The sequence below is a fragment of the Sturnira hondurensis genome, unplaced genomic scaffold, assembly GCF_014824575.4.
Source record: "Sturnira hondurensis isolate 20B ecotype Veracruz unplaced genomic scaffold, ASM1482457v3 Scaffold0000880, whole genome shotgun sequence".
Taxonomy (NCBI): Eukaryota; Metazoa; Chordata; class Mammalia; order Chiroptera; family Phyllostomidae; genus Sturnira; species Sturnira hondurensis.
Window position 1 is genome coordinate 15,784,050 of NW_028073511.1, and position 72,089 is coordinate 15,856,138.

General features: G+C 36.8%; 1 protein-coding gene and 1 pseudogene across 1 annotated transcript; both read left to right on the forward strand.

Annotated features, from left to right (window-relative positions):
- Nucleotides 1-11,924: 11,924 nt before the first annotated feature.
- Nucleotides 11,925-20,646, forward strand: LOC118994123 (60S ribosomal protein L10-like; annotated as a pseudogene).
- A 10,548-nt stretch (nt 20,647-31,194) lies between these two features.
- LOC118993051 (protocadherin-9) lies at nt 31,195-37,917 on the forward strand. The gene is made up of 2 exons (XM_037055123.1): nt 31,195-31,732; nt 32,990-37,917. The coding sequence occupies exon 2, from the start codon at nt 33,125-33,127 to the stop codon at nt 36,221-36,223; it is 3,099 nt and encodes a 1,032-aa protein (XP_036911018.1). The 5' UTR covers nt 31,195-31,732; nt 32,990-33,124; the 3' UTR covers nt 36,224-37,917.
- The last annotated feature ends 34,172 nt before the right edge of the window (nt 37,918-72,089 follow it).

Genomic DNA, 72,089 nt, shown 5'->3' on the forward strand with positions numbered 1-72,089 from the left:
AGCACTCCGCACTTTTCCCACATAGACTTGGGTTACGAGGTACTTTGTGAGATTCACACGCATGCCAATCCATGCTACCCCATGTCGTCACACAGCACCCCTCAGTCATAAGCACTGACCACCCAGGATGCCAGTCCATAGTCGAGGGTAGATTTATCTCATCCGCGTCTCTCATCGCTGCAGTTCCTGCTGCGGTATAACCTCCTTCATGAGCCGCAGATCATAATCTAACATTGCCAACGTACATTGAAAAATACCTACCTGAATGAAAGTAAAAAGTTGCCCCCTAATTTTTAAGAGAATAGTAGGAAAAATACCCATCTCATCTTGCGAGACTGATATGCAATGATAAAGTGGCAGTTCCCTGGGCAATATCCTTTCCCTTTTTCTACGTACTAACAGACAGCCGAAGTCGTCTGAGTAGCACTGTACTAAGGTAAAGAGGTATATCCCCTCATCTGCGAGGGAACCTGAAGGATATATCCCTCTCTCATGGTTGAGAGCATCAGAAGATAGAAGAGGACAGAGGAAACTACAGTTAAAGGGGAATGGCAGCTAAATCTGTCTCAGCTAGTCCAGGAACAATCAGTTCTCTTCAGAGTGCTGCCCAATATTTTCCCATTTACATTTTCTTGACCAGAACGTATAGCTTAGGCCACACCTAGACGGGCAGCAGCATGGAAAGCCAAGAGTGTAGCTGGGCACATTGCTAAACCAAACTGAACTGGGTTTCTTTGAGTAAAAAAGAAGGGGAGAATGGAAAAAAGTCACGGAAGTTCAGTAACGATAGACCGCTTGTCCAGTCTTTTAAAGAAGTTACATTGGTGTATGTTGCAGCATTCAGATTATTGTATTTACATAATACTGAACTGTCATTCTGTCCTAATTTCTTAAAGGAAAACTAGGATAACTAACTAATCCCCCAGTGAGAGCTTTTGAATATTATATTCTTAACCCAAACGTCCTTATTATGTATTTTCCTCAGGCATTTAGCCATTTTGTTACATCTTGCAGCGGCAATAATTCTGTATTCCATAAAAATGGAATTTTACAAGCAGGGAAAACAGTTCCATAAATTAAGACGAATACCTGCCTATGCTGAAACAACACATTTCTTTCTTATTCACCCTTTTGTAATGTATTTGTCTTGGAATCACTCTCATTTGGTCTTAAATTTACAACTCCTTTTTATGGGTTGAAAATCCTGTGAAAAATTGGTTGACACCTAGAATATCAAGCAGCAAGGGATTTGTAAGTGAAATGCATATTTTAGATACAAATGTTTTCTCAAAACATAGATCTCATCCTAAAATGTTCCTGAATGTATTTAGTAAGTACAAATTTTCTCCCAAACACTTTTTTAGAGGTTAAGGTGTGTATGTAAACACATATATACATGTACATATAGTTACCCATATAGTTGAGATTTTTAATTGTTTTTCCAAGGCAAAATAATCTCATAGGCATATTCTTTTTTATTTAAGAGAAAATTTGCTAGTATTGATCCAAACCCATACATGGCAATTACTAAAGAAGACTCCTCTGTAGAAAAAAATTGTACAGCAACAATAACTTATTACTTTCATTTCAATTAATTTATTGAATTTGATTGTTTTTTGATGTTCCAAGTGAGGCAACTATATCAGAACGGGTAAATACTTTTTATATTTCACAACCAGGCACTTCAAGAAGCAATGCAAATAGTAAAAAAGTAACATTTGTAGAAGTATGACTTTCTAGCATTTCTTCTCCCCTTCTATGTATAGGGAACTACTAAATTCTAAGACAAATATAAAAATTCAAAACCACTAGATTTCCTTAAAATGTATATGGCTTAAGAACTTCAGTTTCAAGGTTCTGAAATATTTCTCTCCTGATATTCTTAGGATAACTCTTCACAAAACCAATACTAACTTATTTTTGCAGGTGTGTAATTAATATCTCTGAACTGGTATAGTTTCTCCGCAGGTAGATCAGATTTCATTCATAATTATGTATTAAGCAATTGTTGTATGCCAGGTCCCATGCTAATTTTTAAGAAGTTTAATCCATAAAGTTTAGTTTTGAAAAAATCTAGGTTTGCAGTGAGAAAAGTTAAAGCTAAAACTAGTCATGCATTTTTACTTCATGTGACTAGTGGTGAAAGGCAAGGATACTCTATCCAGCAAAGCTATCATGTAGAATGGAAAGGCAGATAAAGTGCTTCTCAGGTAAGTTCAAGGAGTTCATCATTGCCAAGCCCTTGTTACATGAAATGTTAAAGGGACTTAGATCTAAGGAGAAGAAGATGATCAAAACTATGAACAGTAAAATGACAACAAACAATATCAGCAACTAAACTAAAAACAAAAATAAAGACAAACTAGGCAAATAACTAGAACAGGAACAGAATCACAGAAATGGAGATCACATGGAGGGTTATCAGCAGGGAGGAGGAGTAGAAAAAAGGGGGAAAGGGACAGGGAATAGGAAGCATAATTGGTAGGTACAAAATAGACAGGGGATGTTAAGAATGGTATAGGAAGTGAAGAAGCCAAATAACTTATATGTACAACCCATGGACACAAACCAAGGTGGGAGATTGCTGGAGGGAGAGAGGGTTATAGGGCAGAGGGGAATAAAGGGGGGAAAAACATGAGACAACTGTAATAGCATAAGCAATAAAATATATTTTAAAGCAATGATTAATGCTTTATTTCTATCTCAATTTCAGGTAAAGTACAGAGATAGGATTATAGAAAACTCTTAGAAAGCTTTTCCTGTATTAGAGAATCTTGAGTTCATCAACCAGTGTTTTTAAACGCCCACTGAAAACTATGTGAGATGCTTAGGTGCCTACAAAAACAAAAGAGTGAAAAAAGGCACATACTGTAACTTCCAACATTTAAAATCTAGGAAGTCAAATAGTAATTATAGTACAAGGAAAAATGAAAGGGGCAATATGTTTGTTATAAAAGTGTTTTTAGCGGGGAAGAGAGAGAGAGGGAGAAGAGGCAAAGGAGTGAAAATCTTCTTTGGGACATCAGAAAAGAGCTTTTATCTATGTTATCCTCATGACAGCCTTGCAAAGGTAGACATTCTAATTCCCATTTCATTAATGAGAAACTGTAAGGAAATTAGCCCTGGCTGGTGTAGCTCAGTGGATTGAATGCAGGCCTGTGAACCACACAATCGCGGCCCGATTCCCAGTCAGGGCACATGCCTGGGTTGCAGGCCAGTTCCCAGCAGGGGACTCACAAGAGGCAACTATACATTGATATTTGTCTTTTTCTCTCCTTCCCTTCCCCTCTAAAGATAAATAAATAAATTCTAAAGAAAAGAAATTAAATAACTTCCAGGGTCTGCATCAATCTGAGATTCTGAAAGACACCGAGGAACAAAGTACTCCCCCACCTAAATTTCCCTCTCACATACCCTCTGCATAAATATTTTTATAAGAACAAGAAATAAAGCCCTGGCCAGGTGGCACAGTTGGTTGGAGCATCGTCACTGATATGCCAAGGCTGTGGGTTCAGTCCTCAGTCAGGGCACATACAAGAATGAACCAATGAAGCAACCTAGGTGCCCATCAGTAAATGACTGGATCAAAAAGCTATGGTACATTTACACAGTGGAATTCTATGCTGCAGAAAGGAAGAAGGAGCTCCTACCCTTTGCAACATCAGGGATGGAACTGGAGAACATTATGTTGAACTAAATAAGTGAGGCGGTAAAAGACAAATACCATTTGATCTCACCTTTAACAAGAATCTAAACAACAAAACAAACAAGCAAGCAAAATATGACCAATGACACTCAAATATGGAACAGGCTGACAGGGTCCAGAGGGGAGAGGGGAGAGAATCACAGGGGAAAAGGGGAGGGACTCACATGAACAAGTATAAAGGACACATGGACAATAACTAAGGTGGGGGGCGGAAATGGAGGGAGATGGGGAGCACTGGGTGGGGTAGGGCAGGGAATATAAAACAGGAAACTGTACTTGAATAAGAATTAAATTAAAAAAACACATTATCTTTAGACAAAAAAAAGAATGAACCAATGAATGCACAAATAAGTGGAGCAACATCTCTCTTTCCCTCCTCTGCTCTTGCACACAAACTCCCTCTAAAAATCAATAAATAAAACAATTTTTAAAAAGAAATACATTTTTGTTGGGTTACGTCACTTAGATTTGAGGCTGTTTGTTATTGTGATTTAATCTGTAATATACTCTCAATCAAAAGCATTCTGGGCAGAGGAAAGAATAAATAAAACTGTTTAAATGAATGCATCAAAAGTGAAAAATGAAATTTAGTTTCGCTAGAGTATACCACCTGTGTAGGGTGGTAATGTGGGGTGAGGCTGTAAAGGCCAGTTGGGTCTACGTGGTGAAATTACTTTAGTGCCAGATGGAAGGCAGCTATCCTCAGCTTAGGAGATATAAATCAGTGCTTGGGAAGCAGGCTCAACATATCATATAAAGATTAATCATCAGCAAGCAATGCATAGAATAATAGTGTTTTCTAAACTAATGGATCTATTATCCTATATTTTGAAGCTGTTCCCTTCATTCTCAAGTGGATACAAATAATCCCTGTACAACATATCACTGCTCCTAAATCTCCATATCCTGGAATTATAGACAAAGTGGTAATCTGTGAGAGAGTCACTACAAAGCAGAGCATAAATTTCCATCCAGGTCTATGACAATGCTATATACGGGACCAGAAAAAGACCTTGGAAGAAAGACAATAGCAGAACTAGTAAAACTAGAAGCTCACTCAACATCTCATATGCATGTCCCTCAACACGAGCTCCTCCCCTCACAAGTAATTGAGACACACGTAGACTCTGCAAATCCAAAGTGGCAGATGCATTACATATTTTTCCCAGATCTCTATAATAATAAATGGTCAAGAACAATCATTGCTAAACTAGACAGTCTAAATTACAAAGGATGTTTCATATTTTAGTGTAATTTATTTTGTTTGAAATTAGGATGCTGAACTGTGACACTGATTTTTTTAAGTTTACTAATTTGTGCATTTTGCTAAATGCAATCCTACGAAACCTTAGGAACAAAAGATGTCACTTTTCAAAAACCAACAGCTACGTGTGAAAACATTCTTTGGAATTACTGCAGAATGACCTATTCTCCTGTAGCTCCATGATATAATTAACATATGAAACTTTCCAAGGCGTTCCATACTAAAGACACATCTTTCCATTGGTTGGAAATAAAGAAATGTATTTCCTCTGAGGAAATATTTTATTCACTGTTTCTCTGAAAACAAATCTGACATCTCCCCTTTTGTGCTACACTAGAATGTTTAAATTATAGTTTCTGAACCTTGGCACTGTTGATGTGTTGGGCCTGCACTTGTTGACTATTGCTGCATTACAAACGACAAATCTGGTGACTTACAACAACACCCGTTCATTACCTTGCAGTTCTGTAGATCAGGAGGCCAATAGTGTGGCTGAGTTCTCTACTCTGGTTTGGCCTGAGTTCTCATCTAGAGGCTCAGACCCTCTCCTAGCTCACTCCTGTCATGGGAAGGATTCAGTTCCCTGTGGTTGTGAGGGTAAATCCCAATTTTCTTGCCGATGTCATACAGGAACAGCTCTTGATCCTGAGGGTTGCTCTCAGATCCTTGACCTCAGACATCTAAATCTGGGCAATAAAGAACTTCCTTTACTTCTGTTGAACCCCTCTCATCCTCCAGGTTGCTTCGATTCCCTCTTCTGTGATCATTAGGAGAAAACTCTCTGCTTTAAAAGGGCTCATAGGTTTAGCCTCCTTGATTAGCTCCCTGTCTCGAAGCCAACTGTGCCATAGAACGATAGTCACAGTGTGAAGTCTCATCATATTCAAGGTCTGGGGATTACATAGGGTGTGTACTCTGGGAGCAGGTGATAAATCTTTAGATATATCTTAGAACCCTATCTACCACAGTGTAGCACGATTCTTCGTGGTGGGTGCTGTTGCCTGCATTGTAGAATATTTAGCAGGATCCTTGGCCTCTACCTTCTAACTGACAGTCATACCCCAGGCCCAGTTCTCACAATCAAAAAGGTCTCTCCAGACCTCTCCAAATACCCCCTGGAGAAAAAAGTTGACCAGTGAAAAGAATCACTGGTTAAAACCCTAACCTACTATTATGTAACTCAGTGTAAAACAAAAAATATGCATTGTCTTATTTTTTAAAGTCTAGTAAAATGTAGATTTTGTTAATTTGTTAATACAGTTTTGTTAATAATTTGGTGATGGTTTTTAAGTGTATTTCCCAGTCAACATAAGTGTAATAGGCATTTTACTCATGGAAACAGCACTGGTTGCTTTGCCAGCTGAACAGCAACCAGGATTTTAAGAATTTAGGCAGACAGGAGACAGAGTAGTGGCAACTTCAAAGAACTTGGACGTCATGGAAAATATTGAGATAACTCATTAACAAAAGTCACAGTTGGGAGCATATTGGTCTTTAAGTTCTAGTTTCCCTTCAATTTGTTATGAATTTGCCACCTATGGAATTTTCTCTGTTTTCTCAGTTTTATAAATATATTTGACATGGAACATTTTTGGTTTTAAGTTCCACAGTTTTGCAACTCACACTGTAAAATGGAAGTGTCTTTTATTAGTTGTAAAAAAAGTATCTTTTGTGAGTTTCTGGGGATAGCCTCTTCACATGTTCTCAGATTGCTAAAAACTTTCATGTCCGTCCTCTCATAATATTTTTGAATTACGCATTTTTATAACATCCCTTTTTGACTTTTATTTCTCTAGGTTAAAGAACTCTCATTTAAAAAAAAACTCTACTTATACAGTGGCATTTTGGCTTTATACTTCACGACACCTCAAACTTTTGTGATGAGGGGACAGATTACTTTCTTGAAGCCTTGCTGCCAGAGAATGTGCTAACTGGCTGGGACTTGAGAGAACTGAGATTTGGCCCCTCATTGTCCTTACGCTAATCTGTACATACATATCACATACCTTTAAGGATTATTGAAATGAATTAAAGATGTAACCTATGCAAGGGACTGATAGTTACTTAGCTCATACACATCACTAGTAAATGTCCTCATTCTTTACAAAATGTGGTTGAAAACTAGTGTGTGGTGATGCTGAGGATTTAAAGGTTGAAAGCATGTACACAAAAGAGGCTGGCTTTCATCAGTCTACTGATCTTTATACACACATAACGATGAAGGAGAGGAGGACGAAGATGTTAACTGTGATGTTCTTGCCCCACAAGTAAGAACATTGAGATTTTGGAAACCACCACACAGGTCTAGTTGTTTACAGTGATTCCCAATTGTTCTGTCTCTTCAAACTGGTAAGCAATAGAATAATAGTTCATATCTTAACTATTGGTTTAATAGTTAGGATATGACTTATGTGGATGACTTTACAAAATATAGAAACTTAGGTCATAACCCAAGATATTATGATTCATTAAGTTTCTAGTGGGGAATACTACCAGAATAATCAAAAAGGGTCAGAGGTGTATTTGAAACATAATTCAAGTACCAGGCATTATAGTCCCGTGGTCAAAGATTTATGGCTACATATGGCATTATCCATTGACCAGTTGGGAATTGCTGCCTAAATTTTATTACCTTGTATGGACTTGTCTTCATGTGGTACTTTCTTGTCTGAAGTGAAATTTCCAAAAGTTCATATAATATTTCAGGTCTGGATGTGTTATTCTTTTATAGAAATGTACATTAATATTTTCTGTTTTGTGTTCAACACTATTCATCACAAATTCTCAACATCCTAGCGTACTGTGATGATATATACAAAGCAAAGCTCACAGTAATTATTTAGTCCTGAAATATGACTGATTAGTAGAGAATCATATTAAAAATGAAGTCATTTTTAATATTTCATGTAGACATTTATATTTTAATACTGTAAAGTTCATATGCTTTTCCATCCTTCGTTTGTATAACTTCTCCTGATCCTCTTTACATTTTGCTGCTCATATATAGTTTCATTATCCAGAAATTCAGTGATATCTACACATTTAGCAGGTTTACTAATCCCTTTAAGAAATTGTTTTTTTCTTTTTTTATTTAATATTCATGCATTTTTAATTACCATTTTGTCCTCTTATACCCACTCCTCCCAGTAAATACCACACTGTTGTCCATAATCCGAGTCCTTTTTTTTTTTTTGCTCAGTCCCTATACCACTTCACCCCCTTCCCTCTAGCTGTCATCCGCTCTCCATCTGGGAGTCTGTCTCTGCTTTGCTTGTTAGTTCAGTTGTTCATTAGATTCCACATAGGAGTGAAATCATATGCCATTTGTCTTTCTCTGACTGGCTTATTTCACTTAGCTTAATGTTCTCCAGGTCCATCCACACCGTTGTAAAGGGCACAATTTTCTCCTTTATGGCCAAGTAGTATGCCATTGTGTAAATGCCACATAATTGTTTTACCCCTTCATTTATTGATGGACAATTGGGCTGTTACTATATCTTGGTAAGTGTATATAACACTGCTGTGAACATAGCTGTGCCTATGTTCTTTCAAATTCATGTTTTGGGTTCCTTCAGATGTATCCCCAGAAGAGAAATTGCTAGGTCAAAAGGCAGATTCATTTTTGATTTTTTGACATATTTCCCTACAGCTTTCCACAGTGGCTACACCAGTCTGCATTCTCACCAACAGTGCAAAAGGGTTCCCTTTCTCTATATCCTCACCAGCACTTGCTTGTTGATTTGATGATGATGGCCACTCTGACGGGGGGTAAGATGGTATCTCAGAAACTGTTTCAAAATACAATAGTTAGTGATTATGTTCCCATAAGCAATTTTCAGGAATCCTTCCATCCACAGCTTTTCTTCTGTTTATAATCTATATTCACCGACTCTAACTCAGTTTGTATCCATAATCTATTGTTTCCATGTTTCTCATAATTCTTTATTTTTTTTAAGATTTTTTATTTATTTATCTTTAGAGGAGAAGGAGAGAAATATCAATGTATGGTTGCCTCTTGTGAGTCCCCTGCTGGGAACTGGCCTGCAACCCAGGCACGTGCCTTGACTGGAATCGAACCACGATCGCGTGGTTCACAGGCCTGCACTCAATCCACTGAGCTACACCAGCCAGGGCATAATTCATTATTTTTTAAACAATATGTTTAATGTTTCCAATATTTTTTGAGTGTTGTTAGTCTAATTTTTCATTTCTAAGAAGTAAAAACTTAATACACACAAAAAACCCCTTCAATTCCTAAGGTGATCTTCATTTATAGAAGTTTTGCTATCTTTCTCTAAATATGTATACCATTCCATAAAACTCCTCTAATACTATTTTTATTGTGTTCTACTAAGTGGAAATAAGTATGCAAAGGAGACTAACTGGGCCATAATTCATAGCTATCCCAGGAGCCCCTCTCAGGAATAAAATTAATAGGTGTTCTTAAAGTATTTATTAATTATATGGTACCGTGTTTTTATTATTTTACCCTGACATTTTTTTCTCCAAATTCTTGATAATTGCTTATTTAGTAGTCTCCACTATTTCCTTAAAATCCTGGCTTTAAAATGTTTTTACCTCAACTATGAGGAACATAGCTGTAAGATATATATTTTACATGGCAACTCAAGAATATCCAGACCAGCCCTGTCTGGGTGGTTCAGTTGGTAGGAGCAATGTCTTGCACAGTGAAAGGTTGCAGATTTCATTTTGAGTCAGGGCACATGCCTGGGTTGTGGTTTGATTTCCGGGTCAGGGTGCATATAGGGAAAACAACCAATGGGTGTTTCTATCTCACATCCATGTTTCTCTCTCTCCCCCTTCCTGTATCTCTAAAATCAATAAACAAATCTTCAGGTAAGCATGAAAAAATCAATAAAAAATGTCCACAACAATGGTTTACCAGAGGCATCTTCCCACTCCAGCCTACATACTACCTCCAATTTTGTTGGATAATTGCAGCTGCAAATCGAGATATAACATGCTGTGTGTAGTGTATACAGCCACGCATGTCACTGAGCTTTGTGCTGACCTTTGCAAATGGGCATTCTGAACTGGATTTGATGTGTTTGTCAAAAATGAAGAAACATTGCAGTTCTTCCACTTTCAGTGTCCTGGAGCAATTAATACCCATTGTAATGCAAGTTTATATCTGTTCTTTGCTTTCTTCCAATGTTTCTGTTTCATTCTGATTCTGAAATTCACCATTTTCTCCAGAGAGTGGAGATCAGGCTCTATCAGCAAATAAGACACAGGATGTAATTTGGGGTTTTGCAGTCTAGAAAAGATGCATGTGATGCCCTCATTATAGTGATGGACAGAATCCTAGAAAGTTAAGCATTCTAACATTTGCATCTTTAAAAAAGGCAGGAAAATAAGGCTGTCTGCCTGTGACTATTTGTCAAAGGCACTAAAAATCATTTCTTTAAAAAATTATTCAAGGAGAAGGTTGTTTGGAATTTTCGCCTTTAAAAATATAAAAAGTATCTTCTTTATTTTTTTTAGGATAATGATGAATCATTTCCAAAAATACATTCTTTTGAACTGAAATGTTTCACATTTGAAGAAAGCCTAAGGCAAGTGAAGTTTAGATACCTGAAATTACCAAGTTTTATATGCTAACATATTATCAACTGATATGTATGTTATTTTAAAAACATAAATATTAGTGACTATTCTTACTTTTTCATACAGAAGTTTTCTCTCAACTTCTAGGAATATTAGAATTACTTTTACACTTAAAAAATCAGGACTCAGGAGCCCTGGCTGGTGTAGCTCAGTGGATTGAGTGCGGGCCTGTGAACCAGAGGATCACGGTTCAATTCCCAGTCAGGGCACATGACTGGGTTGCAGGCCAGTTCCCAGCAGGGGACTCACAAGAGGCAACCATACATTGATATTTCTCTCCCTATCTCCTTCCCTTCCCCTCTAAAGATAAATAAAGATAAATAAAAAAATCAGGACTCAGGTATCAGAGCTGTGGTCTGGGCAGCGACACAGCACGTGCCCCCAGCTCTCCATCCCTGCCCTCCCCACCCCTCCCCTGCCATTCATAACACTATCGAGCTCTAAGTTGTACTTGTCCCTGACCCCATAACCCTTATAGTAAGGGGTACAGCATAAAGAAAATAAAAATTTATCATGTTCATTTAAAAATTTTAGTGAGATAATGGAGATCAAAATATGACTACCAAAAGCAGCTTTTTTGAAATATAAAAGGTGACTTTGAATTAACTACTTTCAACCCATGTAAGTCCTATCACTTTGATTCGAGTATACTTTCAAATAAACCAATACTGACTCGGTAATTTTTGCTAGGAATCGGGACAACTGCAACTACATTTTAACAGGTTTTCTGAAAGTGTGTCTTGATCTTTCCAATGATTTGCTTGGGAGAGATTACTTGAGTTGAAAATAGGAAAATAGACTTCATTTCAAGTTGAAAATGGGAAAGTGAGCCCTGCTACTTTGAGATCTCCAGTTCTGTCAACCCTCTTATCATGGTAGAACCTTGTTATGTTATCCTTTTCCAGAGAGTCATGGAAAGAAATATTTTAATAAGGGCAGCGAGTAATTATTCAGGTTTTTGAGGGGAGGTTGGAAATGGGCGAAACTCTTAAGAATGGCAGAGGTCAGAAAAATAATATATAGGCATGACCAGCTCTTAATCCTTTGTCCTATTTTCTAACATGAGTAAGTATGAGTAAGTATTCAAGCTTGTTATGGGAATATTTGGGAGTGTTTATATTATTTACAAAATTACTTGTCAAGAACGTAATGACTAGGTACCCATTAGATTTCCTGGACTGAGCCGGGTGATAGAGATCATTCAAAAAGAAAAAAAGAAAATGCTGCACATTCTCTTCACCTCTGAGAAATTGATTTATTGAGTTAAAAAGAAATGAATAATATGCATTGGTTAATATGCATAGACGACATTTAATGAAATAGAAGATGCCAGAACTAGAAGAGCGCATGACTAAAGAAACTGGTGGGGATAGTGGTACATGGAGAGTGAGGATCTTACTCGGAGAAAGCGGGAGGCTTTCTGGGTGAAGAGATTTCTGTGCTGAGAGCTCCACGGCACGAAGGAGCTAAGGAAATGAGGAAAGGTAAAATGGCCTTGCAGTGGGGCGGGGGGTGGGGGCAAATCACAACCTTAGGATGGGAAAGAATCAGCTCTGATAGAGAATTGAACTTTGAACTGATTCAGTAAACACCTAAAAATACATTCCTAAATGAGAAAATGCAGAGATACTTTTTATTGACAAACAGAATTCTATCTGTCCTCCCATTATGTCTCCATCCCTCACAGAACAGCGGGTGTTAGGAGACGAAGACTGAATCAAACAGAATGAATTTGCTCAACTGCAAGTGTTGGGTGAATCGTGCCATCACTGTAAGGGCACAGAGACATATGTTTGGGGCCTTGTACCCTTCACATCACTTCTGTCCCTCTAGGGAGACAATGGTTTATAAACCTTCTGCATTGTCAAAAGAGGAGATTGTCCAGAGAAGGTAGTTCAGAGAAACTGAGATGTAGATTCAAAGGCATCAAGTCCGCTATACTTTCAGGGTGAGTAGGCTAACACGAAAGAAAAATCATTACTGGACAAAGACCAGGAAGACAAACCACCGCAGTCCTTGGCCACGTGGAAGCGAGCTGTATCCACTCACATAGTGAAAGAAACTTTACTCCCTGGTGCTGGCATGACTGATCACTCACAGCTGGCATACACTTTTAATTTTATTTTTAATTATGGTTGACATTCAATATTTTATAGTAGTTTCAGGGGTACAGCATAGTGATTAGACAATGATATAATTTACACAGTAAGCCCCATGATAATTCAAGTTCCCATCTAGTATCATGCATAGTTATCACAATATTATTGAGTATATTCCCTTTGCTGTACTTTGCATTCCTGTTATTATTTTGTAACTTCCAATTTGTACTTAATCCTTTTACCTTTCTCACCCAGTTCCCTAACACACCTCTCCCTTGACAACCATCAATTTGTTCTCTACATCTATGGTTCTGTTTCTGTTTTTTTTTCAATTTTGTTTTTCAGATTCCACATATAAGTAAAATAATATGATATTTGTATTTCTCTGTCTGCTGTATTTCATTTAGCATAATGCCCTCTAGGACCATTCATGTTGTCACAAACAGTAAGATTCCATTCTTTTTTATTACTGATCTTCCATTGTATCTATGTATTACCACATTTTTATCCATTCGTCTATTGGTAGGCTCTTGGGCTGCTTCTGTAACTTGGCTATTGTAAATAATGCTCCATGAACATAGGGGTGAATGCATTTTTTTCAAATTAATATTTTGGATATTTTTTCAGATATGTCTCCAGAAGTGAAATTGTAAGGCAGTTCTTTTTTTAAAATTATTTTTGAGGTAACTCCATACTGCTTTCAACAGTAGCTATAACAACCTACATTCCCACCAACAGTCCTCAAGTGTTCCATTCTCTCCAATCCTTGCCAGCATTTGCGGTTTGTTGATTTATTGATGACGGCCATTCTGACAGGTGTGAGGTGATAATTGTGGTTTTAATCTGCATTCTGTAATGATCAATGATGTTGAGCATCTTTACCTGTGTCTATTGGTCATCTTAATGTCCTTTCAGGTGTATATTCTAGACCACAGATTTTGAGGTCTTAGCTCTCAAATCCAGCTTCTGGAACTCACTTTGAAGGTTTGTGGTTACGCTGCGTCAAGCAAGTCTATCGGCACCATTTTTTCCAACAGTATTTACTCACCTCATGTCTGTGTCACCTTTTGGTATTCTCATAATATTTTAAATTTTTCACCATTATATTTGTTATGGTGACCTGTGATTCGTCATCTTTGCTGTTACTACTGTAATTGTTACTGTTTGTAAACACTAGGTGTGTTCTGACTGCTCTACCAAACAGCGCTTCGTTCTTATCTCTCCCTGTCTCCCTTTCCTCTGGCCTCCCTACTCCCTGAGACTCAGAAGTACTGACATTTGTCCCAATTGATAACCTACACGGCCTCTAAGTGTTCAAGTGCAAGTATGACAAGTCGCCCAGTTCAAATCAAAAGCTGGAAGTTATTAAGCGTAGTGAGGAAGGCATGTGGGGCGCCAAGGCAGGCAGAAAGCTACGTCCACTGTGCTGGTCCAACAAGTTAAGAATGCAAAGGGAAATTCTTGAAGGGGATTGGAAGTGCTGCTCCAGCAAATGCACAAATGATAAAACAAACACACAGCCTCAGTGCTGATATAACGTTTTAATATTTTTAATTAAGGTATGGACATTGATTTTTTAGATAAAATTTTATTGCACATTTCACAGACTACGGTTTCGGGTAAACATAATGTTTATACGCACTGGGAAACCAAACAATCTTTAGGACTCACTTTATCAATATTGACTTCGTTGCAGTGGTCTGGAGCTAAGCGCACAGTATCTCCGAGGAAGTCTTGTATTAAAGGTAACAGTAAATTAAACGTGGAATTTACTCACTAATGAGAACAGGTAACACTTTGTTTTGTACTATATTAAATTAAACAATCATGTTACTAACCTGGACTCATTAAAATGGTATGACGTACTTGCTTAAGTTATGTGGAAAAATACTATTTCTAGACCACTGAAAGAATTATATTAGAGGTTTGAATTTCAGTAAGTTATATAAACTAAGATACAAAATAGCAAATGAAGACAATGCAGCTTTTACTAACAGACTATCAGAATTGCAAACTGCGAGTATAAGTTACACTGAAAACATTTTAAAAGGTAAAAGAAATAAAAATACTATTGAAACAAAATCAACAAAATTAAAATTGAAAAATAGAAAAACATGTGTAATTAAATACTCAGTGTAGGTAATCCATTTTTAAAGAATATTTTTTACTGTAAAGTCTTTCCTTTTTAAGATTTTTTTAAAAGAATTTATTTATTTATTTTTAGAGACAGAGGAAGGGGAAGGAGAAAGAGAGGGAAAGAAACATCAGTGTCAGAGAAACATCAATGTGTGGTTGCCTCTCGCACACCCCCAACTGGGGACCTGGACCCCAACCCAGGCATGTGCCCTGGCGGGAATCGACTGGTGACTTTTTGGTTCAGGCCAGTGCTCAGTCCGCTAAAGCCACACCAGCCAGGGCAAGAAGAAATTATTTGATAATTGGCAATACATCTCTGAATCTCATAAAATACAAAGTCTTGGTAATAAAGCACATTTTAAATAAAATGTACCTCTATTTTCAAGCATATATAATTTCTTAGATTGTTTTTCCAAGCTTTTAAAAAGAGTTTCAGAGAAAAATAAGCCATTTCCATGCTGGGTGATTTAGACCTCATAAAAGGTTAATAGGACGCTAGAAACCTGATCAGTGCGTGTGTTTGTCTCACTGTAGGAAGCTGAGTTGTACAATATTAAGTGCATAATTCTATGTTGCAAGAGGAACACATGTGGCACTGTGTGCTACTGAGGAATGCACATGGACCTGCTGGCTACTGTGTGGCCATGTCACGTATGTCTTGATTTGGTGCTGAAACCTCAGCAAACCAACAATAGAGGCTGATACCAGCTCCTCAGACTGGGAGTAACCTGTCTCTAATTCACTGTGCTCTTTTCAGTTTATTGGTTTGAAGGACAGAAAATTAACTTTTTTAAGTGATAGAATTAAAGAAAAATAACTGAATTGAAGAGCAAACACTCTGAAAAGTATTGGTGCAATAAAGTTAAAAGCCAGAGGAGAATGCCCTCAGATTCATTTGAAAACCACTAGTTTGTAGCCCCAATAGTTTGTGTTTTCTTTTCAATATTTATGAAAGGAGGGAGAGAAGAAGGAAGGAGGAAGAAGAATGGGGGGCGGCGAGGGTGTGCAGACCTGCGGCGGGGCCAGAAGACAGCAAGTAAAAGCTGCCAGAGGGAAGGGGGCTGGAGGGCTGGGTGGAACAGGTGAGGGAATTAAGCAATACACACTGGTAGTTTTGAAATAGTCCCAGTGCTGTAACGCACAGCATAGGAAGTGTAGTCAATACTGTCGTGCTAACTACGTATAGTGTCAGACGGGCGCTGGAAATAGTAGGAGTAGCACTTTGTGACAAAGTATGTGACTGACTAACTGCCATGCTATACACCTGAAATAACACAAAATAGTAATAATGTAAACTGTAATTAATAATTTAACAATAACTGGGCCTGGCTGGTGTAGCTCAGTGGATTGGGCTCGGGCCTGCGAACCTCACGATCGCAGTTCGATTCCCAGTCAGGGCACATGCCTGGGTTGCAGGCCAGTTCCCAGCAGGGGACTCATAAGAGGCAACCATACATTGATACTTCTCTCCTCTCCTTCCCTTCCTCTCTAAAAGATAAATAAATAAAATATATTTTTTAAATTGAACAATATCAGTAAATTTAACAACAAATTTAAAACTAAACATTTTTGAACAGAGGCTGATCTTTGCAGTCCCCAAAGTTTAACCTTGTTGTAGGAATGTTCCCAGAAAGAGCGGAAGTGGGCGTGGACAACGAGGATGAAGGCAAGCACTACAACTATTATCATGCAAGTCAAACAGATGAATTCACACCTGAATCGAAACACACAGGACAGGGGACCCGCAGGTCTGCAGTTGGGGGTTGGACTCCTTGCACCATAATGAGGCTCAGAATCAGGCCAATGACAGTATTTGTCTCCTCTGCTGCTCCACAATTTAAGGCTGATTCCAAACCAGGAGGAGTAGAGACTCCACCAGGTCAGAAAGCAGGTGTTTCAGGATACCTGCCAAGCAGGCTGGGACCCTGCACAGGTGTTGGGACCTGAGGGAAACCGAGGGGCAAACCAGAAGGACCACAGGACTGGGGGCGCAGAAGTGGAAACACTAGGGGAGGCGGGGAGGGGCTCCAGGAGGGTAATACTCGGACCTCCCCCTGCCATTGTGGACTGCTGATGAATTCCCAGGCTGGTCGCAGGCCCCAGCTGTGGGTGTACCAGGCTCCCAGTCGGCTTCAGGTAATATTACTCATCTAGGACTGGTGGGTGCCTGTGGCAGGCAGGGCTGAGGTAAGAAGGAACCATGCCAGTCCTTCAGGAGAACCCAGAGTCCTCACTGGCACTTCACAGCCTTGGGAGATCTTTCCGTTTAGTTTTTTTGCTTTGCCTTGTTTTTATAGCTCTGTTTTGTTGCATTTGTTTTCCCAAATAGCAGTGATTATATTAGCAGTGATTATATGTAGTCTTTCCAATGCTGCACGAAAGCCCTAGCGACTAAAATGGCCGAACAGAGATTCTCTGTCTCAAGTGGCTTTGCAAACATAGAAACTTACCTAGCATCGAATTCATCTGTTCAATTACAAAGTGACTTCGTTCTTTTAAATGGTGCTCAATTTATGCTGAGCAGTAAAACAAAGAAAACTTCATGCTCAGATATTGTGTCTGAGGAGATTTTCCTCTTTTAAATAACAGGTGTATCACTCTTACCCTGGGGGACTGGTGTGCAAGATAGCTGGGGAAATTGAGCAAGAAGTCATCACGGAGTGGTGAGAGATGACATGTTTACTCTTAACCATACAAAGTGACAGAGCAAATAAGATGTTTGCTAAGTTTATCCTCTTAAGGAAGAAATAGTCGGATGACTGGAGACTGTTCTGTGTGCAAACAGCACAGGTGATGCTGTATTACATGGATGTAAACCGACTCCTTTCCAGGATCTATTTCTAAACCTAATATTTTCAGGCAGTGTGTCTATATGTGTGTATATTTATTTTTCCAGATAGAATTGTGGTGTTGTTTTAATTCCCTTCAAAAACCTATCTCCCAATGGAAGAAATGGGGGCAACAGCCACAAGAAAGAGAAGAAAGCTATAGGTTAGGATACAGGGAGATTAGGGTTGAACCTAGAAGAATCCAGACTCCCAAGTTTAGGAATAGGAAGGACCGTATGTGACTTTAGTTTTTGCTAGCCAACATGTGAGAGAACCCTGAAATCCCAGTCTTCCTATTTCAGGTTCATTTATTTTTTTAACTTGTATTTATTGATATGAGAGAGAAGAGTGGGGGCAATTTGGTGCTCCACTTATTTATGCACTCATTGGTTGATGCTTGTATGTGCCCTTACCAGGAATTGAACCCACGACTTTGGTGTAACGGGACCATGCTCTAACCAACTGAGCTACCTGGCCAGGCCTTCAGTTTCATTTCCTATTGGATACACCTGATCAGAGTTTGGGACCCCTCTAAGGCCTGAATCCTGGATCCTGGCTGCTTCCATCCTGGGCCCCAGCTAGCTCCACAGTGTAGATTCAAAATTAAACCAAATCAATACACTCAGAAGAATTTGACAAAAATCTATGTTCAAGAAACAAGCGCAGGGTACTCTAAAAAGGAACTCTCATCGGAGACTGTGAAGGAGCATTAGAATGTAAAAGGATGATTACGAATTTTTAAAAAATAATAGTAAACGAAAGAAAGGAGGAGGAAGGGAAGCTCTTCTCCACTAAAAACTGACAGGTAATAAAAGAAGAAAAGTGACTGTTAGAAACAGTATTAGAAAATACTGTTAACAGTATTAGATAACAGTATTAGAAAACCCTTATTTTGCAGTACATGACGTAATTATCTACCCAGGTCTAAGATCACCAATGGCTATTAGAATTATTTGGTGCCATTTTATCAAGTCATTGGAAATTTGAATAGAACCAATATAGCTTCCCACAGATCATTTACTAATTGAAAGGAGGAAAAGTTCTCTAAAAGGAAAAGGATTCTAGTTATTGCCTGCATAAAATGACCACGAGGGACGCCATGAACAGTGAAATAATCTGACATCGTGGGTCTCCTGGTAAAATTGGCTATGAAAACCACACCTCACCTGTGAAATGTCATTGCCCAGACTGTTTAGCTTTATTCAAGACTCTAGCGCTGGCTGGTGTGACTCCGTGGAGTGAGTGCAGGCCTGAGAACCAGAAGGTCACTGGTTTGATTCCCCTGTCAGGGCACATGCCTGGGTCGCAGGCCAAGTCCCCAGTATGGGGCATGTGAGAGGCAACCACGCGTTGATGTTTCTCTCTTCTTTCTCCCTCCCTTCCCTCCTAAAAATAAATAAATGTAATCTTTTAAAAAAGACTCTATCTTGTGCTACACAATGTTAGACACCAGGCACATGTGACTATTCAGCACGGATTGTGGCTAATCTACATTAATATGTGCTATAAGTCTGCATACCAGATTTGATTTCATAGAAACAATACTTTAAATCAAGCAAATAAAATGTATTAACACTTTTTGTATTGATTACAGGATGAAAGGATGTGCTTTGGATATATTGGGATTAAGAAAAGATCTCATTAGAATAAATTCATTGTATTTTCTTATGTTTTAAAAGAGGCTATTTGAATATTTAAAATTGCATCTGTGGCCCACATTACTACATTTTGCTTTTAGACCCTAGTGTACAAAAATACAGGTCACAGAGAGTCATGGTAATGACTGAAGAGAAAACAATCAAGCAAATCCAGATTCTGGAATAGTCTATCCTATAACTGCCCTAAACTAATCAGAAGTAAGATGTCAAGGGGAAAAAAAAAACGAAGGAACTGCTTTAAATGAGGAGAGTGAAGAGATACAACAGGAAAGGCAATGTGAACATAAATTAGATTGGATCGAGTTTAGACGAGGGAAAAAAAACGCAAATGGTTATAAACATCTTTCTGGGAATGAGTAGAGAAATTTGAATATAAAATAGACATTATGCAATGTTATGGAATTATTACTACTTAAGCATGATAATGACATTGTGGTTATGTAGGAGATTGTCTTTATTCTTAGGAGACGCATAGTGAATGATTTCACAATGACAGGTCTATAACTTACTTTCAAATGGTTGAACATAAATGTGAGAAAAAGATCCAAGAAAATTGGAAAATATTAAAGATTACTGAATCTAGGTAGAGGATTGTACTATTCTTTTATACATAAAACTTTTCTTATATTCTTTCCCTTTGACGTACCGCTTAACAACCCGGTCTAGCTGTGGGCCGCCGTCCTGCCTGGTATTATTACCAGCCTCACTCAGAGTCTCGCTTCTTCAGAGACTTAGGTCTCCGCATCTTAGACCTGGGATGGAAGAAGGCGAAAGTGGTCAGTTCCCACTCTGTGGCCACGTGATGTCAGGTGAATGTGAGCAGCTCTCCTCCGAAGCCCTGGAGGCTTCCTGTATTTGCACCAACAAGTACAAAAGCTGAAAAGTGAAAAGCTGTAGCAAAGAGAGCTTTCACATCTGATGCGGCTCCACCCCTTCCACGACCTCCGCGTCAACAAGATGTTGTTGGGTGCAGAGGCTGACAGGCTCCAGGCAGGTGTGTTGGGTGTCTTTGGAGAGCCCCAGGGCACAGTGGCCTGGGGCCACATTGGCCAAGTCATCACATTGTAGGCACCAAGTGGCAGAACAGGGAGCATGTGACTGAGGCTACACCCAGAGCCAAGTTCAAGTTCCCTGGCGCCAGAAGATTCACCCCCAAGAAGTGGGGCTTTACTGAATTTAATGAGTATGAGTTTAAATTTGGCTGAAAATCAGCTCATCCCAGAATGGTTCTGGGGTCAGATACATCCCTAATCATGTCCCCTACACGAACAGCAGCCCCAACACTCATGAAAGTTTGGGCGCTGTCCCACCTTACATCTACCAATAAATCCTACTTCCTGTCAAGAAAGAAAAAAAACAACCTTTTCTTATTAAAAAGGCAAGTGCTCCAAAGTTTTAAATGCAAAAGGGATGGCCATAACTTTCATATTGTCTGTTCCTCTGTTGTAAACTATTTTCCTCCATATGTATTTCTTACATTGATAAAAATACAATATATAAATGTATAATATCAAATAACTCAGGGGTGGGCACAAGTAGGTTTACAGTTGTGATATACCCCCAAACTGTTTATTCTTGTATTATTATTTATTCTTGCATTGGTTATTAGTAGTGCAATTGTAAACCTATTTATGTCCACCCCTGTATAAAACTGTCAGAAGCTTCCTCTAGAAAATAATTATACCTACGTACATTAATACTGATTCAATTCGTTCCTTTCTCATCAGTACTTGTTTACAACTGAAACACCAGATGCAAAATGGTGGTAATTGCACTAGTCAGCATCCCACTAGTATTATTAACCCTATAGTTTTTGCTCATGCAAATGTAAAATAATAATCAAATAAAGTTGTATTGATTCTAACATGAATTTTTGTTGTAATTAAAACATCAAATTATGAAAGGAAAAATTGCTGCTTTCCTCACTAACAGATTCCCCCTTCAGCTGTACTTCTCTGCAGCTTTTTGGCAACTCTGCAGAATCAGGTTTTAATGCTGCATTATCTTTTTTACTTGACTTGAAATTATACTCCTTTGTCTTCCTAGTAATAGAATTAAATTAACAATCTAGCAGTTTAAGTGCAGATCTAACATAAAGAAGATACTAAAGTAGAATCCTACTCATATCAAAAAATTGCAACTGTGCATAATATTGGTTACAAGTGACATTAAATAGAGTTTAACAAATTTTATTGATAATCAAGTTATAATTAGGAGTGTATACAAAATAAACTTCAATAAGCAACATTTGCATATTTTAACTATAAATGAAAATATTGAATAGTCACTTACCTTAAAAATAGATACTATTGTTATGTGGAAAAACTGTTACAGGACACACATGATTTTCTTCATTCCTATTCATCAATTTTTACAATGGGAACTTCCTTAAGTGTTAAGGTGCTTGTATTCCTATTTAAATAGAAAACAGAGAAAGCTACCTCTTATTTTACCTTCTTTTTTTTTAAGTCCTGAGTTTACACAATCTCAGACACCACTGATTAATAAAGGGATCCTCCAAAAGTAGAATTTACAAATTAGCACATGGAATAAGTTAATGAAACAGGACTGAAAAATATTCATTTTAAAACTAGCATAAAAGAGGAAAGAAAGAAAAAAAGAAATAGAGAAAGGGGAATAGTACAGGTAATTTTGTTGGTTTTCAAAAAAAATTGTAAAGTGTGTGCCTCACAAAGCAATATTTCATTACAGGTTTTTCTAGCTAATTCTTATATACCTTCTACAAGAATCTGATTATAATTCTGATATTACATTAAATGCAAAGATTAGTTTAGTAAATGCTTATGACAACTGTGAGAAAACATCTTGAAAACATGCTTAAAATTATTTCATTCTAACAACTACTTTGGTGATGTATTAGCACTTGAAAATCACAAAATATTTCTTATTAGCTCAATTTAACAAATTTTTATTTTATGTAATATAGAGAAAACTTGTTGTTCCCATTATGAAATTTATAAAATAAAATCATAACATAAACCCATACGTATAACATTTTCAGGTATTTTAGTTGTGGTGTGTAGTGCCAGAAAAGTTCTCTAGATGGCAGTATTTACCACAGTTAGAAATTATTTTAGCAATACTCTTAAAACAATTTTCAAATGAGTTAAGCAATGTAGTTAAAAATTTATTTTTAGTATTCAATATTTCTTCAGCATTTTTCTGTGAATAAATATTAAATCTAAATTAAAAGGTTTTTGCTAATATTTATTAGATTATTACAATTTCATTTGTGAATTTTCAGAAACCATTAGGTTTACTCAAAAACTTTGAAACATATGTTATTTATATCCTTTGTAAAAAATAAAGTAAGTTACTAAGACAATGATGAAAAATATCTCAGCAACTAACCAGATGAATTACGTTACTAGTTTTGTTCAAGTTTGTATATATAATCAATCATAGATTTAAATGAAGTTATAAATCAATATTGACTTATAACCAAGGGTAGTTTTTATCTTCTATTTCAAATAATTTTAATTTTATTTTTAACTTGATGAACACTCCAAATAAGTCACAACATATATAACAGTCTCAGAAAATCATATTTTGTCAGATGACTTATTGGTAGGGTAGCCTTTTTAATGATTATGAATTAATAAAGATACATAAAATCAATTTTATAAGGAATGTGTTAACATATGTTAACATTAATATATCAATCTAATATGTAATACATTAAGCTAATAAAAATGCTTCATATATGCATTGAAGAATCGTACAATTTCTGAAAATAGAGACAGACTGGAATGACCACAATTAGGCCCAGTGGTTAGTTTATGTATTTGCTGTGCCTGCTATAAAAATAGAACATTTGTCACAAATGCTTGGAAGAGAAAGTAATTTCTGCAGATTTCAAGGGCATAATTTGTAACATATTTTGTTTGTTTTCCTATAGGTCATCAAATAAACTTTAATGCTATCTTAACTTTTATTTGGCTATTTAGAAACTTTATTGTATACGAATTTTCTTCAACAAATCATAATATATTAAGTACAAGTGCTATCTGTCTAAAGCAGGGTTTCTCAACTTTGACACCATGGCCACTTTGGGCCAGATAATTTGTGTGTGTGAGTGCTGGGGACAGGAGAGCAGGGCGGGGGGCTGCTGTGTACATTGTACCATATTTAGCATCATCCCTGGCCTCACCTCGCCACATGCCAGCAGTGACAACCGCCTCTTCACCCATGTTCCAATTGTGACAATCAGAATGTCTCCCGACTTTGCCAAGTGTCCCCTAAGAGGCAAAATTACCCTGTGCTGAAAAGCACTGATACAAAAGTTTGATTATTTTCACTCTTCTTATTCTTCCCCACAATGACAAAATGCTAGTCATGCTATTACAGTTTATATTTTAGCCTTTCCATGCATTAACTACTCAGGAATAAATAGGGTCAAGCAAAAATATCCGATTTCTCTGACTAGCTCTTATATTTGTTAGGGCTCTTGCTTGCAAGTAGTAGCTATTGTAAAGGCTTCTAGATTAGCTCTTAAGAAACACTGGCAGGAGTATAACTGGACACCAACCATGACCTGGGACCAGATAACTAACTGCCATTAGGGGTTCTCCATCTCTGATTCCTTCCTTGCATCACCTTCATTTTCTTTTTCTCTCTCCCTCTACTTTTCTGTTTCTCAGTTTTACATAATGAAAAAACCACTACGTTTAATTATTCCTGAGTACACGTCACTTTGTGTTCATAAAACAATTAGATTGATCTTGAAGGATCTTGATTACCCACCTAGGTTCTTTGATGAAAGGGTTCATTGGTCCATCTTGAATTTAGTATCTTCATAAATATAATCAGATGTTGGCAGAATGGATAGATGCATTAATTTCTGGCCAAGTGGGGAAGTCCTCACTGTGTGAGGACTTTGCTTACCATGTGGATGGAATTTAGGGAGAAACATTTTCCAAAACAAAGGGACCTTTGTGAGCTTTGGAGAGGACTCATAGGTGTGAAGGCACGCATTCTGTCACCTGGTTGACAGCTTCTGTGCTCATCACTACCCTGGTCCCCTCACACCACTTAGCAAGTGACCCTAGTACCCCCTGTTCTGCTCCATTCAGAACTGCCCACCCCAAAGGGTGTTTTTCCTCACATCCAATCCAAAGTAAAACCAAACTTTAGTTCAAGATATTTAATCTCTGTGAGGAAGCAAAAATACTAAATCAAGTTAATATACGAGTAATACGTAAATTCCTTGAGCCTATGAGCCGTATTTGCATCAAAAGAATGATTAGTAACAATTAATCCATACATGCTAAAAAGCATGTACCATCCTTTCTCCAGTTCTCTTTTTGCTCATTGTCCTGGGTACCGGGGCACTTTGTACCTAAGATGCCTCTGAAGTCCTTGCTATCTAAAATGTGGCCCCTAGAAAATAGCATTGGGATCCCCTGGGAACTTGGTAGAAATGAAGGACTTCAGCTCCCAGTTTAGAACTAATATATCAGAACCTGCACCTTAATTTGTTAAGGTATCTGGATAATTTGTATCCTAATTAAAGTTTGAGAAACACAGAATCACTTTCATTGTTACTTAACTCACAAAGGCGTTAACTTTAGTATATTGTTAAGCTTACAATAATAAATTCAGTAAAAATTCTGCAACAATATGAAGATAAACACAATTGCATTGTTAGTATATTTATTTATGCATACTATCAAAAACTTACCATTGAGCCCTGGCTGGTGTGGCTCAGTGGACCCGCCTGTGAACTGAAGGGTCACCGGTTTGATTCCCAATGAGGGCACATGAATGGGTTTCTGGCCAGGTCCCCAGTAGGGGCCGTGTGACAGGCAACCCATCAACGCTTCTCACGCACATTGCTGTTTCTTTCCCTCTGTTTCTCCCTCCTTTCTCCTCTCTCTGAAAGTAAATAAAATCTTAAAAAAAAAAAAAACCTTCCCATTGAGTATTTGAAACATTGAGATTAATGTAATAAGCAAAACATTTAAAATCTAAAATATAAAGGAGAGATATTATGAGAATTAGCAAAGTGGGAAGTACGCACAGGATAGTATATCTCTATGTAAAAAACAAAAACAACAACAAACAGTAAGAGGCCTTTGCTGATCTATGCTTGAGGATTACAGGGTGTGGCAAAAGTAGGTTTACAGTTTGTTCATATGAAAAATCATACTCTAATGAACAAAAATACAAGAATAAACTCTGTGTTTCGAGTACTCACAACTGTAAACCTACTTTTCCCACACCCTGTAGGTACTTAAATATCTCTGTGCTGAGAATATAGGAGAGTTTTAAAAATACAGCTTTTTAGGTATTTTTACATAGTTTTTTAATTCATTTTAGTGAAATAATGAAAAAATTATGATACTACATTTTTATTTTTTGTGCTTTCTAATATTTCATGTAATTCTCACTCTCCACTTCTTTCCTGTGGAACTGGGTGTGTACCGGAAGTGCTGCCTGGTGTCCAGGACCAACTCATCTGTTACAAGACACCAAGGTGGTGGCCCTGCTTCCACAGCGAGGGACCAGTATTACAGGAACACAGTGTCATCATTTCAGCACAGCCTGTAGAAACTCCTCCACTGCTATAGTGGTTACTTCTAGAAATTGAACGGATACATTTGCGATTAGGCCATAAACATGCTGAAAATGCACTCAGACAGGGGTACTCACTCACTCTACAAGTTAATACACCACATACGTATTTTAGTGGCGTAAAGAAATGTCTATACGCTTCTGAAATTGTATGACGTATTTATTGCTTTTATTTTACCCGTGATATTTTTCTAAGAAAAATTTTCCTAATTAGACTTATCTTATAAACTCTTATATAATGTCTCTTCTAACTTCTATTTTTAAAAATACATCTCTCTTATGATGTTGTGTCCTGGCTTAGTTTAAAGCAGATTGACCCCATTTCCATACAGCCAAGAACTTTCCTTGAGGTTCTTTTAATCCTTTCTGAAAAGTCTGCCCATCTACGTAGGGCTAGAGCACAGTAAATTCACAGGTATAGGACTGAAAAGATGATACGCATCTTAGGACCTTTTAAAGGATCATATTAATATACACAACAGAATAAGGATTTCATTTAAGAAAATGTATATTAAAGACTGATGCACATGCTTACACAACTTTTGTAAGTAGAGTGGTATTGACTTAAACACCAGACAAAGCATACCAGCATCTTATAAAAGCTGAGCAATCCCTGTCTCTATTACTTGGGTGTTATCAGTGATATGGAGTGGAGCCAAGGCGGCAGGAGTCAATGGGATATGCATAGTCTCCCTGAGTCATCCAAATTCAATTAGAGGAGGACTGTGGGTTGAATTTGGTTCCTGAGAGGAGACTATAAGAGAAAAATGAGGCTTATCCATCCTGCCCTATATGCGTAAGTCTATTTATGTGCACATTATGTAATAAATTGGGCTCCTAGAAGAATATCATGTGAGTTTATTTTTAAAAAAAAGAAAAGGACAGAAGAAAAAATACGCATACAAAAGTGGGGGTGGAGAATAGGAGATGAAAGTTACTAGAATGATGTTTCAAGTACTATGAAGTTCTATTTTCAACGTCTTAACTCTTTCATGTTTCCTCAGTGACTACTTCAGCCATATCTGTGATTGGGAAAATATCTGTTATCAAAGCTGTGCCTTTATATAATCTGAAGTCTTAAAAACCAACAATGGAATTTTAAAAATTCAACATTTTCTTTGTTTCTATAGCATTCATGATAAAATAATGGCACTTGAAAATGTCAGTTTATATAGAAATAACTGTTAGAGCTTCAAACCTGACATCTATAATCATTGCCAGTCATAAAAATACAGCAAATTGGAATGAATTTAGTTCAGTCAAACAGAATGCAGCTTCTTGTCAGCTGCTTTTCTTTAAGACTTGATTACTTTATACTGTTTCCTTTAAAAAAATGAAAAAAGAAAAGGGAGGAAAAAGATACTCAAAGGGCAGAGCTAAGAGTAAACCAAAATAATTATTCAAGGGCCTTACTATACTTTTCCAGTTGGCATAGTGTTAAAAGCTATTAATTTTCTTTCCGTGGTGTTAACATTCTGCATTGTCATTTTCTAAAAAGTGATAATACAAGTAACCCTTAGCAATGTTTCCCACAGTTTCTGCCCAGAAGCACAGTAGAACAATCTAGACTCTTGTAAAATGAAGATGATAACACCTGCCATGACATAAGACCTTGTGATTGATTGATTAACATCTGTTAGACACCATATGACACTGGATTAAAGGAACTTTAGAAGGACAAAGTACAACAGTAGTTATTGTATTTTTATTTTTGGTTGGAATACAAAACTAGTATGTTAGAGTTGGAAATTTTAGTTTCAAAATCCTTGAGAAGGTCCTTTGACCAGTGCAAATACCACAGTCTGGCTTTTATGTAAAAATGTAGCTTAAAGAAAAAGTTACAATCTCTGTGTGAAATGTAATTTTAAAATGCTGACTGGTACCTAGAAAATCATAATGAAAATCCAATTCACAAGTCAAACTGCTTGATAATTTATATTATTAAATGCCATTACGTGGCAATTGTTTAAATATATAAACAGAACACCAATAAAATTTGAGTCCAAAATAATTGCGTTAACTCGACATCTGTTTCTGCAGAGCTGTGCTACAGTATTGTAGAGCTATGTTGAGCTCTTTCTGTAGTGTTTTAGTTTTCTGTTAGCTGCTCTAGGGTGACTCAGCTCCACAAGTATCCCGTGACCCGCACGCCCAGCAGCGAACACTAAGGCAGCTTTACTACGGCGCAGATGGCACAGTTCCTAAATTGTGTTCTCATCAGGTACACCACTGGTGAGAATATAATAACCGGTTGCTGCAGAAAACATGCAATGACAATGATGAATAAGGATTAATTAATGGAACCTAACTGGACGCCTAATATGTCTCCTGGAAGATCGACTTTAGAGATCATACAACTGGAAATCTACTATTTTATTAAATTCACTGAAGAAATACGTGACTAAAATGTATCGAAACAGGTATTTCCCTACAAAACTAAAATTGATGAGTAGTATGTCTTTCACGCATAGGATGCAGGTATAATTCGAAAAATCAGGGTAGAAGAGGTGGGGTGTGAGCGGCACTGGCCACGGAAATGTTTTGTGTTCGGTTTGCGGCAGAAGACTCAAGTCGTGACGGCAGAGCGTAAAAAACACGACGCTTTGTATGTAAGTTCCTTCCTGACTATTATTTACTGAGTTCTCCTTCTGGAGTTCAGCAGCTGGAATACAACAGGGCACACGATAAGCTTCAACCATCCTAGACTTAACAGATAACCCTGGTGTGATTAAAGCATATTGATAATTTAGATATTCCAAATAAACATCTAAATGATAGAACACACTGAAGTCAGTAGCTCGATTTCGATATTATGTTGAAATTCCTTTGAAGAGTCTAGACAGACCTCATTAGGGGGATTTTATGTGTGCTTTCCGTTAATTTAAGTATTTTTGTCATAAATTTAATCATGTGATTTCTCTCCTCTTCCTTAACCTTCATCTGTTTTCATACTAAGATTTCACTTATGAGCATAGGATAATAATGGGTTCTGACTACTAGCAAAGCTACCCCTCAGCAAACAGAAATATTAGTCTGCTGAAACATGACTTTGAAAGGACTGTAATATGGTTAGAATAAGAACGCAAGATAACTGTGATGTGTATTAAGTCAACTGCAGAATGTCTGTGCAGCTGGTTATTGTAAATGTATCAGAATGATGTTAAGTTCAGGGTATAAAATAGGCAACAATTGGAACAATGCCCTAACTCTAATTGTAGATTTTGTGAATGGCAAAATGATCATTCACAGAGTTATGATAAAAGAAGCTTCCTTTAACTCACTTGCATTATTACATGAGGTAATATTTTTAATTTTAAATACTTAAGCAGTCCTTTTTATTCTTAAAATTTTGTATACTGTAATCATGCAAAATACTATTTTATTAAATAAGAGATTTGGGCGATTTAAAAACAGTATCAATTTACTGCCTGCAAGAAACCTGTTTTATGTTTAACATATAAAATATTAATCTACTTCACAGTGAACTTTAGGCACTGCATATTTGCCACCAATATTGACCTCAGAAGTTTGAATTAAGAACTTACATTGCCATCGATGTGGGGAAATTTTATCATCAAACGAGTTGGTTAAAGAGTAAAATTGTTTATGCAATACCTAAGTTTGTTGCGCATGCTTAGTGATAATATTTTCACTTTTAAGTATCTAAAAATAAGTGTTCATGTTGAAAAAGAGAACCATTTTATCCAAAAAGGCATCTCTGTACCTACTCGCCATCATAGTGCAGAACTATGTGAAGAGGCATGAACGCATCCACAGCTCAGTGCAGAAGGGGGAACACGGAAATTGAAAATAAATGCCCTTTATCTTCCCTGTAAGTTAGAGCTTATTATAACGCTTTTTAGACCTTCTCAGACAACCTTTATGGGTCATTCAAACCAAATACAATTTTGTTCTAAGTGAACTGTTATTATTACAGCCTCAAACTTAGGTGTCTGGTGTTGTAGGTAACAACCCATTACGCGGATCTTCGCGGTTTACTGATTTTTAAAGATCAATCATATATACTGTTTTCGGGGCCAATATTTAAGGAATAAGGTCAGTCCTTTCCGGAGTCCTTCCGTCCGGCTCTTGTATGAAGATGAGAAACGTGTGAGTATACGCTAGAAAACTGGAGTCAGAGAAATGAATTGCCCAGGGAAAGACAAGCATTACGTGTCAAGTTGAAATCAGCAGAAAATGCGAGGGGAAAGGAACGGCTCCGCAGCTCGGGGAGGCAGCTGGACGGGACTCCTCCCAGCCCTTCACAGGCGAAGTTTGCAGTGAAGTGAGCTGGAGCGGGCAGTGCCGCAGCCGCGCGGCTGGGTGAGCTCGGGTCCGCAGGCTCCCGGGCGCAGCGGGAGCAGAAGAGCCCAGACAGCCACGTTCGTCCGCCGCGGCTCGCGGAGGTGAGACTTCGCGCCGCACACCAGGCTGGCCGGGGCCGGCCGAGGGGAGCCCAGACGCTGCCACGTTCCCTTTCCCCGGCAGCCCCCATCACCCTGCAGGCCGGGAGTGCTCCAATTAATTTTTTTCGGGTCTCGACTGAGATTCAAACATTCTCTGCCCCGACCTCTCGCTATCCGTCCTCTTCGCCCTTCTTGCCAGTGTCCCTGCCAGCCAAAGCTTTTCATCGCAGCACCGGGCGCGATGTCCGTTTAACGTGCTCCGGGAATCTGCCAGCCCGTGCTCCCTTCCCAGGGGCGACCCTGCGTCTCGGGCCTTCGACCCCGAGTTGACTCTTCCATCTCTGCATTTTGACCCTCCCATTTGGGAAAGCGAGTACGAAATGTGTGCCCAGCGATAAGTAGGGGTCCCCCATCCGCCCGCTGCGGTGCCCGAGGCTTCCTGGCCCGGCGTCTGCACCCCCCGCCTGCCTCCAGATCTCCCAGACTCGCCAGACCTCCGGCCCTCGCCGGTTCGCTTCCCGGAGCGGCACCCAACTCCCGCCAGCACCGCCTGCGCCCGCCTAAGACGCGCCGGCGGTTCCCTCTCGGGCGGACCCTGCTGGGCATGCTCCGTGCGCCTCCGGGAACCCAGCTCTCTCGGGGCCGGGATCAGTTCTCCGTGTTTTCGCGGCTGCCGAGAGGGCGCTCCGGAGGGGAGGTTGGAGACAGTCAGCGCCTTGTTCGGCGCCCCCTCCCTCGCGTCCGGCTGCGGCCGCCCGCACCGCAAGATGCGGGCCAATCGGTTGCCGGGGGCGGGGCTTCGGCTGTCACGCCCTCCCTCTGGGCTTATTGAGAGTTATATCAAGAAATTCAGTTCAGAGAGAGGAGAGAGAGGAGAGGGAGAAGGAGAGAGGGGCAGAGGAGAAGCGAGAGAGGGAGAGCTAGCGAGACGGGAAGGAGCGTCCTAGAGTCTCTGAAGCCAGTAAGAGCTAACCCATTAGGAATTTTGCGGGCGGCTGTCACCCCGAAGAGCAGCCGGAGAATCAGCATCACCCCAACTCTGACGTTTTCTACAAGAAGTTAGAGACTTAAGCAGTGCTGACATCGGAGGGAAATGGTATGCTTGATGCTGTGGAAAATACCCCTGAGCTGAAGAAGTGCAACTGGATGTTGTATGTGTTAAATACCAGAAGAGCCCAGACCCCGTGGGTAATAGAGACAAAATGTAGAGAAAATAACGACAAATCCGTGAATTTGTTCTCTGGAGTTGCTAATTTGCCAGCCTGAAGCAACACATTTCACAAGGAGGAAACGTTTTGCTGCTTCTGATTTCTTCCCAAACTGGTGGTACCAGATGCATGGCTTTCTATATGTTGGAACAAATCATTCCTAACTGCAGCATACCGGGAAAGGGGAAAGGTTGAGGCAACTAACGTAAGTGTAAAGTTTCGCATGCACAATTGTAAATTCTGTGTTCAGATATGTCCTCAGTGTAGACGAGAGATGTTTGTAATTGGGTATACGGCTGGGGCAGAGCTCACCTACTAGGATGTATCTGCATCCCTACCTGCATCACTCTGCCGGAACTAATCACGGACATCAGCCTCCGTGCAGTCTAATGCAGATAAGATTAGAGCCTGGGAACCGACCAGTTCTACTCAAGTGGGTAGCTGCCTGGAGCCTTGCACCCATTTAAATTGCAGTTAGGGGAGCATCTAAGCCAAAGTCTTTTAACCTGCATTTTTCGGTTGCAGTATTTATGTGTGGCAGATGTTACTAATGTTATAACCAGAGATCAGGGTTAAGAAACTGCATTTTTTTCTCCCTTTTTCGGCTCTGTAGGAAATATTGTGCTGTTTGTTACATGAAAATATTACTGCGTTTCACTTACATCTCAACACTCTTCTCCCACCTCTAGGATAAGGAATTCTATACTATTATTTTGTAAAGTTTGAATGTGTTTATTAATGCTAATGGGGGCAATTTGACAATATGGAGAAATGAGAGCAGGGTCTGGATTTAAAAAAAATTGAAGTCTTGGTGTTGTGCTTTTAGGCAATGAGGATCTGTAGTGGCCGGAGACTATTGCTGCTGATGCTGCAGCAGCATGCCCGGTGCTTGTTCCCAGTAAGACTGTATTAGATGGCAGTTAAAGAACTGGGAGGAAAGAAGAGTCTTTTTAGAAAAAAGAGATGACTCAGTATGGCAGAGAAGAAAACACATCACAGTTGGCATGTGACAAAGCAGTTAGCAGGAACCACAGCTAAATACTAAGTGTTTTTCACTTGCACAAAAAAAAAAAAAAAAAAAGCCCAAACCCTACAAACTAAGGGAAGAGGGTTAGAAGCCAGGAGGTAGGTAAGCCAGGGGGAGGGGAAGAGAAGAACAAGAATGCAAGAATGCACGTTTTGAATTAAACATTGTCCTGAAAAACAGTGTGGGTGAACACAGGTAAAAATAGCAGCTGTCCTGAATTCTAAAGTAGATATTTTCATTTTCTGTGGGCAAATGCAACAAGCAGGGGCTATTGAGTGTTTTTTTTTTTTAACTCTGTGGAGAGTTAACTTGCAAACAGTGGCGGAGCAAACTGCCGTGTTTACTAATATGCAGTGGAAAATGTGTTGTGATATTTCATGACTGTGTGTTTTTGTTTACTGAAGAATAATATTGTCTATACAATTGTGTTGACAGTGGCTGTCTCCAAATAAACGATGAGATGTAATGCATCCTCCAGTCCATGCACGCCTCCTCTTGCAATTTGTGCATCGTTCCTCAGTGGAAACCTTTAAACCCTAAAATTCAGGAAAAGGAAATAAATACATTATCATGGACCTGAGGGATTTTTACCTGTTGGCTGCTCTGATTACCTGTTTAAGGCTGGATTCCGCAATAGCTCAAGAACTTATTTACACTATTAGAGAGGAATTGCCTGAAAATGTGCCCATAGGAAACATACCAAAGGATCTGAACATTTCTCATATCAATGCTGCCACGGGGACCAGTGCCAGCCTTGTCTACAGACTGGTTTCTAAACCTGGGGATGCCCCTTTGGTGAAAGTATCCAGTAACACTGGGGAAATTTTCACAACTTCCAATAGAATAGACAGAGAAAAACTCTGTGCTGGAGCCTCTTATGCTGAGGAGAATGAGTGCTTCTTTGAACTTGAGGTGGTGATCCTCCCCAATGATTTTTTCAGGCTGATCAAAATAAAAATAATTGTTAAAGATACCAATGATAATGCCCCCATGTTCCCATCTCCTGTCATCAATATTTCCATTCCAGAAAACACTTTGATTAACAGCCGCTTTCCAATCCCATCAGCAACAGATCCTGACACAGGCTTCAATGGTGTACAGCATTATGAATTGTTAAATGGGCAGAGTGTTTTTGGACTGGATATTGTGGAGACTCCGGAGGGAGAGAAGTGGCCGCAATTGATTGTGCAGCAAAACTTGGACAGAGAACAGAAAGATACCTATGTGATGAAAATCAAAGTAGAGGATGGAGGCACCCCACAGAAATCCAGCACAGCCATACTGCAGGTCACAGTAAGTGATGTCAATGACAACAGGCCAGTGTTTAAGGAGGGCCAAGTGGAGGTCCATATTCCAGAGAATGCGCCTGTAGGCACCTCTGTAATTCAGCTCCATGCCACCGATGCTGATATAGGCAGCAATGCTGAAATCCGGTACATTTTTGGTGCCCAGGTCACCCCTGCGACCAAAAGACTCTTTGCTTTAAATAATACTACTGGGCTGATCACAGTTCAGAGGTCCTTGGATCGAGAGGAGACAGCTGTCCACAAAGTGACAGTGCTGGCTAGTGATGGCAGCTCCACTCCTGCCCGGGCAACCGTTACCATCAACGTCACTGATGTAAATGACAACCCCCCCAACATAGACCTCAGGTACATTATAAGTCCCATCAACGGTACGGTGTATTTATCTGAGAAAGATCCTGTCAATACCAAGATTGCCCTAATCACAGTTTCAGACAAGGACACGGATGTGAATGGCAAAGTGATCTGTTTCATAGAAAGAGAGGTCCCATTTCATCTGAAGGCAGTGTATGACAACCAGTATTTGTTAGAGACCTCTTCCCTGTTGGACTATGAAGGCACCAAAGAATTCAGCTTTAAGATTGTTGCCTCTGACTCTGGGAAGCCCAGTTTAAATCAGACTGCCCTGGTAAGGGTTAAGCTTGAGGATGAAAATGACAACCCACCAATTTTCAACCAGCCTGTAATCGAGCTGTCAGTTTCTGAAAACAACCGACGTGGGTTATACTTAACAACTATTAGTGCCACAGATGAAGACAGTGGGAAAAACGCAGACATTGTTTATCAGCTTGGGCCGAATGCCTCCTTCTTTGATCTGGACCGAAAGACTGGAGTTCTGACAGCCTCCAGAGTCTTTGACAGAGAGGAACAAGAGCGATTCATTTTTACAGTAACTGCCAGGGACAATGGGACCCCTCCCCTCCAAAGCCAGGCGGCCGTGATAGTTACTGTTCTGGATGAGAATGACAATAGCCCCAAGTTTACTCATAATCATTTTCAGTTTTTTGTGTCTGAGAATCTGCCAAAGTACAGTACTGTGGGGGTAATCACAGTGACAGATGCAGATGCTGGCGAGAATAAAGCGGTGACTCTTTCTATTCTAAATGATAATGATAATTTTGTGTTGGATCCCTATTCTGGAGTCATAAAGTCAAATGTCTCATTTGACAGAGAGCAGCAGAGTTCCTACACTTTCGATGTCAAGGCCACTGACGGAGGAAAACCACCCCGGTCCTCCACTGCAAAAGTAACTATCAATATCATGGATGTCAATGACAACAGCCCAGTTGTCATCTCCCCACCTTCTAACACTTCTTTTAAGTTGGTGCCCCTCTCAGCCATTCCTGGCTCCGTGGTAGCAGAAGTTTTTGCGGTAGATATTGACAGTGGGATGAACGCTGAACTGAAGTACATGATTGTGAGTGGGAACAACAAAGGCTTGTTTCGGATTGATCCGGTCACAGGTAACATTACTCTGGAAGAAAAGCCGGCTCCCACTGATGTGGGCTTGCACCGTTTGGTGGTCAACATAAGTGACCTGGGCTTCCCTAAGTCTCTGCACACGCTCGTGCTTGTTTTTCTTTACGTGAATGACACTGCTGGAAATGCCTCCTATATCTATGACTTGATTCGCAGGACTATGGAGACACCCTTGGACAGGAACATAGGGGACAGTAACCAGCCCTATCAAAATGAGGACTATCTCACCATCATGATCGCCATCGTTGCCGGTGCTATGGTGGTCATCGTTGTGATCTTCGTCACCGTTCTGGTGCGCTGTCGCCATGCATCAAGGTTCAAAGCAGCTCAGAGGAGCAAGCAAGGGGCTGAATGGATGTCCCCCAACCAGGAGAACAAACAAAACAAGAAAAAGAAGAGAAAGAAAAGGAAATCTCCCAAGAGCTCTCTTTTGAACTTTGTGACCATTGAAGAGTCCAAACCCGATGACGCAGTTCACGAACCTATCAATGGGACCATAAGCCTGCCCGCTGAGCTGGAGGAGCAGGGTATAGGAAGATTTGACTGGGGCCCAGCCCCTCCAACCACCTTCAAGCCCAACAGCCCTGACCTGGCCAAGCACTACAAATCTGCTTCTCCACAGCCTGCTTTTCATCTTAAACCGGACACTCCAGTTTCCGTGAAAAAGCATCACGTGATCCAGGAACTCCCTTTGGACAACACCTTTGTCGGGGGCTGTGACACCCTCTCCAAACGCTCCTCCACGAGTTCAGACCACTTCAGTGCCTCAGAGTGCAGCTCCCAAGGAGGTTTCAAGACAAAGGGCCCCTTACACGCCCGACAGGTAAACGAGCACTTTTACTGGTCTATAAGTACTGCGTACAAGTGCCCAGTCAACCAGTATTAACGTGCCAGTCTGTCTATTGTTTTGGTCTAACTTTAGCTTCGTTATACAGAGGGAAAAAAAAAAACTTGACCCCTTTTTTCTTCCTCTGGGGCTCTGTCAAGAATTTTTAGAACAGCTTTGAAATCTCTGAGTTCTGAGAATTATTTAACTTCCCAGTTTCCTTCAAATGGCAAGAGATGAAAAGAGGAAATTATTCCAAAATGTCCCAAGATAGCGTTGGCTGAAGAAGAAAACCTGTCCAGACACGCCAAATTCTGCCCCTGGGGTTTCCAAATTGACTGCTTCAAGATTTTCACGTTACCTTTGATCTAAAAAGTCACCTTCAAACCTCAAATATTAAATGACGTTTGAAGGTCTGACTGTAATTATGTTGGAGCTGTGGTGGCTAAAGGGGTTAATGTTTTTTTTAGTCTCTAAACAAGAGAGTAGAATATTAAATAGACATCAGCTGTGAAGCACACGATTGTTGATAGATTGCAACTAAAGCCATATAGGAAGTCTTTTTGATTTCAGTGGATTTTATTGTAATATAGTAAATTGGGTATTAAGTAGACAGGTTTGTAGATTGTCCACAATGGCCAAAGTATTCTTGCACAGAAAAAAAAAAAAGAAGGAATGCTTTCTTCCTTATCTAACTGATCGATACAGAAAGAATGAATCCATTGTAAATATTCTCTCATCTTAGTAATGCATAAGTGATCTGTCATAACTCATTTTAAACTGTGAAATATGCCGTATGAAGAGGGATTAAGAGGCCGAGAAACTCATATTTCAACCAAATCCAGAATTAGTTTTCCTTAGGTCTAATAATTCCTTGTTAATAAAGATTTAAATGCAGCGCTGTCTAATTTATTTCACTGGTACTTGTCTGTTGCCACAAAATTTGAGTGTCAATAATAGCCTGTAGATGGCACTAGGGTATCATGTCACTTGGGCTGGCCAGGTGCCAATCCCGCAGCAGCAAGGAAACAGGGGAGGGAAGGATCAAGCCGGTACCACAGCCAAAGGTACCTTTTATTTAAGGATAGTTGTTCTGGAGCAACTAGCATTTCAGTTCATTTGCTTGCTCTTTTGCGATTAGCTCTTACCACACCACCTTATTCCAGGATTTCACAATCCAAGTTCAATCTCTGTGGTACTGAATCCATGTACGGTGATGGGACATATAATTTGTTTAAAATAAGGAAAATAGAGTTCAGAAAATCCAGTAAAGCAAAATACATTTGCAGGTAGTATTTATTGACAGCCGTTTATTAGTGATTGAAAATTCAAGAGTTCCCCATCTTTGTGTGTGTGTGTGTGTGAGAGAGAGAGAGAGAGAATGTCTTACTGGGGCAGAATGTCTTACTGAAACTCCATTTCCTTCTCACCTTCTAGTGTTTATTGCTCTGGAGTGACTTTAAGATTTCGAGGTAATGAGATATTTATAAAAGCAGTTTTGACACTGAATCACATAGATACTTCCAGATCATTAAGTACAATGCCTATGATTGTACAACTAAAATCTCCATTCCTTAAAGAAAAAATATCTGGGACAATTTAAAAGTGTACTTAGAGCTTAAATGTACAGAATGAAAAGAATTAGAGTCAGTAGAGAAGTTCTAGAAGAGAACATAAAGTTATTAGATATAAGTTGCAGTCAGAATGACATTTTCATGTTAAATTTATCAGTTTTTTAAAAAGCTAAAGTTAAAATTTAGGACATTTCTGAGCTTACTAAAGGCTTATAAAAGTTGGTAAATAGTCAAGAAAAGTAATTTATGAAATTAAGTGGACTTAGGTATGGAATCTCTATTTTAATAAAAAGAAAGAAAATGGCTTTTTATAATTGACTTTTAATGTGAAGTTCACTCACAATATACTGATGATATTATGTGATTTACGTAATATCTTGAAAAACTAACATGATTTAAACTCTTCATATAAAAGCAGAAATTTGTTTTCCAAAGAAATGTACATATATTCTTCTTAGATCTTACAGATCCACTTTGTCTGACTTTGACCCAGAAGTTGAAACTATAGTACAGACACATGAATGTTAAGTGCATTTTAGCAAAATATGGCAAAGATCTTTCACTGAGGCTTAGTCAAAGAATAACTGTTGGTATGATGTAATCTTTGAAACAGGATGCTGAGTAACTCTAACTGGAACTACAGTGCAACGTGGACGTTTCTTGAGACCATGTGTCACTGTTCAATTCTCTTTGTAGGCACTTTGATGTTCATGTGTAGCTATAATTCTCTATTATAATAGAGAGCTGTTGCAATGGCTTTGCTTATACCTTTTAGAAGTTTTCACACTGAGAGAGAAACATTGTGATGTTGGACAAAGGGAATATTGGGAGTAAGGGAAGGTGCTGGTGATAGCAACATGTACAACTTTGGAATGAAAAGGCATATTTTCTGTGACTGAGAACATAAATTATATACCACTCTTAATTTTTCCCACCGAACTATATGATTGTTATCTGGAGGTGTTCCAGTTAAACTAAGATGTAAGCATTCTGTTTCTAGTTCATTCACTTCAACTAGTGGCTTTTATACTAAATGTGCTCCTGAGGCTACATAATTTTGAAAAGTGGGATTTATTACCATGAAAGCTTTCAAAGGAATTTATAAAGTAACATATGACCTATGAAGGTTTTTAGTTGAGCAGGCACAGACCGCTGTTAACGGGAACACCTTTTCACCTCATGGTGCTCATGGGTGCGTGCAAAACAAGCAAGATCTTGAGTGAGGGTTACCGAAGCTAAATACCATTCATTTGAATCATCTATACAGTGAATACATAATGTCTGACATGTACATCCTGGGCTTGTTTGTAGTCCCTTGATTCTTATTTTGTCTTTTTTCCCCCTGTTGTGTTACCTCGCCTGACCCTGCTATGGTCGTGTGAAACAGTTATAAATCACATTCCTCATCCACTCTACTTTACCAATCTTTCATTTCCCTTACCTATAACCAATCTTTCACTGCATTGTTTGCGGATTATTTTTTTTTCTGAATTTTTGGAAGTACCTTTATACTAAGTTCTCAAATTTTTGGCTTTCTAAGAATCACCTGGAGGGTTTCTTAAATCAGGTTGTTGGGCCTCAGGCCAGAGGTTCTGATTCACTCCTGCCGGGGTCCAGACTGAAAATTCATCTCTCTGACAAGGCCCTGGGTGATGTTGATGCTGTTAGCTAAGGGACCAGACTTTGAGAACTACTGCCTCAGCATATTGGGACCAGACATGTCAGCTTGCTTCCCTTTCAGATTATTATTTCTGGAGGACCTGTTTTTCCACAGCCCAACTCTCAGCTCTCTATTGACAGCCATTTATTGTAGCTAGAGGCTTTATAGTAAGCTGTTCATTTCTGTTTCCTAACCCAGTTGACAGGTTTAGGGAATTAATTTTCTTGGCCCCAGTGTGTTTTTGTGGGGGTATAAATGAAAATGTTAAAGGGGAAAAAAGTGACCTATTTACATTTGACAACTTCTTCCAGTAATGGAACCATCTGATAGTTGAACTAAAGTTTTGTTGTAGATAAACAGTCATGTTTAATTTTCTAAATGAAATGCTCCTTTTAGAGCTTAAACATCCTTACTTCACTTTTCACAATCTACAGTATTTGCTCAAAAATACATTTGTGTATATAAAGTATTTGCTCAAAAATACATTTGTGTATATATTGAAGAAATGTTACATTGGTAATGTGTATGCATGCTACAGTCGTTGTATACATGTTCTTTTGCAGTATAAAGGGAATTGCTTCTATTCCCAGTCATTTAGAGGTACTATATTACATTTATGATTACTTTTCATTTTTGAGTAATCCCACTACAACCACTGCTGAAACGCTGTTATGTCATGTAAAATGCACAAGGCAGTCATAGAATTGCTATTTAGAACTGTGAGAAAGAAAAATGCAATTGAAAGTGAGGGAGGAAAATGTTAACTAATGTGAAGCTAGCAAAAACTTTAAGATATTTTAAACTACTACATTTTGCAGTGTATCGTGCTGGTGGAAAACCAGTGGCATTTGGAGAAAAATCGCTCCCCGAGATACAAACTATATGTAAAATCTTACCAGTTGTGCTTTTTATTTCTACTCCTTCCTTTTGGCTAAGTGCTCTGCAATCATGAAATCTGTTTATGAGGCAGAGGACACTCAGTCCCCTTGCAGAATGACTCAGAAATTTGAAACACGATGGACCAACCATCTATTCAAACTGGTTAGCTTACCTTTTGAAATTGTGAGACAAATATTTGATAATTTTTGTAGCTTGATATACCTAAGCTGTACAATTTAAAGTGCAGTTTAGCATTATTAGTAACAACCTTAAGGAAGATAAAAATAAAATGCCATCACTGTGTTAAGCATAGACATGTCTGTGGATTCCTGAACATGCATTAGCACAGAGACAGTAAATTTATGTAGTTGAAGTATTCTATTATCTTGTTTTCTAAATGTTGTTGCAGTTAATTCTATATATAGAAACACTGTGAGTTGATGTTCCCTGAGTTTCAGATGATTCATCCTTATAGTGTCACAGACAGGCTTTGGCATCATTTGAATGACCTCGTAAATGTCGTGCTGGAAATAATGTTATATTCTTATGGTATATGCATAGTCTTATTGGTTAAGGTTTCAGCTTCTCATAAAAGCACAAATAAATTAAAATATATGAAATAGTAAAACAGAAATTAGATTTAATGCAAGATTTCACATCTAAATTTATATCTTTCCATAAACCTTTTGTAGATTATTTTGAATCTTGAAGTTTTGTTTTCATATTGAATGTCTATAGATTACACTCAAAATATTGCCAATGGCATTTCAGTGGATTCTTTTCACAGTACATTATTGTATGTGATAGTACTGAGGTATGAAAGTAATGCCTATAAATCACATTTTCGATTAAGCTTTGTTCCAAAACTATTTTTATTTTACTCTTTAGAATTTTTGATGTATACATTTTGGGGGGGGTCTTGGAGAACACAGAAATCCACTGAACACTAAAGGCTGCCGCGGTCCTGTTGGCCTGGCAGCACTAGCCAGGGTGTTCGCGGGATCAGGGGCCTTGTCAACTCGGCTGTTCTTTTTAAATAGTTTCTCAGCTTGATTTTGTCAGAGTAGAACTTTTAGCGCATGTGTGGTTAAAAAAAGACAAAGGCAAAACTGAGTCATAAAGTGTTTACTACAAATTGCTTAACATCTTGGAGTGAGCTCTCCCTGAAATTAGTCTGGGGTCTTGTGGGAAGGATTCCTTTAGTAAAATGATAAATTAGCCTCTTGATAATATTAACAAGTCAGTTAATATATTACATATTTAACATAGTTGGAAACTAAGTAAGAATTATTTAATGTGGATTTTTAAGTTTGGGATTTCTTGACAGCCAATTTTATGTTTATTATCCTTTCCAGAATTTGTTACCTATAAAGGTCTTAAAATGTATATCAGGTTTGTTGAAATATAACTGTAATCCCATACCAGCTATTAGTGAGAATTTGCGAGTGCAAGTCAGCAAGAGGCTTACTCTGAAGTTTTCACTGTCTGTAGGCATAGATGAGTCAGCCACTCAGTAAGTAATAGAACTAGTGTGCTATGGCCCTTTTAGAAATTAGGACCCCCCCAAATCTGCATCACATCACAGAAGCAAATTCAAATGTAGAAATATAATCTCTCATGTACATAAGGAGATGCACTTTACTGTTTAAGATTTCATCAGTTGTTTCAGAACGCTATTAAGTCTGTCAAACATTTCATTTGGAAAGGAACACATGCTTTTTGTCTTTGTTTGATACAAACCTATTGGGCTGTCAGTCATAAAAAACATAGAACAAGATATATTACCATGATTGACATTTTGGTTTTGATTTTATGTTCTTTTTTCTTAAACCAACATTCATTAGAATAAGAAACTCTTAAATTAGCTAAACAACTACCCTTCCTGAACAGTAAGGTGTGATGGGAGAAATAAACTGGAAAAACAACCCGTATTTAATCTCTCTCTCTCTCTCTCTCTCTCTCTCTCATGTTTTCATCCTTAAGACAAGAATAGTGGTGGAATCTGTCGCATTTTCTGAGCCATAGCATATAGCTTTAAGAAATTCGGAACTCGAAGTCATTTGCTAGGGATCTGTGTTTACACACTTGTTCATTATTTAAATAGCATATGAAAATATTTTCCCCCAATCATTAACACCTTGATCAATTACAGTGACATCAGCACATGCCTTTAAACTGATGGACTTGGGACCACCTGGACAGCTGGGAGTAGTGTAGGTATAAGCAAGATCTCAGAGGTGTACTTGATTCTTTCTCTAGTCATTTTACAGCTATTATTCGGGAATTCCTTAAAAAAACATATGAAATTAACTTTTATTGAAGGGAGTCTCCTACAGCCTTACCACTCATGAATTTATATAGCTTTTTAATTATGTGGGCTGCAGGAAAGAACAGAAATATGGTCAATTTTAGCATGTTTGTATGTCGAGTGTTTTAACATTCTTGCAGTTTGTCCTTCTATCTGATCATCTCTACATTTTCCTATTACGCTGCTTTGTTAATATCCAGTCTGTGGCCTTTCTCAGTCTGTTAGCAGTTGATTAAGAAATACTCTAATCCCTTCCAGAATATTGAGAAACTAATGGATTGCAGAGTATTTGGGTCTTTAAGCTTCAGTTGTAAATGGTTATGAAGAATTGTCATTGAGCTGATATTTGCATATATCTCTCTCAGTGCTAGTTACTTTGCCTCCTTTTTTTAGCCCTCCTAATCTTTAGCTTTCATTCTAAGAGTATTTTAGTTGGAAATAAGCATGCCTGTGATAGAAATTTGGAATTCACCTCTAAATGAATGCCATCACAGACAGGGAAATTCTGGCACATTTTGCATAGATCTGTATGAACACAGTGCACCCTTCATAAGCTCTTAGATTGCAGGAAATCAGCACTGAAAATTAAGTGGGGTTTTAAAGATTTGCAAAGTAGAGAGCTTTGTATAAATCTTGTATTACAGGTGCCTATTAAGTGTAAAGTAAAAGCTTTGTAATACAGCTAGCTAACACATTTCCCTCTACATTAGGGTGATTTATAGCCCAGGGAATTAGTCTTTCCTGTTTTCTCCAAATACAGAAACACTAGATGTGTCTGAAAGAATAAAAATCTAAATGCATTCCTTAGAACAAACAGGTTTGCTCGGTGACGACTCTAGTCATCAAGGTAGGCAGTGCAGGCCTTCTCCAACTTACCTGTGGCAACCTGATGCCCACAATCTGGTCTTCGGCTCTCCTGAGAAGAAACTCTCAATGGCCCATGTAGATGCTCTTCTAAACATAAATTACATGAAAACCTTAGATATCTACAAAACCGTAGCACGGCCACAATGAAGAGGGCTGGCTACTATGTGAGTGCTTCCATCTGTCCCCACAGGAATGGCTTTGAATCATTTCTCGAACTGTGTTTTTAGAATTCATCTTCGCTCCACTTGTAAATAGTGTATGTACATTTCTATCGCAGCATTTCACTCCAGACTTCCATGGGTTTCAATATATTTACCTTTACTACCGTGTTCCTAAAATGTCTCTCATTTCTTAAATGATTAATATATTTCGCCCTGTTAGATATAAATCAGTGGAAATAGCCATGCATATTTTTAAAAGATTTTTTAAATCATGTACTTTGGCCTACTAGAAAAAAGTATATAATCTCAGTGCCATCCACAGTGGGTACAGTGGACTTGCTGAGAATCATCATAGATGATTGATTTTAAAAACAAAACAGTTTTTGTGCAAGACAATAGCAACCACAATTCAGAGAATGAGGTGGTTTTTCCCCCCTCGTTAAACAAACCTCAATGAGGAGAAGAAGGAAACACAGAAAAATATATAAAATGAAGCCGTATCTTTTACAGGAAGAAAATGTCTTCTGCTGACAGTAGTTCCACAGTAGATCTTTTCTTGAGAAAAAAAAAAAAAGAAAACTACTGGTGCTTTTTTGGATTCAGAGGATGCAACCAATCTGTGCCTCTGTGTGATAGCAGCTGCGTGCTGAGGTCTTTCAAATACACAGCTACACAGGATTCTGCAGGACACTTTTTGTAGGATCCAAGTGATAAATGGACACAAAATGGAGTGAGTTCTGAGTTTTGAGTTGATGTGTCATTTTTTTCATGTCATTGAACAGATTTTCACATTGGAAGCCTAGAATCACAACAGCCTTGTCTCTGTTTGTCAGCTGCGAACACACCTGGATTGGTGACTTTTCTCAGCTCCATTCACTGAGTGGGACGATAGTCATTTACATTCCTTATGACATAGCTGCTTTCTTAGTGTCTTAATAGATTTTTGAAGAATGCAAAATTATTTCTGCATATCTTTTCTCCAGAACAAGCAAACAAAAGATTTGGTTCAAGAATATCCATAAGGTTGAAAGTAAAACACTCACAATGTGTTCTTTCTACCTAGAAATAGCAAATATTTCTATTTTTTCTTTGCAGTTTTTGAATTTGGTTTTACTTACTGCTACCATAGAGAATAGATGAATAATGTTTCAATGTTTTCTTAATCCATTCAAATTTCCAACCTAAAGAGGATGTTAGAATTTTTATGAAAATTTTTTTTTTTGCTGCACAATTGAGATGAGTATCAAAATTACATTGAGTGAAGTAAAAGTGGACAGAGTCTTTAGTAGTTGAGTTTGACATGAACTCATTTTCGTTTTTGATCTTGACAGCAAAACCTTCTTCCAAGCAGCAGCGGCAAAATACGGATGTTGAATTCATTAATTGACTTTTCCAAAATGATGATAATTAAGCAAAATCATTTTGACACCTGTTTTAGACCATTGAAGTCCCTGTTTTAGACAATTAAATTCTGCTTTAGCTAGGGGGTGTTGACTCTGGTGGCACTAGGAACAGTGCTCCTCGGGTTTAAACTGTTCCTGCAGGACCACCCTCTGCAGCCCAACACAGTGTCAGCCTCCTGAGGTTTACTCAGAATNACATGAACTCATTTTTGTTTTTGATCTTGACAGCAAAACCTTCTGCCAAGCAGCAGCGGCAAAATACGGATGTTGAATTCATTAATTGACTTTTCCAAAACGATGATAATTAAGCAAAATCATTTTGACACCTGTTTTAGACCATTGAAGTCCCTGTTTTAGACAATTAAATTCTGCTTTAGCTAGGGGGTGTTGACTCTGGTGGCACTAGGAACAGTGCTCCTCGGGTTTAAACTGTTCCTGCAGGACCACCCTCTGCAGCCCAACACAGTGTCAGCCTCCTGAGGTTTACTCAGAATTCTTCAAAACATGGCCCTGGTTCCTCATCATCCTTCAGTTTCAAAAGGCAGCTCAGTCCAATCAGAGACTGATGTGTCATGATGCAAAACTTAACAGTTAAGCAGTATGTAAGAAAGTTCTTCTAAGTGAGAAGCTATCTCTGACTTAGCTTTGTCTTTCCAAGCCTAAACCTACGCATTGCCCGGAAGAGTAAACTCAGTAGTCATTTATTAAATGTTGACCTGTCCTGAGAGATCAGCTGATAATGGAATCATGCTTTATATATGTATACTATTTCCACTGATTTAATCTCTATAATAATCATAGAAAGATGAAATTACCGTTCTTATTCAACTTATGTAGCTATTGGGAGTCAGAAAAATGGTTTTTTGAGTCGCGTGACTAAAGCCAGTAGCTTTTCTTTTCAGTCTAGAAGCCCACCTCTGCACAGCTATTTCTTACACATGCGTGGCCTACTTTTACTTGTAAGGTAGTTTTCTGAAGCCAGATATAAGTTTGAAACATTTTCTTTATTTGGAATATTATTTGTGTTGGAAAGGACTAGAGTCCATTTATTTAAAACCTGTATTATAAGGCAACTCAGTGCTTCCCCAATTGTTTTTCGTATGTTACCACCCCACTCCCCGGTAACCTAGCTCTAGAGCATAAGACTACATGAAAGTGTGGTAAGCATGTGGCACACAAAAGCCGTTCTGGGTGTATCATTTGTGTCAGAGCCAAAAATGTATCAAGTATATATGGAGAGAATTCTGAATGTCGGATTTCAGTTGTCCCTATTTTCCTGTACATCAGCTGATGACAGAAGTTCTAGTTAGATTAAGAATGGTGTGTGTGTGTGTGTGTGTGTGTGTGGCTGAGGAGTACCCATGCTTTCTAGTCTAAATTGCAAGCTCCCCGGCACCCTTCCATTCATATTCCTGGAGGCCCAGTGAAGACCCACCTAATGTAACCTAGTCTTCTAGATGAGCAAGAATAGGTATTCTTAGGCTCTTCATTTTGCCTGTTTATTTTTTTACCCAGTAAAATATACATAATTAATATTTTATATCACCTATCAGTGTTTTGACTAATGATTTACGCATATAGATCAGAGAGAGAGAGTGACAGGGAACAAGAGAGCAAGTAGCAGAGAATCAGACAGAGTAGTGGTGAGATTAGAAAACTGCTAATTCTAATGTCCATAATGCACTCTCCCTCAATTTTGGCCCGCTGCTCTGTCTGCTCATCCTAACATCGTTCTTTATACTATGATGTTAGGGGAAGAGAAAGGGGAACCGCATGACCACTATCAGATTTCTTTTCTTCTAAGCCTCCTCATCCAAAATTTTTACTTCAGCTTTTGAATGCTTGGATTGTGTGATTACTTTTAAGCACAATGGTCAGTGTATTTACTCTGATATCTTCTTAATAGAAACAAGTGTTTTGGAGGAGGAAAAAAGTCATTAAATTTCCCTTATTAGACTTTTGAGTCATCCAGACAACACCCTAGAATCATGTATGAATTCTATAAAAAGAAGCAAAATAATAATTGAATGGTGACTACAGCCGTGTCTAGCTGCTATGTTAATTTTAGCGAGATAAATTTGGTGTCTAATAAAACTCATACTAATAGTTTCTCAAGACTCAAATAGACCTTTGAGATTATTTGGCCTATTTAATTCTTTTTCCAGAAAAAATGAGACTATAAAAAGTAGTTTGATATTTGAATTTTTTAAAAAATTACTTAATGGACTGCTACTTAAAGACCAGGCAACATCAGAAACAGGATTTAAATGCACTGGTCTTTGCTTCTCCAGTCTGTAAAACAGAGGGACTCATGCCTAACCATGAGGATGTTATGAGATCAAGCGAACAGGTACATGGACACATAGAAACATCTGGCCCACCGTAGGTAGACACTCCAAAAAACAACCTGTTTTTTGACCCTTTTATCCACAGATGCCAGCTTAACACTGAGGAAGTGTCCCTGTTTCACTTAATACATGCCCTCTTAGCTTGGTGTATGGCGGATTTATGGACTCTCAGTGTCGTTATGTCTCTTTTAATAAACAAAATGTCTCTCTGTTAAGTCTGCTTTTAGTTTAAAATACTGTTTATTGGTTTTTTAGAATTTCTGAAAAGTTGCTCTTTGTAACAGCATCGGTGTATAGCTGCTAGGGTGTCCCATTTTTTTTATCTCAGTCCTTATTGTTTCACATTTGTATAATTGCTTCGTCTTTCATTTTGAGTATTTTACCACATTCATTTGCATGTTGTGTTTTAAAATCATTCTGCTTCTTATAGTATTTGTTAGTCATTCCCTTTCTTGTCAATTACCCATAGGGACTCTACCCCTCTGGGAACTCTCACCTGGTATACATCATTCCTACTAGAAAACAACATAAAAGACAGCGAGTCTGTTGCACAGTAGTAGTTAACACAGCTGGAGCCATTCGAAACTTGCTGGGTTTTGCTTCCAAATATTCCATAGATTGGAACGCATCTCTGTTGAAGTAGTGGCATCCATGGTAAAATCAAACTAGTTAAAATGACTTGGAGTGTTTTATTTCTGGGATTCATCAAATTTAGGCCAGAAGCATAATAACCACTTTTTAAACTATTTTTCATATTTCACAACTCATATATTCCTTTATGCATTTTAATATCTGAATATAAAACTCAAAATGTTTGAGAATATGATAACATAAGTAAAACCCCCAAATAAAAATATAACATGATATGATAATACCTGAAAATGCTTTTTCTTTATGTCCTTGGCCCAAAATCTTTGCCTTGTGTTGGAATAGCTAAAATCATCAAGATAAAGTGTATGATTTGGAGCAGAATATAATGGGGATTTGTTATTATTTCAGTTAGCTTTATCGACTAAAGAAGAAGTAGATCTAGTCATGTTTCACTTGGTCTCATAGTGACTGCGATTGTAGCAATTAAATGTTTAACTTCCTATTGACCTGTGCTGCACTCTGAGTGTGATTTGATTGTTTTTGGATTGGCCTTTTTGTTTAGTTCTCATTTCATATATACACAGTGGCCGAGTAAGAAGAAAGCACTTCAAAATAAAACAAACAATGACAAACAAACAAACAAACAAAACAAACAAACAATGACAAGAGAGCTCTTCGTGCTTGGGAAAAACTTACATAAAATGTGGCAAAGTGACATGATTCCCTGTAGACTACCACTTGTTTCATGCTAAGATGTGCTCTCTAACTTAGCAGCTTGAGGATACTAAGCAGGTGGGGACATAGTGTGGGCACACCTTGTGTATCAACTGTCATGGAGTTGCAAGGGTTACAGCACCACATATGGTAGATGTTCGGTAGATTCCTCATCCCATCACAGGGGCAAACAGAAGCAGGCAAAAAAGGGTGGTGAACACATTTCAACTGTCAAGAACTGGCTTTAAGGATTCGGACTCATTGTTTTACTTGGAATACTTGGCATTCGCATGGCATCAAGTGCATGCTACATGTATACTATATATGTAGATAAATGTAAAGGAAGATGACCACCATTCTATGTTGTTCACGTCAATAACAACTTCCATTAACTCTTATAAGGCACAAGTAATTGTGCATGCCAGGAAGCTTATGTAAATTCCAGTTCACACAATGACCAAATACTTATATGAGAAGAATTATATTTCGTTTACTGTACCTTTCACATCTTGCTTTTACTATTCAGCAATGTAAAGGACTTTTTTTCCTGCTAAACTTTTACCTTATTTGGACTCTTATCTTATTTGGGCTCAAGCCTGACAACTACACAATATTCATTCAGCCTTATCACTAGGCTATGAATCATATTATATTTTCCTTAATGGATACTAAGACTTATTTCAGAATTATATACTATAGTCTTTTCGAAAAGTCTCTAATATATAACTGTGGAATTTTTCTGCTGCCAAAGAACTGTGATATGATCTACTGATATATATGTAAATTGATATTTTTACTTTATCAGTTCTACTATTTAACAGACATCTATTAGGTAACTGCTATGATCTAGGAACAGTGTTAGAAAATGTTCACCTTTTAAAATAATAAATAAAATATATTTGCTGTAGAAGATTCCAGTGGATTTTAAATGCAATACTTTTTTTGAATTCTCTTTTTAAAACTGCATATATAGTTTTAAATCAATGTCATAACTTTTCTGAAATATATTTTTAAAAGTCTCTCCTCTTTTCTAACTAGTGCTGGAGGCTTGGTTTTTTGGTAGGGTAATAAAACTCTAAGATCTATTACTCTAATTATAAGAATGCCAAGTTTAAATTTATCCTTTCATTAATTTAGAGTGAGATATACTTTTTCTTCCTTAGAATCACACTTCTCCTACAGGCAAAGGTGTGAATAAAATATAGTTGCAAGTAAAACTTCATTTTTATCGCTTTATTAGATTAGCATATTTGTCATATTAAAAATCACTTTGAAAACATGGCACACACTGATAATGTTGAATAATAACCCAAGGTGGAAGACAGTATTCTCTAAAAACGGAGTTCCACGGACATAGGGGTCCATTTAAAGTAAGTATTTTAAGTCATGATATTCTGCGAAAGAATGTTCAGCCTTCACCCTTTGAAAAGAACATGACCTTAACATAGACATGGAACATAGATGTTAAACTCTGGCTAGAATAAATGTTTGATTTAATTGGCTTTTACCTCCAGATGGTGCTGATTTGGGCAAGTACAGTTTCTTATGAATATTTATCACACTATTTCAAGAGATCAATACAGTGACATAAATCTTGAAAATAGAGACCTTTGTTATATACAATTTTTTAAGTTGAAAAATTTTCATATCCTAAAAATTGGGTGCCCTTTAATCACAGCAGAAAATGTTATAATTGGGCTTTAGATTTCAGGTAAGACAGACTATGTTATTTTAACTTAACCTTTTCTAAAACACTAATATTTACATAAGGATGAATGTTTATATGAGCTGGTCATTTCAAAATTCCAACATAATATGGAAGCAAAAGCTATTTGTATCTTTTGAAAAATAATGCATTTAATGCCTAACTTGCACATTTTTGTGTGAACATATTTTTAACATCATTTTTATTGCCAGGAAACGCACTATTTTAATTGCAGTTAGGCTTCAGTGATAACCATCAAGCTGGTGCCAAAAAGATCTTTCCAACTTTTCTGTGGCTACTTAGGCAACAGTCTCCCAAGTAATTACTACAATGCAAATGAACTGCAAAATTGAAAGCTAAAAAAATACGTAGATTTAGGAATAAAATGTATAATAACACTTATTAAGTATATTAATTAAAATATTAACATTTTTTGGAAATAATGTATTTGTTGATATGACCAGTCATTAATTAGATGTAATCCACTGTCCAATAATGTGAAAATATGTACCGTTTGGAAAGCTCCTTTAGAACGCACCAACAGGATATGTTAAACATAATAAAATAGATACACTTATAAAGGTTGGTATAGAAATAACATGAATGTTACACTTATCAATTATTTAAATAAATGCGAAATTCGCAGTCTCACAAATATAGCGACAATTAATGTGGTATTTTCACATACTTTAAACTTGCTTTATATGATTTCTGCAAGTGACTATGCATTACCAAAGAAAATAAATCAGTAGGAGTTATTAAAACAAATACTTAAATTTTACCATTTTCAAACACTTTTATGCACATTGCTTTCTAATTTTTGGCAACAATAATATCTATTCACAACTACTTACACTTTGTTAAACTTTCACTTAGCATCTTGAGAATTAAATTCTCTCATCTGCACATTGGATTACTGGATTCAGTCATTTTTTATTTTTATTACTAGAAATAGAACTACAGCATTTGTTAATTACTTAGGGAAATATCAGTCTTTGTCAGGTTCCCTCTTACCACACAACATCCACTGACCTACTTCTTTCTATCATCATTTGATATATGTTCAAACAGCTCCTAATAATGTTAACAGCGGCCCAAGAAAAAGCAATTACAAAGTAAATCATATGGTTCAAGCTCCCTCGACAGTGAACTATTTGCAATATTTTCATTGTTTGTATGATCTGTGTTATCACACTCTTGCATTAGGGTTGATAACATAGCATTGCCTTTATCTTCTTTGCAGTTCCTGCCTGATTAATTCTTTTCCTTCTAAACTAGGAAATTAAAAAAAAATCTTCTTCTAAATCAGAAATCGCAAAACAGAAGAATTATAAAATCTCAAGCTGTTGGTGTTCATAGTTTAATTAGTTATAAAACTATCAACTTAAAATACTACTTGGCCACCATATCTTTAACAGCAATATTACACTAGTTTTGTTTGATTATTTTTTATGTAGTAAAGCATTAAGATGACATTAGTATTTCAACTTGTGTGAATATTGGAGAATACGCCTAGTTTGGGGATGATATGTAAGCATAGTTTTTAAAGCATCAAACAGTGGTAATTTTGATTGATTATTCATTTGTTATCAGGAAAAGTCCCAGAAAAGCTAATTAAATCTAATAATGCTCATTAATTTCTATTGGCAGCCTGTTTTATTCAAAGAGAAAATCAAGTTAATTTGAAGGAATAATGTAAATAATCAGAACTGTCAATCTACTGTGATTTGTGATGAAAGAAACTGCATTTCAAATTCACTGGAGTAGCCCCCAAATATACCACCTGGATTTTGAGCAAGTGCTATTTGCTTGTTGGAACATACATTAAACTATGTCTTGCCATAAACTACGTCTAGCATATTTCCCCAGAACATTGCAGAAACAGGGCCTTGGAGGGTGGTTCCGAACTGGGCTGTAGGCTAGAAATGCTTAGTCCTCTCATATATTAGTGATTTCTGAACCTCAATATTTGTTGACATCTAGTACTGCTTACTGCATTGTGCCCTTTCATTTTGTAAAACACTATGGAATCTCAATTCCACTGATCTTTTTGACAGAGATATTACAAAAAGGCTATTTTGCACTGTAGGTAGATGGGTTTAGGAATTACTTCGCAAGTTTGGGAAGCTGATATAAGTGGAGGAGGCATAGGTTAAAAAAATGGCAGAAAGCCACGAGACACTTCATTTTTCTTTGCATACTGAGCAACCTCGTCCTAATGCTCTTATCCTAAGTGTGCAGCAATGAAGTGGCCTTCTCTACTCATGGCTATGTGCACGTGATATGTTTTTAGATAGTCATTCCACGGACACAGTCATTTGGAATTGTGTAAGTGGGGAGTGGTTCAGGACTTGAACCATAGCAGTCTTACATCAGAGGCTTTGCTTGTCGTTGTTAAATAATACTGCCTTTATGATTGAAGTTTTATTTCAAAGGAGAAAATTGTGGTGCATCACAGAGAGTCAGTCGCGCCAAACATTAATTCTTTATGTAAAGGTAAAAAAGGACATTTGAAGTTTAAGTTGACATTTTCTTTTTGATCCCTTTAGTGTATAAATTTCACCACTGAGATTGTGGCTTGATGATACAACCATACCTAAGTCATGTGTGGTTCTTTACAGTTTACAACGAACCTTCACAGACAGTACAGACTAAGAATAGTAATAGCGTTTATATCTTTTAGGCAGAAGGATTCTGTATACTTTTCACAAACAGTGGAATTTAGCAGTGAATTTCAACATTTTGCTCATCTCAAAATAGATCAAACATTTTGCTGTAGTCCTTTAAAAAAAACCTACTCATATCCAATAGGAAGGGATCTGGAAGAGGAGGTCAAATCACAATAACGAAACGTTCTCTCCTCTCCATCAGACAAATAGGATGCTTTTTAATTTAAAAAAAATGTCACTCTCTATTTCTGAATTGGGTGAAGCACCAGCTTCCATACACTTCTGCACAGACTTGCCATCCAAGGTCAGCATGGGCCTTCCGCCAACCCAGCTGTCCTGCACTGGCAGAACACAGGAGCATGCCTGTTCATAAATGTGTCCAACAAGTTATTGTATAATTGTTTGTAGAATTTTAGCCCTGCAGTATGTTTTCCAGGTTTTTTTACCCTGCAACCACAAAAAGTATCAGTAATTTTATACAGTTCTATAAATACACCATGTTTTATCAGCGGCTTGTTAATGCTTCCTTGCTTAAAATTCTAACGATAGGCAGTAAACACTTACCAACAGTGTGTTGGGCTTTCAAGTTCTCCCTTCAATCTGAGAACCGATAAGAACCATTTTAGCCACATAGTCAAACAAAATTTGTTTCCTGCAGATGATTGTAATGGGTGCATTTTGATAAAAACTTCTAGGTGAGTAAGTTGCAATTTTAAGTTGAGGGGCATTTGAAGGTTAGAATAAAATAGTAGGAAGCTATGAACACACAGCTTTTGTTATTCCATTTGGTAAAAGCAATTGATTTTTAAAACAACAGCTAACCTTTCTGTTCATTGTGTGTTTTTTATATATCACTAAAACCACTCATGAATGCTCTTCTCATTTGGAACATAAATTCTATCACTGTCCCAGAAACTAAAAATAAGATCTCTTCTCTCAGAAAGAATTTCTTGATATGAGACAAGCAGACTGACATAATTTTTAAAACCTACTGTTTTGAAGCTTGAATTGCTTACATTTTGGTTGTGTGGACTCAGTTATTATTTAAAGCTTAGTTTGATTTTGGAGCAGATTTTTTTATTTTTCTTGATGACCCTTTATTAATAAGCTTTCATAGGCAGAAAAATTCGGTTATTCTAAGTAAACGTCAGTAGTGAATATGTTGACCAAAGGTACATTTTCAACATATTCATATTAAATTCTCGTTAATTAGACAAGAATTTGGTGAGAGCATACTTTTAGATCAACCATTGATATAAGGAAGCTAAGGTCACCTGTTGATTTGTCAGTGGACTGGAGTGGCAGGATTTTTTTTAGTTTAAATTATTAATGTAAGATATTGGAAAAGCATAATTCTTACACATGAACTCAAAGACATAAAAGCAAGTTTCTGTTAAACTCCGTAACTTGCAAGAATGCAGAAATATTGTCACTACATTTGTTTAATGAGTCATTTTTAGAGAAATGTTTTTTATGAATGATCCTTTGTGATGAACCTCATGTTTAATGAAACCAAACATATAAGCAAACGTTTTCGGTAATGTCCTTTCATCAGATTCAGGTAGAAGCGTGCCGACTTGCTTTGGTCTCACAATAGGTTGCAGTCTTGCGATGGAGTTCTCAGCTGGGGTTTGGCAATGAAAACTCTGGCATGCGTACGCTGGTGTCCTAACGTGATGTGTTTATTTAGCTACCTCAGTGACTTAAAATGTGGCTGGAGTTCTCTTTCATCTAGGGAGCTAAACAGACAAGGCTTTGTGAAACAATTAATTTTGCATTGGCATTTGGGGTTTTGGTAATCATTTGCAGTGACTTTATGCCTATTGGTTGTGATTGGGACAGGCAGGCTTTATCCAAATGGAAGATACAGAGCCAAGTTCCATAGTCTCAGCATTGGAAATTTCTGTTTTGAGGAGCGCAGAAGCTTTTTAGCATGTATTTGCTCCCGTCCTCCACAGTTATGGACTGATACACAGCCATTCCAGGCAATTGAGGAATGACATGAGAGGATTAGTGGGGCTGGACAACGTGACACAACTGAAGTTAAAGTTCTGTAAAGGTTTTTCTGCTATGATATGATATGGTGGAAAAGGCAAATCGACACCAATTCCTAGCCCTTGCACATTCAGAATTTCAAAAAAGTGGACAAAAAAGAAGTAGAAAACAAATGTGTAATTCAAGCTGGTATTTTTGGTCAAATATATAAATAATTCTTCAAAAATATCAAGAATTGTTTCAATGGATTGGCCCAATATTATATATATTATATTATTCTCAGCATTTAATTACAATCACTTTTACCTCTTAAAAATATTCACAGGAAACATATGCTTATTCTGTGACCACAATAAGAAAATTAGATACAATAAATACACACAGTGAATCTAATATACAATCATATACATATTGCCTTCTGAAATGTCTCTGAAGTGAAAAGATTTTTCTACAGCTTGCCAAAAGTTTTTTTTTTAATCCTCACCTAAGGATATGCTTTTGACTTTAGAGAGGAAAGGAAAGAGACACACACACACACACACTCATATGAGAGAGAAACATCAATAGGTTGCCTCTCTCGCACATGCTTGGACCCGGGATTGAACCTGCAGCCTAGGTAAATGCCCTGACCAGACATCACACTGGCAAATTTTTGTGCATGGGACAATGCTTCAACCAACTGAGCCACTGGCATGCGACCTTACCAAAAGATTTCATAGACATTGTTAGTCCTGGCTGGCATGGTCCAATGAATTGTTTTGGCTTATGAACTAAAACTGAAAGGTCACTTGTTCAATCGCAGTCAGAGCACGAGTCTGGGTTGCGGGTGGTCTGCCCAGTTGGGGGTGTGCAAGAGGTAACCAGTTGATGTCTCTCTCACACATCAGTGTTTTTCTCACTTTCTCCCTCCCCCCTCTCTCAAAATAAATAAATAAAACAGTCAAAAAATCCAGGAAAAATATTTTAACTACAAACTATTGAAGGCTCCCCTAACTCTAGCCTTTGTTTTTCCTGCTTACAAAGCTACACAGCAGTAGACTCATGGTAATATCTTCTAAGACTAAGGCTGTGTATTTACTTTTTCAAACTATTGGGGAACTTTTTAACTGTCTTTATTGGGATTTTTAATAGTGGCACTTCGATAAAACTACTATCTTTATATTTTGATTTCGCAAACTATTGAATGTGTTTTTACATAAATTTCTGGTGTGGGTGATAATCGTGAGATTTTCTTTGAAAATGTGATTTTTCGAGATGTTTATTCAGTAGAAAGTGATTTATTTCCTTCAATTGTATGTATTCTTTTTCTTTTTTAACCACACCATGTGTTTGGATACTGTGCATGGATTGGCAGAGGGGAAGGATAGCAACGTGGAAATGACTTACTTGGTGTTGCTTTTACAGATCCATTCACATAGGCAATGGATTCTAGTAATTCAAAGTATTTTATTAAAGCTTGTTTTTTCCCTCTGAGAATAGTAGTATTAAAGCCAAAAAGATAAGAAATATATAAAATTTATGGCAATTATTTGAAGACAAGAAATTATAAACTTATTAATCCCAATGTTTTTGAAGTTATTATAGATGAGTCTTTGATATACATTAAAATAGAATTATAAAGCCTACTAAACATAATGATGGAATTCTAGATGTAGATAAAGTGATTGTCTTTACACTTGCAATAAATTTGTTACCCAATTTAGGAGTCTTCATAGCTTATGAAACCTTGCGTACGTTCATTTCACTTCAAAATGTTAAGGCTGCATTACTGAAAGAATATTTGGAGTTCTGTTATTTAGTTTCTAAGATTCTGAGAGAATGGTCTAGAGACTGGAGGTGTTTTAACCTGGTGTGAATGTGTGCACACTTTATAGTTAAAGAAATTGCTGCTTTGCTTCTGTCACGGTCTTAAAGCACATCCTAAAGCAGAGTGCTGAGAAGGCACAGCCATTTACATAATTAACTCCTGCTTCATTTACAGGCGAAGAAATAAGATTACTATTTGGCAATCATGTTACTTGAATTATATTTAATCTTTTATTACTCTGAAAACATACACCCCCACACACCCCCTAATGCAGATGTGGACAGCAGAAATCCCCACTTCGTGAATACGTTTCTTCCTAACAGAAACCGGATGTCAGTAGCTCCAGTGGCATTTTCTTTCTGATGGAAAAAAAGTGCCATAGTTAGGAAGGCAAGAATTATGCTTTCCAGCTTTATGGCCTGCACTAAAAATAGATTAAGGTTGCATTTGTGAGTGCTCTTTACATAGCATTCCTAATATCAACTGACTACTTAAAGAAAATGTATGTGCTTTCGTTCTGACCAATAAGAGGCAACTTGGTGAGTTACAGAGATTGACTGGGTGCTTGACATGTAGAGCTGTTCCATTAAGACAGTGGGCGATCGGGACTGGGGAGGTTCAGGAGAAATTCACTCGTCTTGCTTGTTTTTAGATGTGCTTTTAGATATGTTGATATCCTAATATTCTTAAAATAAAAAATGCAACACCAATTCATATATAATAAGTTTCCTGTTATTACTTTTATAGTACCAGTGTGAAAAAGAATGATACTGTTCTCCTAGTCATTTTATAATCATGTTCTGATATTAATCAGGCCATTATATAGGCATAGATAAATACATTATTCATTATTTCATTGCAAAATGTATCTTTTTACTCATTGTTGCTCAAGTAAATTTTACAGCATGACCATTGAGTGGTCCCCACACTTCACCATTCAGTGATAGGTAGATATGTTAGATTCCTTCACTGTTCTTTTTTTATTATTACAAGAACCCTATAGATAATTAAACATTTGTTTTCAGTTAAACAACAATAACCTGGTCATTTACATTCAGTTTTACCTCTGCAAAATAGCCACATTTTTACATACTCGAAACAAATTGTCATGTGTTACATGCTAAAATGATGAAATGTGGTGGACAATAATCTCCCTTAATTGTGCTAGTGTATGACTAATTAAAATGTAAACACATGACATCACATGTTCCTATACCATTAATCTGTAGATAGTATTCATAATTCATAATTCAGTATATTGTATTGCTAATTCATGAAATGAACTCTTGAGATTCATCATAAGCATTATTAGTAAAGAATTATTGGGAAAATGTTCCCAATTGAAAACTGATAAATAAAGGTATTGTACAAAATAAGTGTATTGCAGAGTAGATAAGTTCAATGTATCTTTCTATTTTGATTTTAAATTAAGTTTTTATATGCTCAAAGAATTTGGCTCAAGAATTAGGTGATATATTTTAGAAGGCTTAAAGTAGCCAAAATAATGTTGCAGTGTGTTATACTGATAATTTACCAACACAATTTATTACTGTTAATTATTAATAGACCTTTTTCTTCCCTGTGTTAGTGATTTAAGTTGAATGAGAATTTAGTAACATGTATAGGGATGCATCTTAATATCTATATCTGCTGAACAGTGTTAATAACACAATTAAAACTTTTCCTCATTAAAATGGACTTTTTGTACATTATTATTTGAATTAAGTCATGGATATATAAAGTATTTACAAAGTTGTATATCAAAATGTATAACTTTTCATTTTTGGCTATATTTTGTAAAACATATTTGGTGTAATCAGTATGACTCTCACATATGTTAAATCAAGTATTCTATTTATTTAAACAGATATATACCTAATGTACTTGGAAGCTTATTGCACTCATATAATTGTATATATTGTGGCTTCAAAAGTCTGTACTTTATCCTTGCTTTAAAGAAGTAGTATGTGCATTTCTTTCCGATTTATTTTCATTAATTATATTAAGGAAAACCTCCTTTACTAAATGTACCTTAAAATTCACAATAAAGTTTCCGAAATTGTTTTGTACAATGTTGAGATTTTGTGTTGAATTTGTTTGTGACTTTTTTTTTTGAACTTGTTCTCTGGTTTTTTAATAAGGATCCCCTGAACTTACTCTTACTGATAAAATGAGTTAAACCGTATGATGCGGTGAGGAGCTAGTCCCTGTGTAATCGAGAGGCTGTCCTTCTAAGTGATGAATAGCTCACACCTGTGGTACCTGGGCTAAAAGACACAAAATGGGCTTCTCCCTCAAATCCCTAGTCACTCATGATGTCCGCTTTTCAGCATTGGAATGTCAAGCAATTTGCACTTTAACTGAGTGTCCGAGACTGCACAGAAGCAGTTTCCGGGAGGCAATGTGCAGAAAATATATGCAGGTCTGTTAATGGAACTTTTTGATGTTGTATTTACAGGATATTTAAGAGTAAAAGCGTTACTTTTGACCTCCCATTAAAATGTTAAGTCTAGGCTCTCAAATACAGTAAGTATAAGCATCTGCCTTGGCTTCAGGTTAGCTTACTTAGGAGCAGGCCCACTCATTTTGCTAAGAATATTCAGATACCCAGGCTGAGGACAAGCCCCGTATCATTGTGAGTTCACCGCAGTATTTAATGTCACCTTGAAGCCTATTGGGGTTCCACCTGGAGACTATTTCCTCAGAGAAACACATGTACTGCACATTGCTGGGTCAGAGCAAATACTGATTTGCTATGTGTTTTTTGTTTAGATTCCCTATGATAAGAACTTTGGAGTTGAATTAAGTTTTCATAGCAAATACTCTTTTCGACTGCAGATTGATTATTTTATTTATATACTTTATATATAAAGTTTATGTATACTTTGTAAACAAGCAAAAAAGAAAAATTATTCATGTCATTAAAAGGTCCAAATATAGTTTATATGAAAGGGCCTCATTTTATAACCATACTTACTTGAAATTGCAGGGATGAAAATTTACTAATTATAAGTGTGGGATGAATGTCACGAAATTGCTGTTGGTCTTAAAGTCACCCTTATTTGAGGCTAGAGAAATTTAGCCCATTTAGTCCTACTTGTTAGATTTTGTGTTGTTTTGTTTTCACAGATGTTTTTCCCTTGAAAACAGTAAGTTGGTCAGGCCCATTCAACAAAGGTAGTTGAATAAAAATATTTTTAGCTTACATTGGCATTTTGATGCTGCTCACCAAACAGAACACTTTTTTTTTTTAAACTTTCCATTCATGCAGTGAATAGTATTTTGAATACTGAAGTCCTCAAATGTGAGGACTAACAAGAGCTGGGCAGGTGGCTTATTGATATCTCAGCTAAATATTAAACATTCAGGTATAGCAAGGTGCATTTTTCTATTTTTTTAATCCTCACCCAAGAACATGTTTTTGGTGGTTGTTTTGTTTGTTTTTCAAATTGGTCTGTAGAGAGAGAGAAAGGGAGAGTGAGAGAGAAACATCGATGTGAAAGAGAAACATTGATCAGTTGCCTCCTGGATGTGCCCTCCCAACCAGGGATCCGACCCGAAACATAGGTATGTGCCCCGATCTGGAATCGCAACCTTTGGGTGCAGGGGGATGAAGCTCCAACCCACTGAGCCGCCTGGCCAGGGCGACGGGTGCTTTTTTCCCATTGGAGAAGAGAAAATAAATTTGAAATATGTATTTCCCTTGTGATATTTTTGAAATTGCTTCCTATTTTACTGATATGTAGCAGTTCTACTCATTCTTTTCTAAGTATATTTTATTAATGATGCTATTACAGTTATTCCAATTCTTCCCCTCTTTGCCGTAAACTCCCTTCCCTCCAGCATCCCCCCACCTTAGTTCATGTCCATGGGTCATGCATATAAATTCTTTTAATTTGTATATTTTTTCATGAGATGTAATTCTTTATAGGTATTTTGCTCATATTTTTATTCTGAAATAGTGCATATTAGGTTACTATATGAAAACATTTAATCTTTTAATCACATTAAACACATAATGTGGTCATTTTCACCACTTAAGTAGCTTCAAATATGAATTCTGATAATAATTTGGAGGGTTAAATGAGTATTATTAGTCATATTTTTTAAAGAAACATGTGCTTTTTAACAGTACAGTCGGAGGGGGGAGGAATAAATAGTATGGGTTACAACAAGACACTGTGACAGACAAAACCAACTAATGTAGGCTATAATTTTAATTTTATTATTTGACTAAAAATAAAGTGCTTCATATCAGAGATGTATATGTATGTGAGTATTTGTCCGTATCTTTATATACAGGGGTGGGCCAAAGTGGGTTTACAGTTGTTCGTATGGAAAAAAGTCATTCAGCTTATGATTGTGGTAGTAATACAAGTATAAAATCTGCTGCATGTACTCACAGCTGTACACCCACTTTTGCCCACCCCATACAGATAAAAAAAAATTTAATCTATATGAATGTGTTTATAGAAGAATGTTTTTATATACATTATGTATATAGATTGAGAATGGTTGAACTATTCTACACTGTAAGGTTTAATTTGTGTTATTTATTAAATATAATATATTACTTATCTGTTAAACAATCAGAATTTAATAGATAGTTAATGCGAATAATTTACTTTTAAAAAATATTTTATTTATTTATCTTTAGAGGGGAAGGGAAGGAGAGAGGGAGAGAAATATCAATGTATGGTTGCCTCTCGTGAGTCCACTGCTGGGAACTGGCCTGCAACCCAGGCATGTGCCCTGACTGGGAATCGGGCCGCGATTGTCTGGTTCGCAGGCCCGCGCTCAATCCACTGAGCTACACCAGTCAGGGCCCAATAATTTACTTTTGATAGTATTTGAAAAATGCATCTGCTTCCAATTTTAAAGTTTTGAATAGGTATATCATTGGAATTTTTTCACTAATCAATATTTAAAAAAATATAAGTATCACAGGTTGAAGTCATTTTTACTTTAGCTGCTTTTGATACTTAAATATATTTCCTTTAATAGAGCAAAACACCACTTAATTTTTTTAAACATGTACAAGTTACCATTTACTCATGAATATATAAATAGATTTGTAATTCTCCAGTGTGTGTAAATGAGTCACTGTTTTCTTTTGCTTACTTTGAAATACTATGTCAGGGGAAAAAGAAGGATTCCACACTTAATTTCTTTAAAAAATAGTTATCGATCACCTATACTAAGGTGCAGGTTTTTGCCAAGTGGATCTTTACACATAATTTGATGTACATCTCATGCTATACTTACAACATTCTAAATAGAAGATCTATAAGGTGACTGGGTGTTGTTTTTTACCCTTTTTTCCCCACAAAACGTAGAATTTTGTATACCAAATCAGATTTAATAAGATGCTGCAAATTCAAAAGAAATCTGGCAGAATTTCTGGTTCATAATAGGCACTCCAAAATACTTTATAGATAAGTGAATGACTAAAGATTTCAGATGATGGAGTTGTTTTTTAAAATGTATATTAGTGATTACAGTCTTTTTTCAAGTAAAATTTTAATCAGGTTATATCCTAAAATACACACTATGGTTAATTTTATTATTTGATTTAATTTACTTTACATCTTAACATTCCTGCAAGCTAGAATAAAGTGTGTTTGCCATAAAATGAAGGAAATAATTTATTTCAAATATCAACTATATATTTAAAATAATAGATTGGCCTTACAGTCCAGAAAATTCATTATCAAAATATTTGTCATGATAATATATATATATATATTTAATTAAATGACATTATACTTTTAAAATTATGAAAACCTGTAATGGCAGACGTTTGTTTTCTTTTAAAATTCTTGAATTACTTTATTTGCATCATTGCCCTATGCCTTATATGGAAGGGTGGCAGTAGTAGAATAATTCATTTATAAATAGTAACTATTAATTGATATAGTTAAGAGGTATTCTTAAATGTAAGCATCAAATGCATACATGTAATATTGTGCCCTTTGGCAATTACTTATTTTAATTATTTTAGAAATTGTCATAGACTTAAGCATATAAACGGTTATTACTGTTACACATAAAGTTGTTACTTTAAGTGTCATTTTAAAGCCAGCAATGCTCAAACTTTTGGGTTCTGGGCTCCTTTGAATATCAGTTTTCCATTGTCCAGAAAAATTAATATACCAACACGTATTTTTATGGCAAATTATTCAAATTTTCCATATAACATGTGCAACCCATCCATAATATTAGTTTCCAGCATCCTATGGCCCTGGGTATAACCAAACATATAGAAATTACTAAGCTCTTTATTCAGCTGCTACTAACTACCCTCGAATATAGCTTAAGTAAATAAAAATGATTTAATATTCTTTTCTCAGGATTAGCTATTTTTTAGAAAATGGACTCTTCCAACCAGTTCTTCCTATAATAATGACTAAAACCTAGAACTCTTTTTGCTTTCTTTGAGACACATTAAAACCTACATTTTGCCATTGGAATGCATACATTGATCACATTAATGAAATGTTCTCCATTGAATGTATAATCAATGCTGTTAGCAAACATACAGATAAGCAGCAGACAGAGCCAGCCAAACAAAATAGGGCAGGCATGAATGTAAACTCTCTGATGCATGCAGTTCTCTTTGTTTGTTAAATTGCATCTATTGTTTTGTATTTTTCCATTGTCCTTTTACATCTGTGAAGTACACAAACGATTCCCATGGGGTGACTGAACACGGGTGCAATTTCCTGTACACGAACCCTCATATTTCCAACCTGGACTTTGCCTTACATTTTCTTCTTGCACCGAGAATAATAAAAACAATATATTTTTTTGCCTATAGCCATCTAAACTTATAAGTTAATTTCACATAAAATAGTGTGTTTGAAACCTACAAAAATGTTGAAGTTTGGTTGCTATCCCCATTTCTGAGAAAACCAGAGCTCGGTGTGTGACTTTTTCAAGGTCATATAGCACCTTATGTGGCTTACCCAGTATTTTTAAAAATCTTTTAACATTCATCCCCGGGATCAGGATTGATTTGAAAAAGAGACAAAAATATTTTAAAGACAACAGAATAAAATGTTACATAAGCATACATACAAAAATGTTCCTAAAATTTATTTTTGAAACTATGTTCAAAACTTTAAATATTTTTATTTATAATATTTTAATAGTACTTGTCTTAGATGTGGGATACTTTTCACAGGACATTTTGTACTATCTGTAGTTTTCTCTAATCCATAATCATTTCAATCTGGTGAATTAGTAAAACTCTCTTCTTTCCTTTGTTTCTTTCTCCTTCCCTCCTTTCCTTTTCTCCTTCCTCCTCCTCCTTCTTCCTTCCTCCTTCTCCTTCACCTCTTTCCTCCCCCTCTTCTTCCTCTCCTTCTCCTTCTTCTCCTTCCTCTTCCTCTTCTTCTTCTTCCCTTCTTCCAGAAAAGAGAGATAAGAGTAGTTTCTCTTATCACTGAAGTATAAGACATTCTAGATGAGAATGCTAAGAAATACAAATTGAATGGGTCCTGACAATTGTTCTCTCCCAATCCATTTATTGAGGATTTTTTTCTCCTCCATCTACAATTCCTCTTTAGATTTAGTGAATGTGTATCAGCACTCACAGTCACTATACCAAGTAATTATTATGCATTAAATAGATTTCTATGAAGCAAGTGTTCTTATCCTCATTTCATTAATAAGGCAACTGAGTTTCATAGACATGAAGTAGTGAATGCAGAATACTTGTTTCAACTTCCCAGTAAACTGTGACGGATTAAGCAGTACACTACTTTGGTCCCACTTCTCCTTACAACATAATGATCAGTTTCTATGTTGACAACTTATTGACACCCATTTTAGATCTCATATAACTCATTTAGAGTGTGTGATCCCACCACTTTTAGTGAATATAGAAAGTTGTGCATCAGTTGCTGTAAATCAGTATTTGAAACATTTTCCATCACCCCAGTGAGATTCCTTGGCCAATTTACTATTGATCTTCATTTTTTCCCTATCCTCAGTCCCCAGACAACCACTAATTTATTCTCTGCCTGTACAAATTTGACTTTTCTAGACATTTTACATATGTGGAATTAAACCATAAGAAACCTTGTATTTTGATTTTATGTGATCCTTTTGATTCCATTTTAAAGTAAATATATCTCTACATATTATTGTAATTATTAATACTATGAAAATATAATAACATCTATCTATAACCTCATGAGCTTGAATCATTTCCCCTGCAACTTTTCTAATTGGTAAAGATTTTTATTTTTCTCAAGATCTGATAAAATCAAATAACTCTTCATGATATGACAAATTATTATTGCACCCCCAAACTGGTGTTTGCATCCTTCACTGCCAATTCAATAACAGATCATCTATTAAATAGCAGGTTAATTAATTACTTTTAAACAGCTCTAAATGCATGAGACCTAACAACCTGCAAGCTATTGCTAATTTACACAGTGAGGCTCTATTTACTGCCATTTTATGAGCATATATTGGCAGTGGTTTGGCTGGGGCTCTGGTGATCTCCTGTTATAGAAATTTCCCAATTGACACAAATGATTTAGGTTTCCACTCTCAATTAAGTCAGCATTTTTTCCTTAGTAAATAAATATCACACCCATTATTATAATTACAGTTGACTCTCCTGGGAGACTTTTTATTCTTTGTATTAATGGGGTCTCTTCATTATGCTTTTGAAGAATTTTGTTTTTCACTCAAATCACTGAATGGCTTCAACTGCTCCACTCTCGTCATTAAGTTACAGAACCGTAAGACTTACCAGTCCTCCCACCATATATTAAATGAGTAGTAACAAATAACCACTTCTGTGAAGTTATTTATAGAGATCATCAGAAAACAAAATTGTGAAGTTTTAAAGTATAACTCATCGAATAAAATGATGTTTGAATATTAGTATTTTGAGAAGAAATGATATATTGCAAAACAGGAAGTGATCCAAATGTTATTTGTTTTTATCTTGTGCCATTCCTGGGTTTGGAGTGGCAAATTCAATTCCTCAATTGTAGTTTTTGGGCAAATATTTAAATGATTTTATTCTCTGAGCAAATATCAAACAAATAATATGAGGAGATGACCAGATATGGCCAATAACAGATAAATAATTCACTGAAGGTCCATCATACTTATAAAAAATGAAGTACATAGAGATAATGTTCATGAAATTAGAGTTACAAAGCTTATTTTAGTCTGCAGTGGTCACCATTAAATTTTTGTCTTTGTCCCCCATGTTTTATTTTGAAGCCAATGATTTTGTAGTGTCTCAACATTTGTGAAAAAGAGAACTATTAAATGCATTAACATTTTTATAGTACTTATATGAGTGCAATAATCAATAAATTAACATATGAAAGACCTTAGAATAGTGCATGGAACATAATGAACATGCATAAACTATTTGATAAGGAGCATTGCTAAAACTCCCCAAAGAGTCCTCTCAATTTGATTTCAAAAACTCATTTTTATTTAACNTTAGAGTTACAAAGCTTATTTTAGTCTGCAGTGGTCGCCATTAAATTTTTGTCTTTGTCCCCCATGTTTTATTTTGAAGCCAATGATTTTGTAGTGTCTCAACATTTGTGAAAAAGAGAACTATTAAATACATTAACATTTTTATAGTACTTATATGAGTGCAATAATCAATAAATTAACATATGAAAGACCTTAGAATAGTGCATGGAACATAATGAACATGCATAAACTATTTGATAAGGAGCATTGCTAAAACTCCCCAAAGAGTCCTCTCAATTTGATTTCAAAAACTCATTTTTATTTAACAGTATTCTATCCAATCAGCTTTTTAAAAAAAAATCCTGTTTCAGATCTGAGGAAAAACTAACATAATCTAACTGTATAAAATTTTTAAGTTCCACTGTGTCTTGCTACTATGTAGGCATATATAATTTAAATTATAGTGGCACTGAAGTTAAATGTTAGCCCTTGTTGTTGTAATAAAATCTGAATTAGCAGACATATTTAAAACTGGTTTCACTTCCATAGAAATCTGGACAGAATTATTTGCCATGTTTGCTAAGGGTTGTTGCCGGGGGATTACAAAAAGATCAAAATGAAACATTAAAAGACCATTTGTAAAACATACATTGACTGCAGGCTTTCTCTTTAATCCTTACTTGTAATTAAAGTTTTCTCCTCTCATAAAAAAGTGAACTAAGAATATATATTCAAGATAATCTACAGTAGTGTAGGCTTTACATGAGGGGATATTTATTTTCATGATTTATTTCTTTTGTAAAAAGTCATGTTTTAGATTTTAACTGATAGTTAATATAGTTGGGAGTCATGTTCATTTCTTAACTTCATTCAGCACTGGACCAGACTTGAGATATTGTGCTTACTTTTCTGCATTGATGTTAACGAAAGCTTAATGGAGGAAAAATTAATGCGACTGTGCCAAAGAACTGTGTGAGTGGAAGGGATGAAGTTACAAAAGATGCGCACAAGAAGTTTCTTTTTCTTTTCCTTTTGTGTGGCTGTGTTTTTAATCTCCTTTAGTACATAGCATGACTCCTTATATATAGTTGGCTAAGTACTAAAGCCTCAAGGAATAGGAATCTCTTATGATACTAACCAATTTGGTATGGGATCAACTTACCAGATATCTTCATGTCACTAGGCTGAAAGATTTTATCCTGGCTGTACTCTGAATCTGGCATGCCACTGGGTATCTGTTTGATTACAAACAAATGTGACTTCAGTCAGGCGTGCATGCACACAGTCATAATGCTTTGAACTGTAATTGGTTGGATTTTCTTGTGCATATTTTCAGTTTATCTCTCCAGTTTTCATAAAAGCTGGTTGAGTGTTGATGGAATGAGGAAAGAGCAATGTGGGGAAGGGAGCTGCAAAAGAACTGGGCAGAGAGAATGGTTCCAGTTAAACAATTTTCCCTCTGGCTTCTCGATAAAAGATATTGGGTAAATCTCAGGGAAAAAAACATTTTTTTTACAAACACATGGAATTTATTTATGCTTCTGGCAATAATTCATTGAGCAGGGTATTTAAGTTCAGTGATTTTAAAAGTTGCAGTTTTGTATACAAAAGTAAGGGAAGGAGTACCCCTTTAATAGATGATCTGGCATTTTAAATAAAATCTGATGAATCCATTTCATGAGAAATTCTACTTTTCTAAGTTTATCTACCAACACTTAGTTATTCAGCTTTCCTTCCATTTCCTGAGAAAGTACAAGGCCCTTCTGAGACATTTGTAACCCCACCCCTCTGGTTTCAAATTCATTGTTCATTGTTCAGACTGAGTATGTTGTCACTTGAAATCCAAGGATCCTAAAAATATTTAATAAAAACAAAGATTTGTGGATATGACATTTATACTTTTAGAATACATACACATGTATAGCCAGCAGGCTTCATAGAAAAGTACGCATTTTAAACTGAGATGGTCAGAAAAACTTCACAGAAGAGACTGAAACTTAACATGTGTCTCAAAATTTAAGTCAGTAGTAACATATTTGGGGGGCGGAGTTTAGCCTTTTTATCTCAGTTTAAAATTTATTCTCTCAATTATTCTTAAAAAAACATTGTGGGTTTAGAAAGTCAGATACCCACCCCTCAAACACCCACATATTATTATTTACTAACTTACAGTTGAATGAGCGAATGCTTGGTGGAAGAAGAATATAAATTATATTCTTAATGTGTGCCAGGAACTGCATTAATCTCTTTTAAATCTTCCAGCAATTCTTTTAATTATAGATTAATGTGTCCCAATTTTTACAAGAAATCCAAGCAGTGAATTGGCTGGGGTCACAGAGAAAGCAGGTGTTTGAATTCCGGTGGCTCCAATGTTTCTGATTTCTCTCAGATGGTTTCTTGAAGGACAATTGGCAGGAAAAGAGGGAGAGCCGTCTTGGAGAAGCCTGAGGCAGGGTAGGTGAAGGGAAGACAAGGGTGCAGAAAACTGTTAGGCAGGTCCAAATATGGGGGCTACTGGTTTGACCAGGAAGAGAGTTGTTTAGAAAAGTGGTTAGAGATATGTCTGAGGTGGCAGGGTGGCATCGAACTACAGTGAGCACAAAACAGCTTTGTAGTGGTGCCCACTGTTTCCAGAGCTTTCAGCCTGAGGTTTGGGTCCAGGTTCCAAACATCTTGTAAGGTTACACATTGTTTTCTTTAAACATGTCGGATGTAGTTTGGGCCTGTAGGAAGAAATTCAAGATGGTGAGCCAGAGAGGGCATGAGCAACGTAGTAGAGTGTAGAGATAAATTCCTCAAATTCACTCAAATACTTCTTTTTTTTTTTAAAGGTTTTATTTATTTATTTATTTTTAGAGGGGAAGGAGAAAGGGAGAGAAACATCAATGTATGGTTGCCTTTTGTGCGTCCCCTGCTGGTAGTTAGCCTGCAAGGAACCGGCCTGCAACCCAGGTATGTGCCCTGACTGGGAATCGAACCGTGATCGCCTGGTTCGCAAGCCCGCGCTCAATCCACTGAGCTACGCCAGCCAGGGCTCAAATACTTCTATTGTGTGCTAAAATACGGGACACCAAAGCAAGCAAGACATCCTGCTTTTTTTCAAGAAATTTATATTTTAAGAAATTTTTTATTTCCAAGAAATCTATATTCTAGGCAGAGAAATAGAATAGTTAAAAAACACGTTGAGCATAAATTGATATTACTTATGGAATTAGGATTTAGCTTAGAGTAAATACTAAAAGCTCAAAGAATGAATTATATTTCTAAAATGGAGTGTTTTCAGAGCATTTACCAAAGTATTAGCGGATAGTAATGCATCAAAAACATATTTTATTGCTTTGAGAGATTCAGTCTTAAGATATCACGTATGAGTAGAACAGAAGTCAAGGCCTTGAGAACTTCTTGTAAAATCTTTTCTTATATTTTTTGTTGTCTAGAAAGTAAAAATTAATCAGTTTTACTGTTTTCCTCTCTTTTCTATTTATCTATATGATGGTTAAATAAAAAATTAGCTTTTGTTGACATTTTAAAATATTACTGGGAAAGAAAAAGAATTTAAGGGATGTAGAACACTAACAAAGCTATGTGTATACCAATTAGAAAACAGGAAAATAGGTTTTTGCTACATTACAAAATATATCATTTAAAATTACAGAAACAACTTGAGTTACAAATAGTAAGATGGTTCACATTAAGAAAAATATTTGTTGACAAATCTATATTCTTTAATGTACTCCAGTACTTCTATCTATAATTTAAATACAAATTTTACATTAAAAGTTTTTTGCTGGGTTTTGACCACCCAGTATGCTGGATTTAGCATTTTTAAAGTGAAAATCTACCATTGTATCCTAGAGACTACATTATTCCATTTGCTAGTCCATCTTTCACAAAAGCATCTGATAATTGCTCATTTTGCTTTCGATATTAAATTTATGATAGACACATTAAAATAAAACATTACGTCTTAGTTTAATGTATCAAAGTCCAGGCAAACTTTTAAAGAAATCTGTTAGTTTCAAATTGGGAAAAATAAAAATTATTCCTACTACCATTCATTCATGAACTCATTAACTTGACACACACCGCGTAGTGTGTTCACAGGGAGTGTCTTTGCCTGTCTTGTTTTTTTGTCTGCCTCACACTTTGGGGGCGATCATTTACCTATTTGTGACACTAACCCCGGTGCCGTCATTACAGCATGCCGCAGAACTGGATTTCCAAGTGCCAGGTGACAGGAATTGATAACTTTAGGCCTTGGGGTCTTTATCTATATAACCAGGAATTTTTAGTAGAATTTCCAAGATTCTTTGGATATTAACATTCAAGGAAGGCTTTCCCAGATCATCTTGAATATTGTAAGCCTTACAAAATGAGATTGGCAAATAAGCTTTTAATGGATAAGTGTTAATGACAAAAGCGACATAAATGTTTGATGTGCCTTTGTGACAGTATCTGCAGTTGTTTTATTTTAAGAATATTTAAAATAAAATTATGTTTTAGTGAATTACTTGACAACCATTCATTGTAGTTACATAAATATATTAAAATATTATGCCTTTCACCTGAAGCCAGGTTACACTTTCTTTGAAGTATTAGCTTGGTAACGTCTTTGCCTCTTGCAAAGTTACTAAACTTTCCCTGGAACATTCTTTTGCCAGGTTGTCATGTGACTTTCTCCTTAGCTTCGTTCACATCTATGTTCAGGAAGCCTCCAGTGCTGTCTGTCCTTTTTAGCCATTATCTTGCATCACACTTATCATAACCTGACCGCATATTAATGCATTGATTTATTTTTAAGTGTATGTGTTTTAATGACTAATGAGAAATATTTCTTTTATTTAAAACATAGTCACTGTATTTTTTAATATTTTACTTATTTATTTTTAGAGAAAGGGGAAGGGAGGGAGAAAGAGAGAGAGAGAGAAGTAGCAATGTGTGGCTACCTCTCATATAACCTCAACTGGGGACCTGGTACGCAACCCAGGCCTGTGTCCTGACTGGGAATTGAACTGGTGACCTTTTGATTCACAGGCCAGTACTCAGTCCACTGAGCCACACCAGCCAGGGTGAGAAATAAGTTTCTTGAGATGGGTGTCTTTATTTACAATAAGGCTGTATCCCAGTTGCTTAGATTCACTATACTGTCCAGTAAAGTAGAGCCTAGCCACATATGAGAATGTAAATTAATTAAAGTAAATAATATGAGAATAATATTTCTGAGTCATACTAGTCATGCTTCAGCTACTCAGTAGTCACATGTGGCTAGTGGCTACTAAATTATACAATGTATACATAGAAAATATCCATCATGTGAGAAAATTCTACGGTTGTTAGCACTACAGATATTAACATTAAAATATACAAGATAAAAAATGAGTGTATAAATCCAAAATCTTAAACACAATTTAATATTTTCAATTAGTACATACAACTTTTTGTTTCTTTAGGATGGAAATATTAAGAAAATGTAAAGCAAATATACATTTTAGTTTCAATAAAGATTTTGACAAAATGTAGAAGATATGAATGGGGGGCAAGTATTTATAACAGAAAAGATCCCTTTAATAATAATACTAGTATAGCTTTGATGGCATAAGAAAATGACTAAAGCTAATAAATTATCAACAAAATTATTAGTAAAATCAGAAATATCACATAGATGTCTAGAAATAGGTATGACAAATATCAGGCAGGTTTTTACTACTTAAAATTTAACTTTATTAGTAAGTCACAACATATAAATTTCCTTGTTAGTTTTAATACCAAAATTTCTTACGGGATTTTTA

What these genes read in the sequence shown, in the direction of transcription:
- LOC118993051 (XM_037055123.1), top strand. Translation starts at nt 33,125, where the DNA reads ATGGACCTGAGGGATTTTTACCTGTTGGCTGCTCTGATTACCTGTTTA.